This window comes from Colossoma macropomum, unplaced genomic scaffold, assembly GCF_904425465.1.
Source record: "Colossoma macropomum unplaced genomic scaffold, Colossoma_macropomum, whole genome shotgun sequence".
Lineage (NCBI taxonomy): Eukaryota > Metazoa > Chordata > Actinopteri > Characiformes > Serrasalmidae > Colossoma > Colossoma macropomum.
The window spans coordinates 12,864,110-12,922,788 of NW_023494792.1; the positions used below are offsets into that span (position 1 = coordinate 12,864,110).

The 58,679-nt window shown below is 37.8% G+C and overlaps 4 protein-coding genes across 7 annotated transcripts; 2 read left to right on the forward strand and 2 right to left on the reverse strand.

Moving 5' to 3' along the window:
- Window positions 1-6,930: 6,930 nt before the first annotated feature.
- cib2 (calcium and integrin binding family member 2) lies at window positions 6,931-30,958 on the reverse strand. 2 transcript variants are annotated; one of them, XM_036576056.1, is made up of 6 exons: window positions 29,927-30,958; window positions 26,403-26,437; window positions 15,589-15,700; window positions 13,536-13,683; window positions 13,139-13,334; window positions 6,931-7,868 (listed from the first exon to the last, which is right to left on the reverse strand). In XM_036576056.1, the coding sequence occupies exons 1-6, from the start codon at window positions 29,975-29,977 to the stop codon at window positions 7,847-7,849; spliced, it is 564 nt and encodes a 187-aa protein (XP_036431949.1). In that variant the 5' UTR covers window positions 29,978-30,958; the 3' UTR covers window positions 6,931-7,846. The 2 variants fall into 2 exon arrangements, with proteins under 2 accessions (XP_036431949.1, XP_036431951.1); XM_036576058.1 differs by lacking the exon at window positions 29,927-30,958 and adding an exon at window positions 26,528-27,337.
- Window positions 30,959-31,323: 365 nt separating this feature from the next.
- lrrc61 (leucine rich repeat containing 61) lies at window positions 31,324-35,662 on the forward strand. Of its 2 annotated transcripts, none has more exons than XM_036575452.1 (9): window positions 31,324-31,701; window positions 33,433-33,528; window positions 33,635-33,781; window positions 33,905-33,965; window positions 34,083-34,168; window positions 34,236-34,301; window positions 34,405-34,473; window positions 34,673-34,798; window positions 34,918-35,662. In XM_036575452.1, the coding sequence occupies exons 1-9, from the start codon at window positions 31,674-31,676 to the stop codon at window positions 35,022-35,024; spliced, it is 786 nt and encodes a 261-aa protein (XP_036431345.1). In that variant the 5' UTR covers window positions 31,324-31,673; the 3' UTR covers window positions 35,025-35,662. The 2 variants fall into 2 exon arrangements, with proteins under 2 accessions (XP_036431345.1, XP_036431346.1); XM_036575453.1 differs by having other exon boundaries at window positions 34,676-34,798.
- A 1,623-nt stretch (window positions 35,663-37,285) lies between these two features.
- idh3a (isocitrate dehydrogenase (NAD(+)) 3 catalytic subunit alpha) lies at window positions 37,286-47,687 on the forward strand. Its single transcript, XM_036576062.1, has 11 exons — window positions 37,286-37,415; window positions 40,722-40,781; window positions 41,503-41,586; window positions 41,816-41,930; window positions 42,020-42,207; window positions 44,808-44,941; window positions 45,835-45,937; window positions 46,386-46,450; window positions 46,624-46,708; window positions 46,854-47,006; window positions 47,194-47,687. The coding sequence occupies exons 1-11, from the start codon at window positions 37,389-37,391 to the stop codon at window positions 47,275-47,277; spliced, it is 1,098 nt and encodes a 365-aa protein (XP_036431955.1). The 5' UTR covers window positions 37,286-37,388; the 3' UTR covers window positions 47,278-47,687.
- On the reverse strand, window positions 47,427-53,396 carry acsbg1 (acyl-CoA synthetase bubblegum family member 1). 2 transcript variants are annotated; one of them, XM_036576060.1, is made up of 14 exons: window positions 53,198-53,396; window positions 52,241-52,317; window positions 51,749-52,020; window positions 51,488-51,576; window positions 51,288-51,408; window positions 51,129-51,209; window positions 50,896-51,045; window positions 50,325-50,501; window positions 50,054-50,232; window positions 49,719-49,952; window positions 48,905-49,122; window positions 48,626-48,765; window positions 48,273-48,519; window positions 47,427-48,194 (listed from the first exon to the last, which is right to left on the reverse strand). In XM_036576060.1, exons 1-14 carry the CDS (start codon window positions 53,272-53,274, stop codon window positions 48,118-48,120), a joined length of 2,139 nt encoding a protein of 712 aa, XP_036431953.1. In that variant the 5' UTR covers window positions 53,275-53,396; the 3' UTR covers window positions 47,427-48,117. The 2 variants fall into 2 exon arrangements, with proteins under 2 accessions (XP_036431953.1, XP_036431952.1); XM_036576059.1 differs by having other exon boundaries at window positions 49,719-49,958.
- Between the last annotated feature and the right edge of the window lie 5,283 nt (window positions 53,397-58,679).

The window sequence follows — 58,679 nt, forward strand, 5'->3', positions numbered from 1 at the left end:
GATTCTGATTGGCTTAGAGGCATGTCAGTCATTACTTTGCAAATGCTCAGTTATAACATCTCTTACAATTTGTTGCTATCATAATCAGGATTAAATCTCAAATCAGCTTTCTGTCCCTTACAGTTATGGTACTAAATTGGGACGCTTGTTTTACAGATTTGGCCTGCAGATACAGACTGGTGCAGTCTCATAACCAAAAAATAAATCCACCTTATTTTCAAGCATTGACAGAAACTTAAAACATCAGCTGTGGAAACGTCTATCTTCCAGTGAGTGTACTGGCACTGTGTGTTAACTGAAGTGTGAGCCAATGGTGAGTTATACACTCTTCTGTGTGCACATGATCTCTCGGCACAGGCCATGAAAAGTTGTCACTGTCAAGATTTATAAGACAGTGCCAAGTAACCAATAAATACGCTTATGGTGACATGGCATTGAAATGACCAATCAATAGAACAGAAGTCAATTATTTATACAATGACAACTTCTACAGTTGAGTCCTTTCCCTGAGACAATGAAACAACATAAAATATTGTATATCTACCCTCCTAAGACCAAACAACCTTCAAGCACACCCACTTTTCATGCACAGGAACATGCCACATCACTGTATTTCATACAGCATATACACAGTGTAAAAATATTTTTATGCAAAATAAAATAAACTGAAATACACATATAGACTAATGCTTGTTGTGTGATTCAAAATATGTGGTATACTACTATACCACATATAATACTGCTGGTTCACCAGGCTAATATTTTGCATAAAGTTTACAGAAACATTGATCCATTGTTCTCGTAAGAGGACTGCACAGTTGCTATGCTGTTATCACTTGAAAGTCTCAGATTAGTGCATCAAATGACACTATAATCTTTGATGACTTTAAACGAACTCATTTCAACATCAAAACATGATTGTTTTATACAATGTCTATTTATTAATGTACATGTTATTTTTAGACAATATCTACAATGTCTTCTCTGAAGAGATGAGTTTACTGAGACGGACACAGTCATAGCACATGTTGGGCTCATACGGGTGCCATCATAGCACACCATAGTACATGTTGTGCTACTGACACCACTTACCAGCAGCACAATGTGTCATCATTCCAGATCACTTTTAAGTCAATACAGTAAAGTACGGGGCACAGAGAAGTCAAATATGAGGATACTATTACTTTACTGGAGAAACTATTCATTCTAATTAGTCATTGTAGAATCATGGAAATAAACATTCAGCATCTGTAAGTCAACTCGGAGACTTACACTGTAATCACATACCACAAATTAGTTTGCTTAAAGTACTTAGCTCCCAGCATAGGAAACGTCTTTAATCCAGCCTCAGTGAATCTAGTAGATGGATTTTGGGAGAGACTGCTCTCTAATTTTGCCTTTGGTGTGTTTTATATTTGTTATAATATCAATTTGTTTTTATGGAAATGAATTATTTATGGCTTATAACTTCAGACCTCAGGGACTACAGTTGAACATTAGGCAGCTGGCTAACTCTGGTACATTCACAAGTGGGTTAATCAATGAGTATTGTCCTTGGTGAACAAACAAATAAACAAGTAAGGCATGCTGTGACCAAACAACTAAACAAGTACAACGTGCCATGATACAATAGATCTTCCATAAATTTATGTGCAGTGAAGTTGCTCACTCACTTAACTAGCTGATCACATCCTAAAAATAGAAGACTGAAAGTTGACCCTATTGTCAGGAGATCATGACTTTGATCCTCGGTGATGTGAGAGACATGGCTGGGAGTCCAATGCAGCATCATTGGCCTTGTCAGTCAGTGTAATACTAGCCCACGCAGGCATCTGTTAGCTTACAAACTGTGACTTTGTGTTAGAAGCAGTTCAAATAGATGTGGTAGCTGGCTTTGTGTGCCAAAGTGGAAGCACATGCTAGCCCACAATACCTAACTAGTTTGTGGAAATGGGCATAACTACCTTGGTGAGAAAATACTGAAGGTGGTTTGTAGAGCACATAATGTCAACTGCGAGTAAAGAATGGTCAAAGGGTTTGACCATATTCAACCATAATCAAGATCATGATATCAAGCCCAGTTAGGTTGCTTGCATTATACAGATGCATTCATGAGTAGATCTGATACTCAAAGTTGAATAATAATGTCAATAAGAATTCTACTGTTTGCATACATTCAAACCAGTGACTGATGAGTTCTAAATGGACTACATTCCAGAAAGGGAAAACTGCACCAGTCTGTGTGAGCATGTCATTTTAGAAGGCAAAAGCTATTAGCAACCTGAAGAAAAGCATAATGCTATGAAGCATGATTCAAATGCAATATTACAATATAGGTTAATAATACATGTACATAATCATTATAGGATTAACCTGCGTAATGTTAGCCACATCTTAAACAGATTTCAAAGAACCTCCCTTGGCTAGTACAACATGTCCAAACACATGATTTATGTATAAAGGAAATTTATTGTGTCCTTTCTGTCTCCCTCGAGAGGCAGCACTGTATGATTTGCACAGTAATGCACAAACCCAAGAGACAAAATAGTGTCGGACAAGATTTTCATGTAAAGGGGGGCAGTAAAGCTGTCAACACTGACGGATCCTGTTTTTGTGGGAAGCTGAACTCATAAATAAGAGAGTCATCACTACATCAGAGCAGGCTGATTTAATAACGGTGTCCTCAGATATTAGTGTGTGTGTGTGTGTGTGTGTGTGTGTGTGTGTTTGTTTGTGTACATTTTCAGGACAAAAAATGTTCAAAACCAGAGATAAACAGGCCTAGCCTACAACAACTAGCCAGAGCCAACATAATGGCCCTGACCTTGTAAAGCTCCCCATTTTTAAAACATTTCAAACATTTCATTTGGTTGCAGAGATTAAGATTAGTCTTTCCCCATTCAACAAGACAGGAGCCTGGTCTTGTATGGCTCCAAACAACTACCTGGCGGCGTTGCGAAGATGACCACTGAGTGAACAGACTTTCCTATAAGGACTGTACATATGCAGTTGAACATCCCTGTTCAAATAACTGTCAATGAAACACTCACTTCAACGAGGATGGATGGAGAAAAAGTGCTGTAAGCTGAAAAGGCAGATACATGTAAATGTGTTACTTTTCATGATGTCACAGAAACACTGTATTCAGGCTGCTTTGTATATGTGAAGAAAGTGTGAAGAGTATGTTTTGAAACTTTAGCTATATTTCAGTACTACAATAAACTCTAATTAAAAAAAAGGGAAAACGTTCAATTTTCTGCAATATGGGCCCTTTAAGTCGCTATGGATAAGAAAGTGTCATTAATAAATGTAAATATAATACCTATGACCTCATGTTCTAAAATCCTTGTCCTGATAATCACATAAAAACAAGAGCGTCTGTTGTTAAATACAGGGAGAAAACAGAGAGAGATAGTTTGCATCTGGTGTAGAAGCCAAGCATCAATGACCCCATATAAAACAAACAAGCAGAACTATAAATAAAACATGAATGTAAATATATGGGTTAGTATGCAGGAAGGCTGTTGTGGCACTCTGAACAAAGGAACACTGTGTTATGTCTTCGTCACATCATTACTAGGGAAAACTATATTTGGGTACTAACCTGCTTTTTTTCTAGGTCATTATTATGCACTAATTGATGCTTTTTGATGATCTTCCAAACATGAGAACCAGCAACAGGAAAAAAAAAAACTGTTCTTGGTTTGTGTGTATGGTTCTAGGAAAAACTTATAGTATAGAACCCTTACACTATGTGGAAGTTCTAATGGATTCTAAAAGGTTTCTTCACACTCATATTCATTTCTGAAAATAGTTTTTAAAGGGCCATAGCCTACACTTTTCTTGCATTTCATATTTTCCCCTGAGGTCTGCTTATAAAGCTTGTGTGCTTTTATGATCCACAAACAGCCATAAACAATTTTGGGCTGCCAATTTTCAAACTCTCTTTATCATTTAAAATTAAACAGGCTGTTTTGTTACTGTGCCTTTCAGGCTGATACATGTAAATGAGCTCTGTTGTGATTGGGCTGAAACACTCCATATAACTTCAATATGAATCAGGCAGTGTGAATGGGTATGCCAAATAGTTGGATATAGGAACATATATAGACTGTATGGGATGGGTAGAAACTTTAAAATGTTTTATTTCAAAAAAGTGCATAAAATTCAGCTTTTAATTATATGAGCCCTTTGAAGAACCACCCAGTTAAAGGTTCTTTGTGGAAGCAAAAAGGTTCTTTTACAGCGTCTCCCCAGAGAAATCCAATTTTTGGCACCATTGCTAATAAAAATGCAGCTCTAAGTGCTATTGAGCTGCTTTTAAAAACCGCATGTAGATGGCTGCCAAGGCGCTATCATGGACCCTCACAATGGTCAAATGAGATTAGAGGACAACCAAGTCCAGCAACACTGGCCTAAGCATGTGTGTGTGTTCACCTGAAAGGAGACGCTGACGCCCTGGTTTGCACCAAAGGCCAGGGAATCAATACTCTAATGGCCACTTTACAGTCCAGCGGGCTCGGTGGCTGTATCAGACTCGAACAGAAGCTCTCCTATTGGGATCTAAATCAGCAGCTGCTCGGGCTGAGGAGCGTAATTAATGAAGCCGCATCATCAGCACTTACATCCCCCCACAGATTTTAACACGGACCTCATAAAGGGAGCTGGAGGTAACGGCAGGAGGAATTAATGGCATATTAGCATGGGCTGCCTTCCCCTAATGAGTGCACACTGCTCCACACTGACTCCAAAATGCTCCCTCTCACATCTCTCCTCCAGCCATTTCATTTTTTTATGTCTAGAAACTCTTGCAGTGTTGAAGCAAACCCACAGTGTGATCTTCTAGAACTAGATTTATCTGAAATGCTTTTAGATTTGAGAATCAAACTGTGTTTTCCTTACTGTAGGGCAGAGGTGTAGCCAGCCATTTGGAGGGTGTTCTTGTATGTTAAAGAAAATGACATTTCCCATATCCTTCTCCTGCATAATATGTTATATGCAGCATATTTTAGACTACAGTTTGGTGCAGATGGTGGCAAACATTTTCTTTAAAATGTATGATGGAACACGCAAAAAATGACAGCAACATTCCTTTAACTAACCATTATTAATACTGAAGTTCATGCTTTGTTAATTTTAACTAATGCAGGTGTTCATTATTTAGTGAGCTAGTGAAAGTGTTACTTTGTTAACAATACTTATGGTGTATTGATGCTGAAGTTCATAGCATGTTAACATTGACTAATACAGTAAATTATGTTAGTTAAATTGCCCACACTTTTTTGTGTCCTCCTAAAGTCTACTTTCACCATTTGTGTGGTTTTATGTACCAAAACAGTCATAATGTCTACATGACCATTTTTTAAAATTTTAGATTTTTTCATTTGTAAAGCACTTTGAAAGGCAGTAGTGTATGAAAAGTGCTATATAAATAAACTTGCCTTGCCATTTCCAACCCCTCTTTATTTCTTACAATTAAACATGCTGTTTTTGTTACTGTGCCTTTAAGACTGATCTACGTAAAAGATCTGTGTGTAATTGGCTGCCATGTATTGTGCCTCATTCAGAAAGCTGTCCAGACTGAATTACTCCTCATAACTTCAGTGTGAATGGGTGGAGCTGAACTGCTGTCAAATGAATAGTTAGACATATGTAAATGTGCTAGCTTTTGTGACATCACAGAAATAATTAATTCAAATGTATTAATTTTTAATTCAAATTTACAAATTTTTCCATTTTTTTCCATATATGGACCGGGGTGGGAATGGTATGTTTGCATATGAAATTTTTTAGAAAGGTTTTAGAAATGTTTATATTTTACATCAAACTTTTGTGTCAAAAAAGAGACAACAATTCATTGCACTAGTTTGCATTGGATTTTGTGACATCATAAAACACTGAATTCAGAATGCTTTTTCAGCTTAGTTTACATGGACAGTATGGCCTGGGGAGTGAATGGTACATTTTTAAAACTTGTTGACATACTAAATTAAACACTCATATAACATGGACCCTTTAAGAGAATCTTAATGCAAATTGTGACCAAAACGAGAAATTAAATATTGCTGAGTTGGACCATGACAATGACTCTTAGTTTTTCCTTTTTTCCCCTCGTGTACATACACATTTTTTCCCTCTTATGCAACAAATCTCACCTCTGACTTTATTTTGAATCAATTTCAACCCTGTTCTTTTAAGTGGGGGAGAGTTTGCAATAAATCATCAGCCCAGCTAATATGGCCAAGGACAGTTGCCTGTGCATCTCTGGGCCCAGATTTACCGCGCTCCAGTGTGTCGGTATAATCATGCTGCTGGGTGCTGAGACAGCGCTGCTCCTAACGATCTCATTCAACTTAAAAAGTCATTACAGGTTATACGACAGGAGGTGCAGAGGAATAATCACTGGTCCATCTTTATTGGGAAGGCTGGTGGGTGTTAGCTGCAGGAGCTGGGGATTTAGGCTGACAAAGGACAGTAGAGAGACAAATATGCAGTAGCAAGTAGAGTAATGAGAGTGTATTTTCCCTTTGGTGTGTGACAAGGAATTCAGTTCCTGCCCATTACTATTATGAGAGTTAATAATTTTGTAGTCACATCAGATCAATACAAAAGTTCTATGTGTACAACATGATGCATAATATGTATTAAGCCAGAAATTATATCACAAATATTCTTCAGGTTTTTCCTATGAGCAATCCATTGAGGAAATTATCTGCATGATGATATACTTCATTCTTAGATATAAATACTAAAGCTATAGAGAAATTCAGGCTTGGCACTGCAGACTAGAATCAATATTATACAAATTGGACTGTATGTCATTATCACATTCTTCCAATTGGTGCAAAAATACTCAGTCAGCATGAAACAGATGCACACAGTCAACAAACGACAGAAAATTATTTATTCAAAGTTAAGTCAAATGCCCTATATGACATCAAATACTGGAAAAAAGCCTGAAGTTAAGAGACAGGTGAAGCTATCACATGTCACGTTCATACTAGAGAAGGGGAAGAGCACAACAAAAAAACTGTATGGCGGAATATAAGACAAGATGACAGAGCCCTTCGTTCAACTGGAGAACAGTTTGATATGATTGTCGTCATGCTCCAGTCCTATAAGCAGTACGAGAAACAAGATAACCAGACACACCAAAAGCAATTTATAGCAGGGGGCAAACTTAATGCAACTCATGCATTTCATGGAGAAAGATTGCATAGCTGTATAAAAAAAGTTTTTTTTTGACTGTGATGCCAGTGCTGTGCTTTTAGCCCTCTTTTTCTTTCTCTTAATTTTTCACCCTTTCCATCCTCTATATGTCTCTACACTGTGCCATTCTTCTCTTCCTCTTCCATCTTCATCTGTCCACCTCTGCGCCACACATATCTTAATCCTAGGTGAGAGGAGTCATCAGGAGGAGAGTCTGACATAGAGTAATAAGACCATTAGAGCAGTCCATACTCTAGTCTTCCTTAAACACCACACAGGTGCATGGGACACACCAACATAGACCCAAAGCCTCCAGGTGTTTTTTCTTCCATTCTGAAGATCAGAACCAACAGTGGAACTTTTCCAGCAGGAAAAAGTCATGCATTTTGTCTGTATTCCTCTTCCTAAAATGTGCTTCCTCAGAAAAAAAGGTAAATACAGAGCCAAAGAGATCCAAAATCCTGGTTCCCCAAGTGAGCACTGTTTGAAAAGGTCAAGGTGAAAACTCTTCAGAGCTGTAGAGGACAGGCACTACTATGGTCTCTATATTTCCAAGGTTTTCAAGAAGATTTCAAGTTGCAGTCAGGAGCTCCAAAGAAGCGTGACTGAGTAATCTCTCATGAAAAAGAAAGCCCTCTTAGATTCGTATATGGAAGGTGCTGCATCAGAGAAAGGGAAAAAGAGAAGAGGGTGGGGAAAAAAAAAACAGTTTATTAAGAAGAAATACTCCTATTCAGATGTATTTATAAATTTGGCACAGCTATGGCTTTTCTCAAACTAAATAAATCAGAATATTGCTGAAAAATGTGACATAATGTGTTCCAGCACAGTAGCAACAGCACAAAAATGAACAAATCTGTGCTACATTCTGATTTATAACCTTGCAGTAGACCACCATCAATGCTGTCTGAACCTGCAGAAGACTGCAATTGTCCATATGTCTGTCTGCAAGTACAATGGGGTATAAAGACAAATGGACAATGAAAAGTGGAACAGATGGCTTTTGAATACATTTTCCCTTTGCATAGAGAATTATGTTGAAATAACCTGACATAAACACCAGTAAAATACTCAACAAAAGGTACTGCTTATGCTTCTGTGATTTTGTCAGTTAGAACAAGTTCTTAGGCATTCCTTTTGGAGGCTAAGCTAACCTTTTTTGCCATAACTTTGACTGACAAATAATTCATATGCCACAAACAGCACATAAATAAGCAAAAAACACTAACATGTATTACTACTACAGAACATTAAACAAAGCAATTAGACAAGACATTTTAAAATGGCTTCTTCTGCTTTTCTCTAGACTTTGCAATATATTATTTCCCCTTCATCCTTTATTACCCATTATCCACGATGGATGTGTCTGAGCAGCAGGATTCAGTGGAGGTTTTGCCGAAGCACCCGCACACTATGTCTGAACCATCCTGCACTCTCCATTGTGCAATACTTCACAAGCTGTGGCAGATTGAATCTCCAGATCGTTCCACGTATATGTGGCTCTCTCTCTGTCCTAAGCTCTTGGCAGCCACTGCCCACCACACTGCTTCCTCTCCTTAACGACTTTTCCACTGAGAACTTCAGCGCAAACCGTTCAAACAGAGCAGCTCACTGATAAGACTTATAAGGTAACATTGCACCATACGACAACAATGAGAGTGTGAGATACCTGCCTACATGACTCATGGCAGGAAGCAAGCCTGTTCTGAGTAAAATTTAGTTACTTTGGGCTTACAAGGTAGAATTACAGAACAAATCTATGTTATTCTGGATAAATGCTACAACAAGTTCAAAGTATTTTCACAATAACAAATTCTTCTACACAGGCAAGTCTTTAGTGCTGAACGAACCCTTCCAAAGCTAATTAATATAAATATTCAAAATCAAGAGGCCATATCCTACATTTGTCTTGGATTTTATCCCCTCTTCTGCCCAAAGCCTTCAAGAAGCAATCTAGGCTATAACACCACTTATAGCTAAAATATGAATGGTATGGGTTAAACTGTGTTGGGCTGAATATACAGATATATATGTTGGTAACATTATAACATTCTAAACAATTACTTTAAAGCAAGCTGTTTTTTGTGGTTAAGTTCCATATATGTTTTAAATACTGCATCAAATTCTATTGTTTTATTTAAAAAAGGGAGGACTTTTTATGATATGGCCCTTTAACTTCAGTTCATCTAGTTCATTTTTCCCTGGTCATTTTCTTGTGTATCAAAGACTCAGTGCTGGGTTTTTTTGCATTACTCTAAACTGCAGAGCAAAGACATACTAGCCTTCTGTCACTCTCCTTCCCTTTGTGGCAGTGAGGCGCAGCTGTGTAGTCCCAACAGCTTGTAAATGTCGAGCAGAGGAACGGCTGCCCCATAAAATGCATTGGAACGCTTCACAGTCAAATTACAGTAGGACGCATACAGTTCAGGGAGTGCAAGCAAGATGAGCTGGCTTCAAAGATTCAGCACATACTGGTTGATTAAAGAATAAAATGGACTGACTGTTCCATGTTGCTAATTAGGACAGTTCATTATGCAATATCCACAATGTATAACGCATAGGATATACATTTCTTGCAAACACAAGTTTTTAAAAGTTCTGAAAATTTGACTATTTCTGACCTATTCCAAACTATTGCAATAGGCAAGTAAAGCAAAAAAAGAAAAAGAAAAACAACAACAACAACAGGGGAACTGTTTTGAATAATAATCCCATAATCAACAGTGTAAAAATGCCTAAACTATCGGTAAACTGTCCTGTGCTTTCATGATTGCCTAAGTAGGTAACAAATAAAATGCCTCAGGAATGATATGTAGAAAAGTATTATATTGTCACTGCCGAAACAAAATGTCACATCTCCAAAATGGTAACTTTACAGGAGAAATGACACAATGAATTTTCACACAATGAAAAAGGCAGCTGGAGATGCCTTCAGATGGAGATACACAATTTTGTTTCTACAGCAACGACATATGGGCTGTAATATTACAATGATATATGTTGTTGATGTCATAGGAAAATCTCACTCCATTTTTTATATTTTTATTTTGAAATGGCAGCGGCTTTTTACATTGTGTAAACGTTTCATGGTGAGTGCACCAAGAAAAAATGTAGTTATGAGTCCAAAGATAGGACATGGAAGCAGCTAGCAAGCGTATTTCATGACACTGGCAACTGTTATTTTCCGGCATCTAAAGTGATAATTATTATGTCTAGTACTGACATACAGAACAAACATTCCTCCTATCCCTGTTTGTGGCATCCTATTTTTTTATGTTGTTTTATAGATGATCATTTATAGCACTGGTGTTCATAACATACTTACATTATGTACATTATGCATGCATCCCTACAATGTGGCTAAAATTAATGAAAATAAACAGAGACCGTTCAGCCTGGCTACATTTGCATAATACTAACTCAAACTAGTTTTCATACATTATTATAAGATTCACCAGTTTGGGTGAAGTATTTCTAACCACTAGCACTGATTTACAAGTTAAATATCAAATTTCAGTCCATGCCTCGCATTACTCTGCTATTAGAGTCTCTGGTGATAAATGTCCAGTGTGCAGGAAGCAGCTCTGGCAGCCTGTCTGCATTCAAATGAGAGGCCATGGTGGCACTTCAGTGCGGCACTGATGAGGGCAGAGTGCCACTAAAATGATTAACATCACTACTAACCAGGGTAACGTTCTGTGTCCATCAACCATCCAGGGAGAGACACTAATGGGAGACAAAGTCTGATGGACAGGAAAGGAGAAACTGTGCTTCTTCTGCTCAACCTTTCATTCCTTTAACAGTTTATTCCAAAGGCTCTTTTTTCTCTCTCTTACAATATATCTTTCAAGCACAAGATCAAACACTGAAAAATATAATGCACTGAATTTACTTCAAATCTGTACATCAGTTCCACATGAACAACATATATCACATCAACACAATTAATGCCAAAGTAAGAAAACCAAAGACAAAAAATTTGTTGCTGCAATATACTACTATAGTATACACAGTCATATGCAAAAGTTTGAATACCCTCAGTCATGTTATGTTTATTTTCTAAGCGAAAGTTATCACCCCCAAACTTAAATATGGCATTTTCTTGCGAACTTAAGTGCACATTTTTTATTTATTTGCTAAGTTTAATATATTGGAAAGCAATAAAACATAAATTATAAAATGTCCCATAACTTTTACACAGGCCACATTTTAATCTGTACACCTTTTCAACGTGTTAAATTTAGCAAATAAACAGTAACTGTGAATTAAAATGTGCAGAAGTGTTCTCTCTGTGGATGTGTTAACTTATTTTTGCTTAGAAGTCAAAAAAGCATAATTTGACTGGGGCACCCCAACCAAAATGCTAAGGCTGCATATATTCAGTGGCTACTTTATTAGGTACTTTATTAGCCACCACCATGTCAGTGTCACTGCAGTGCTGAAGATGATCCACTAACCAAATAATACCATTTCTGATCCTGTAGGGGTCCTGACTGATGAACCATGCAAAGGGGCACTCACAAATTATGCAGAGAAACGGAGAGACTACAATCTGTAATTGCAGAGCTACATAATGCACCTATATGGTAAGTGGACATGATAAATTGGACAATGAGTGTGGGTACAAGGTAGATGTACCTACTAAAGTGACCAGTGACTTTACAGTTATATGCAAAAACTTGCAACCCCTGATCACCCCTGATCAAATTACATGTTTTTTTTCCCCCCAAAGTAAAAATATACAATATGGCCAAAAGCCCATGAACACCCCATTCTAGTTATTGAGTTCAATATTTCATTACTAATAGATAGCACACAGCCATACAATCTACATAGGCAAACACCGGCAGTAGAACGGGTCATACTAAATAGTTCAGTGACTTTAAACATGGTACTGTTATAAGATGCCACCTTTGTCACAAGTCAGTTTGTGAAATTTCTGCCTTGCTAATTCTCCCCCAGTCAAATATAAGTGCTGTTACTGTGAAATGGAAGCATCTAAGAGCAACAACAGCTCAGCCATGAAGCGGTAGACCACACAAACTCACAGCTGTCTGTGCTGAAGCGCATAGCATGTAAAAATTGCCTATCGTCTGTTGCACCACTCACTATAGAGCTCTAAACTGCCTCTTGAAGTAACATCAGCAAAAGAGCTTCATGAAATCGGTTTCCATGGCCGAGCAGCACACAAGCCTAAGATCACTATGTGCATTGCCAAGTGCCAGCTGGAGGGGTGTAAAGCACACTGCCACTGGACTCTGGAGCAGTGGAAATGTGTTCTCTTGAGTAATGAATCACACTTCACTATCTGGCAGTCTGACGGACGAATCTGGGTTTGGCAGATGTCAGGAGAACACTACCTCCTAGAACGCATAGTACCAACGGTGAAGTTTGGTGGAAGAGGCATAATGGTCTGGGGCTGTTTTTCAGGATTTGGGCTAAGGGAAGACCCTTCCTGTTCCAGCATGACTCTGCACAAACCATAGTCCATAAGACAGGGTTTCGAGGTTGGTGTGGAAAAACTCCAGTGGCCTGCATAGAGCCCTGGCCTCAACCCAACTGAACCTTTGGGATGAACTGGGACAACGACTGTGAGCCAGGCCTTCTCATCCAATATCAGTGAATGACTTCATAAATGCTCTTTTGATTGAATGGGCAGAAATTCCCAGAGACACACTAAAATCTTGTTGAAATCCTTTCCAGAAGAGTGGACGCTGGTTTTGGAATGTGAAGCTCATATAGGTATGATGGTCAGGTGTCCACATACTTATGGCTATATAGTGTAAGCTAACATGTTCTCTACAGGGAGCAAACTTAAATATGATGCCCAAACTTTTGCATACAACCATGTATATGTGGAAATGATATACATATTTGAATCAATTTTTTTCAAAGCACAATATTCAAATCAGTAAGTAACATTCTGTACCTTAAAAAGTCAGGAGCCCTGGAGATCATGTTTTCAAAGTCAGCGAAAGAGAGTTTATTGTCGCCATCCAAGTCAGCCTCCTCAATAGCCTTCTCACACACCAAGTTCACCTCCTCTGGAGTCAGCTCCTCCTTCGTCAGCTTGTTCAGAGTCTTCTCAAGGTCCTCCTTGCAGATGTAATTATCAACATTGAAATCTACAAATGAAACACCATTAGGAGCATGGAGTTAATGTCTGCCTTTTTTTGGTCTCATATAATATAACAGTATCATTATGAAGGGTATGAAATAAATGCAAGTTTATTAGGCCCACTAAAGCCACGACACAGAGCAGTTAAATTTCTATAAGGACATACATTACAAAATTTATATGGGCTAATGAAAGGAGGCTCTGTTACCATATATTTTGAAAGCATAAATGGCTTTTAGCTCTCTAGGGGCCATCTCACTCAGGACCGAAAACATGTCCACAAAATCATTGAAGCTGAGGTTCCCCAGGCCGTCCTCGGAGAAGGACTCCACAATCCTGTTCCGGAATGGGTTTTCCTGTAGAATACGCATTGATAAGACCACTGCAATAAATCTTCAGGTAAAGGCACAGAAAGGGGGAAAACAGATAAGATGTTGGAGTATTGTGCCATTTGTCAGATATTTGTCAGTGTAGGATAATGGATGCTAAATCTTGAGCCTAAAACATTGCAGTATGTAGGCCTATGCCTAGGCACCACTGTATGTATCACTTACAGTGCCTAAGTGTGTGCATAACGGAGCCACTTCTGCTGAGTGGGAAGCGTGTAAAATGCAGAAAGGCTGACTCTCCATGCTGCTGCCCATATATTTCTCTCCCAGTGAACTCTCCAATGGCTGCAAGGAATTTTTATGCCCCACACAATCGGCTGACTCAACAGCTCTGGGTACAGTGCAAATAGTACAAGTAAGAGAGGTCAAATCTATGGTCTAAGCTCTGGCTCTAGTTCTCTATAGCATACCATATACAAGTAGCATTCCCACCTGTCCAGGATTTTCCTGGATTGTCCTGGATTTTAGAGGTCTGTCCAGGAAAAAATGAATTCTATACCTAGATTCAAATTTTTTTATATAGTAGCTTTTGATTCAGCCTGCCAAATAATTACCCTAACCCCACCTCATCACCCAATGAGAGATCAAACACATTTTGTTATTGCATTTGTATTTTCTTTTTAAAACTGCTTTTTTGAATTATTTTAGTAGCATGTTATAAATTACATCTTTACACTGTATAAACATTTGATAATGAAATGGTCCAAATTACTTAATAATAACATAAATTATACATTATACACACACACACACATTTTCTAAACCGCTTATCCTTCTGCGCTGGGGGGGCGATTGTGCTTGTATGAACAGCTAAAACAGCTGAACATAGTGTAGCTGATCTGAGGTCAGAATTAGGTCAGTACAGAAAAAACAGTTTGTAGACTATAATGACAGGTGAACAGCCTTTGGACTTTGTGATGTGTCGTGAATCACTTCACTTTAGCACACAAGGGCTAATTAGCAGCCAGGGAGGAAGGAGAGACTGGTAGAGATTTACGCTTATGAGGTCTAGAAAGACTTTTGGAGACTAGGTGCTGTCAGGGGCTCATCAATTCCAATCTGAGTGGTCTCCATCAGGATTCGCCACCTCTGACAATGATGTTTACTGCCCTTCTGCCCACAAGACATCTTTACAGTGAGGAGCAATTATGTCATCTGCAAGGATACATTATGGTGGCCCTAGCTGAGGTTATAACATGATGAATCTGGCATGGCAGATGGCTTGTGGCAGGTCAAGAAGAGTTTACCAGAAGCTGTGATATTTAGCCAAATTCAGTCTTAGGCTGGATAAACCACAGCCCACAAAGAATGTTTAAAATGACGTCATACAATTTTAAAGAATGATTCAAGGATACAATGTCCTGCACAGAAGCAGAGCCACAAAAGTTTATTTTATTAGCCGACATTACGATGATCTAGTACACTACAAAAATGTACTGGCCAATCCACTTATTTTCGCTACCATAACCAATCCATTTGCAAATAAAGAAGCTTTACCCTAAAATCAGAGGCTTCAAGATTAACCGTATGCCTCTTTACAACCATGGAAAATCAGAAGCTCTAACATAATACGCTGAAACGCATCATCTCATGGAGTGTTAACTTTCACAAGCTCAGTGGTGTAATCTGCCCTTCCTCCCACGGGCTGTGCTTTGTCATATAAACAGCAAAGCCAGGCTGCCCATTAAAAACCAATTTCACACTATAAAAGCAAGTGTCTATTAGATTTGATATCAAATCTAAAGTGCAGTCACGGTCATCAAACAAGTGTCTTGGTGTTTTAACAAGGGTAACACATTTTTTATGGCGTGCACTTGTTGAGCTAAATGCAATACTGGTTGTTATCCCAAACTGTGTTACAGGTCATTTTACCTTCAGTTCTGGCATGTTGACTATGAGAGCTAAAGGGATTTTAACATCAGGATCGTCTGTGTAGTCCATAGGAACTAAATGTGGAGCCAGTTCATGGAATCTTCCATGTAACCTGGAAAGAACAGAACTATAGGTTACTATATTTTTCATTTTCTGTACATTCAAACTGCCACCTTCTATTTACCTAGACAAAGAAATAACCAAGGCTTAAATATCTGAACACATGCAACTGAAAGTAAGTCACAAAAGAAATAATACAGGTAATATACAATGACATACAGGAGCAAGAATGTGAGAGCTAGTTAGGTTGTCATAAATTCATAAGGTCCTGTTTAAAGGCCAGTCATGTCTTGCAACAATGTATCTTGGATCTTAATCAACTGAGTCTGCTTAACTGTCATGTCTTTCTAATCGTTAAAAGTGCCTAATTGTTATTTTGATACAGACAGTAATGTGCCTAGGAATTGCCAAATCCATAACAATCTACAGTACACATATACAATTTATTGATTTGTGAATCGATCTTCTAATGCTGTATATACAGGAACAATTATGCTTTATATTTGGAAGCAGATGTCTCATGGATAGCTGTGAAAAATGCACTTCTCATACATTTCAGAAATTCAATTATCAATGACCCCAACCTAATATAATATATCACTGGGCAAGGGGGAATATAATAATGCGCTTGGCCAAAGAGGCAGATTTCACAAGGCTATTTTGTCCATTTCCACCACAGAGAGACTTGGAGACCTTCCAGAGAGTTGTGGTTTGATGACTCATTCTGAGCATGGCAGGCAGCGAGAAAGAGAGGCTTCTACTTTAATGAGATAGGAAAAACATATATTGGCACAAAAATGTTTCTTAAGAATCAAGGCTGTCAGGATATGCAAGCACAAGCAGGCATGTACATTCACCCACACACATCCTCACACCATGCGAGAATCGACAGCGTGCAAAACTGTCAGACTTGTGTGGCCAAGAAAACTGCAGCATGTAACCTAAATCGAGGCTAATCAATGTGAAACTCTGGTGCTTTGAGGCTCTACAAATTGACAATGTTGATGCCTGAAACAAACCAAAAGGCACGTGGAGAAGGTGTGTCACAGTAATTGATTCCATTTGGTGGACTGGAAAATTACATTAAATCAGTTCCACGCCCCCATGCCCTCCTACCCCATTAAATCCTGCCCGTTCAAGGCCTTACACTGTTGCCATGGCAGCTTTATCTTTTCAAGCCATTCATCAGTGAGCACAACAATATGGTATGTCAATGGTACGTCAGATTGCAGGCAATTCCGAGTAAATCTTTGAATTAATGGTTTCTTCAAGGCCGATTTTGCTTTAGTACCTGAGGCATAAATTCCAGACACATAAAATATGAAGTAATCAAAACTATAGTGATCTACGTATTGTTTATACATTATTTAACCTGAATTACCAAAGAACTGGGCTCCCCAAAGTGTGGACTGCGAGCCAAAGTTGGCCCGTGTTGATTCATGTTGATTTGGCCTGCCAAATAATTACCCTAACCTCACCCTCTCACCAAATAATAGAACAAACATTTTTCTATACATTTATTGCATTCTTATTTTCTTTTTGATTTTTTTTTAAGTAAATTTTAAGTATTTTACTAGCAAAAGTATAGTGTAATGCTATACATTTAATAAAACTCTTTTTTAAACTTTCTTTGCTTTTATAATGTTTTGTCTTTTGGGCCCTCAGTCTGCCACAAACACTGCACTTTGTCCCACAAGACAAGAACACCTTCCATAGAGAGAGGTAATGGACTTCAGGCAATAGTTTGTTGAAAAATCAGATGTATACAATTTTCTCCTTACTTTAAAAATAGCCGATCAGTCAAGACATGTTTGGTGTCTAAAACTGGCTTCTTAAGATTTGCACTGGAGCTATAATGCTAATGTAGCAAACAAGTGTTACATGGTTATGACCACCACTTAGCATCATACAAACAGCACACCTAACTCATCACACTTTTATCTCAAATTGCATCAAATAGAGTTATATGACAAGGCATTATCTGTAAAAACTGACAAAGGTGCATCATATAGCTAAAAACAGTAGTAGTCTGAATTTTGTCCAGTTTTACAGATAACAGTATGTTAAATACTGTCAGAAATCACACAGGCAAGTCTATTTAGGAGTACTTAACATCTAAACACTGTTTGAGGCAGGTTTGTGATGATGTAGCCATGCAGTTTGCATGATGCTTATTTGGTGGGGTATGAGCTTTAACCTCTTAGCTAGACTTGCAGCTCCAGTGCAAAATTAAAGAAGCTAACTTTATTTGCCAAGCATGTCTTGGCAGATCAGTTACATTTGGAGTAAGGGGAAATGTTGTGTAAATGAGATTTTTTGCTGAACTCTTGCTTTAAATGCATCTTCTGGAACCAAATTAAGATGGTAGAGAAAGATGACAACCCATAATGATTGGTGATAACCCTTTGCTAACCCTGCACAATAGTGTCACACAGTGTGGTAGCATGGGGGCTGGACAGGAGGAAGAGTATGTTTTATGAAGGTCATAAAATACAGGACTCCATTAGGTTGGGAGGTGATTGTCCATTTTGTTTCCTGTGCTCCACTGGCCCTGTTATCAAACCCAATCTCAATGTCATTTGTGGAGGGATGATTCATCCACATGAATCAAGGGAGGCTTCTCTTTTCTTGCATAAGAGCTAGGTAGCTGGAAATACTGCTAAAGAATCTCATTACTGGTAACCATCAATAAAACGAAAGCTAAGAAAACCATAACTTATCAAGGGATGCTTGCATGTTCTGTGGATAGCATACCACAGTGTGGCATTTTCTACATGCTTCCAGTCACATAAAATGTTGACTAATCAAAACCCCAGTGATTTAAATTCAAGAATTCTCATGTGCTAACCTTATGCTGCCCTAGTTTTCTGAAATTAGCTCTAGGATTTCACAATGCAACACAACCTTTAGCACATGGCTATTGCAGAGCAAAGAAAATATGGTTTGGTGCAGTATGGTATACCTACATACCCTTCTCTTATTGTGCCCCAGAGCTTAAATGCAGCTGTGTGTTAAACAGGAAAGCATGATGAAGCTTCAAAAGATCACACAGGGTGCTTTGGTGCATAACAGTGCTCTCCATGGATGGCTCCATATGAGGAGCAATGAAAGAAGCGTGTGATGCAGCGCTCTGAAGACAGGAGATAAAAGCCTGTAATGGTTCAGTGCTGAGGAATAACCTCAAGCTTTAGTGGCCATTAGCAGCTAATATATTAAACATCTCATTAACCCCCACTCCTCGGAAATAAATGCAACCTATTTTCACAAGCAGACACTTAGCTAGTTCAGTATGCAGGCAGCCATGATTATTCTAATATATTTTTAAAAACATTGATTGTAATTTCTGTTCACATAACTTTAATTGGGAAAGGTCATGTGTCATCAGCATATTCTACTGTATGCAATAAGGGATCACTTGGCCTCTACACTGTTAATTATCTTTACCAATGAAAGTATGATCCATGTCTGTGCATAATATTTTGGACTCCCACATGCTGTCTCATCACAAAAAGTCCATGACCCAACATGAGTCACGTGGGGATTTTAGAACAGCAAACTTGATGCCATTACATTAGCTGAAGTCTACTGTCACAGTTTCTCCATCAAGATGTGTATTATGGTGCCATTTCAATTGATAAAGATTAAAGATCACTCAGGTGATCTACAACCCCATTTCCAAAAACATTGGGATGCTTTGAAAAATGTAAATAAAAACAAAATGCAATGATGTGCAAATCATTTAAATCCTATATTTCACTGAAAATGCTTCAAAGACAACATGTAAAATGTTGAAACTGAGAAATTTTATTGTTTTTTGAAAAATATATGCCCATTTTGAATTTGATGCCAGCAACACATTCCAAAAAAGTTAGGAGGGGGTCAACAAAAGGCTGGCAAAGTTGTGTAATGCTGAAAAAAACACCTGGTGGTTAATTGGCAACAGGTCAATAACATGATTGGGTATAAAATGAGCATCCCAGAGGGGCTGAGTCTTTCAGAAGTAAAGACGAGGAGGGGTTCACCACTCTGTGAAAGACTGCACAATCAAATAGTGCAACAATTCAAGACTAACATTTCTCAACATAAAATAGCAAAGAACTTTTGCTTTTCATCATCTACAGTGCATAATATCATTAAAAGATTCAGAGAATCTGGAGAAATCTTTGTATGTAAGGGACAAGGCCAAAAACCAGTATTGGCTGGCCATGATCTTTGGGCCCTCAGGCGCACTGCATTAAAAACAGACATTAGTGGAAATCACTGCATGGGCTCAGAAACACTTCTGAAAAACACTGTCTATGAAAACAGTTCAGTGCTACATCCACCAATGATAATTAAAACTCTTAAACGCAAAGAAGAAACCATATATAAACAGGATCCAGAAACACTGCCACCTTCTCTGGGCCCGAGCTCATTTTAAATGGACTGAGGGGAAGTGGAAAAGTGTCCTGTGGTCTGACAAATCAAAATTTGAATTTCTTTTTATAAATCATGGACATTGTGTCCTCCGGGCTAAAGACCACTCGGCTTGTTATCAGTGCACAGTTCAAATGCCAGTATTCATAATGGTATAGGGGTGCATTAGTGCACATGGCATGGCTGACTGGCACATCGGTGAAGGCACCATTAATGCTGAATGATACACACATGTTTAGGCAACATATGCTGCCATCCAGACGACGTCTATTACAGGGAAGGCCTTTCTTATTTCAGCAAAAAATTATTTTCAAAAATGTTTTTTTTTACATTTTGCACAGCGTCCCAACTTTTTTGGAAATGGGGATGTATAAGTAGGGAAGGAAAAGTCAAGCACATCCATTATCAACATCTGCAGTGATATAGTGGCTGCAGTTATGCTAGTCCTCTCTGTATGTGGCTTAGGTTTTTAAAGTCTGAATTACAGAGAAGCTTCCATATAACTGTCCATCATAGCTCCAGTAAAAGGTCACATAACTGCTAATCTGAAAACTAGGCTAAATCTTGTGCATGATGCACTTGGATCATATCATACTATTAGTTTCTTGTTTCATTGTCCTGTCAACGTGTTAAATCATCCACCTCTCACATAGTGCTGGAAAATGCCATCCTATGGAATCCAATACACCAGGATTAATTAACTAGAAGGTCTAGTCAAGTCTAGGCCAAACTCCAGTGCATAATCAGGACAACAGAGAGGATCATTGGATGTAGTTTGACAATGCTTCAGGACATTTACAACAGCAGGGTGATGAAGCATACCGGCAAAATAACAGCTGACCCCTCTCATCCTGGAGATCAACTCTTCCAGCCACTTCCCTGTGGTAGAAGATTCAGGGCCATCAAAGCCAGCACAGCCAAACATGCTAACAGGTCTCAACCACAGTGGACACTTTACACTTTAAACTTAAACTGAACCAACAAACCATACAGTATTACAGTATAACTCCTCCTGTAGCATAACGCTTATTTGCTCTACTGTAAAAGAATTTTTTTTAACAAATGTTCACATCACCCTGTAACATTTTGTATATAGTTTTTCTACTATATTTTATAGTACACGTCTATTTGACCTGCATACGTGCAGACATTCATATATGTACAGATATCCACACATTTCATTTGTACATTTCCTGAGCTCCGTTCACATTGGCTGTTTTTATTATTATTCTTTTTTCTTTATTCTATTTATTGTATATTATTTTACTTAGTTTGATATTTGTTAACAGTATGTTTACTTGTCTGGTCTGTTTAGTATGTAACATGTCATACATGTGTGCACTCACCAAGACAAATTCCTTGTATGTTTTACATACTTCGTGAAGTAAAGTGATTCTGATTCTGATTGTGATTCTAACTAAAACAAGAGTGATGAAAATCCATGAAGTTTGATCCTTGGCAGCAAAAGGTGACAGAGCAAAGGTAAAGAACTTTAAGAGAAGAATATTCAAGAAAATCCATTCTTGAAGAACGTAACATCACTATCCAAATAGAACCCTGTATCTCCATTTTTTGTTATTTTTAACTTCTCTTTTTCTTTTTCAAAAAAGCCAATTTTCACTGTGTCAAATTTCATGAACAGGCCAACTGAAATGATCCAAACTAACTTACAATAGAATGCTGTTACATTAACTTATGTCAGTCAAAGTTACGTTTGTCCTTCTGTAAAGTTATTTTAGGAGGTTTTGTTCCGACAGTGACAATAAAAACTTTCTGTTTATTATTTTCAAAGAAGACATGAATGCACATCAATTGTTTTTCGGGTTGAGCTAGTTCATGTGAAACGTGTAAAATGTGTCTGTGGCAACCTAAAAGAGGGAAATGATTTAACCATCTAAAATAAGGTAAAATTTCCCTGCAGAAAAACCAAGTGGAATGCAATGTATTTTTAAAAGTTTCACTTTCAATGAGAAAATATGACCAGCACGTTTTAGTACAGCAGTGAAAATGTCCTGCCAGTGACTCAGACAGGGGGGAAGTACCACAGTTTCAGCTCAGCAAATCAGAGTCCAGCGTTGCGCTTCTTTATGACTGTAATTGGGTCATTTGACTGTAACCCAACGCTCTGCCTCATTCCCCTGTATCTGCTTTTAATTTCTTTGAGTAGTCACTTGATCTTCGAACAACGCCGATTAACAGCATATCCTGAAACCTGAGAGCAGTATGTCAATTCCATTAGAAAATAAAGCGAGCAATTTGTTTTATGTATGTCTTCCCGTTGCATCTAGGATAAGGATGGATTGCAGCCAGAAAAACAAACAACTCAAGAAGCACTACTGCCTCTCATGGCCTAATCTTGCTGCTCAACCATGAATGAAAGGGAATGAAGGCAGTATGTTTCAGAGCTTACACAAGGCTTTGTGTGGGGGCTGGAGGTTTGGGATGCCTGCCCCTAATCAGAAGATTGGGTTCCGGGTCTGTCAAAAGGGCTGCAAAGTGATCCGTGCCCAGGTGAGAAGACCAACTCAAAGGTTAAAGGGTTTCAGGGAAAACAGAACCACTCTTCTCAGAATACCAAAACATAGCCTTTCTACAACATTCTAGTATAGTGCATTCCCAAAACTGAAATCCACTGAGAACAGCACTGAATTTAATTCTAAAAACATATGAAGTATATACCAAAGTAAAGTCATTAACATACTTCATCTCAAAAGTTTTCAAAACATGTCTAAAATGGTACCACATAGTCAACTGATAACTGACTTATGTTTCAACACAATTATAAATGTTAGATTTTTGACATGTTTTGATGATACAGCAAACAAAAAAACTATAAGAGAAACAGCTATATTGTGAGAAAGCTCTGCCTTGACTCTCATAAGCTATAATTAATGAATGTTTAGGTCTAGATTCTGTAAATAACTGAGTCAATAACTCTGACAGAAATGACACAGAAAGAGGAAGGTAAGAAAGCCAAGTCAATAAGAGCAATATAAAATAAAACCAAGAAACCAAAATTGCTCTAAAGTTTGTGTTGCCTCCTTCTAGAGAACAAATAACACTAATCAAGTACTGTAAGTAAGCACTGCCAACTGCAGTCAACTACTAACTAAGGAATTGACTGAAAGTGATCCAAGGTTACATGTCAACACAATCTTGGGGCTGTCAGATAAAACAATTGAGAAATAACACACTTTCATTGTCTCAACCTCCCAGTCATGCTGTTGATTACTAATATAAATGTTAGACAAATGGGAAAAATATAAATGTTCATCTGGAAAATTTGCAACTTCACAAGCTGAGACTACCATGTTGAACTGCACCAAGGAGTAAACTATACAGTTTATATTAATTTATGAATTTGCTCATAACCACAGTAATTAATCCAGAACACAGCTTACAGCTCATTTTAATTATGATAAAACTACTGAAAAACTAGTGAAACAACTGTATGTGACTAATGAAGTACAACAGAACGCAGAATTTCAAAATAACACCACCACCATGAAGGATATCCATCAACAGCAAAAGTCCACTTCTGGAGAGCAGCCACAGATCCCAATAGGGCCTGGCAGAGAAGTGAAGGATTAGTTCTACGGGCCCTAGATCTCATTGTTCTGGTTGATAAATCTGGGACCTATCCAAATAGAAAGCCATCGGTACAGCTGAGCTGGCTGAGTCTCAACAGCAGTGCTGCAATTGGGCCAAGAACACTGCATCTACACAGCAAAAGCTGTAGGCACAGGGAGGGCTGAATGTTTGTGTATTTGCAATGACACAATGGCTTGTAACTGAGACAATATCATGTTAGTGGTTCAGCCAATTACACACATTGCTGCCTGGCCTTCTCCAGGGGAAGATTTTAATAGAAGCACATGGAAGAAAAAAAAATAATAAAAAAAAACAAAACAAAAAAAAACCAGAAAGACTTGGATATAAATTGTGACTGGCTAGGATGTAATCTCACTGTTCCCCTTTACTAGGACACAGTTATTCTCAGTCTTGAACAAAATGCATTCCTGAAGACTTTTTTTAGATGCTGCATGGGGCAATACTTTCAGTTTATTTCTAAATACATGCAACACTCAGGCTTTGTAGTTTATCTGTTAATTTTCCCGTTAGAAAAGTGTAATTCTGTAACAGGACATACAAATAGGTTAATGAAAAATCGGTAGACCGCAACCAAATTGAAGCAAGTAATAAGTAATAACAGCCTTTCAACTCATGACATTCATAGACACTTCATTTCTATGGTAATCTGAACAAATAAATAAAAAGCATAAGCTATTTCCTAAATATACCATTTCAATAAGATTTAACATCGGGAAATATAATTGAAACAAGACCCGAATAGGCCCCAAAACACCAGAACAGGGTTGTTCCTAACCAGAGCAGGTGTGGCAGGCATGTAGGCACACATTGCTGTTTCCACTAGGTTATGATCAATAGGTCTAAACAGTAAATCCTTGTCAAAGCAACTGACAATGTAGCCATTTGATCAGCCCAGCTCCAAAGAGCAGCTAGAAATGTAACGGAGGAATCCATTGTTGTGGGCTATGGAAGGTAAACATGTACGTACATTATTGTGTACTGAAATATCAAAGTGAGGTTAACTTGGAGATTCTGATAACAAAACATCAGTGGTCTGAATTCTAGCAAAGATCAATGATTAGGACTGTTTCCTCTCAGCAGTTACTGGGTAAGCATTGCATTGAGGTTTTGCGTAATTTTAATATCACAATTACTATTGTAAACACACATTACATTCTGCAAAACAATACTAGAGGCGTACAGGAGTACAGAACTGAATGGTATATGGTAAAACTATAGTAAACTAGGCATATAACTACCACAATGTCATTGCTACTACCTATAACACTCTACAGACAACTATAACAACACTAATAACAATGTGCCCATTCACTGACTCTCATCTCTCATAACTACACTCTACAGATATGACAACTATTACACTACATATAACAACCTACTAAGTCACAGACAACTATAACATTACACAGCACTCGTCTACTGATTCGCTACTACACCTCTTATAACTACAATCTATAGGTAACTATAACACATCACACTCCAACTCTTCTACCTACAGTCTACAGATAATTATAGCACTACCCACAATAAAAATCTGCTGATTCACTGACTTTATCCCTTCTAACCACACTCTACAGATAAATATAACACAACACCAACCTACTGATTCACTTACTTCAGCTCTTAACTTCACTCTATAGCTAACTATAACACTAGACGTGGGTAATATAGCAAAATGTAATATTACCACACTTCAGATTTTTTTTTTCACAATACACCATGTCACAATATTTACTACACATTTTAAAAATACTATCAAAATACTATAAAAACAATCAATACAACACTATTTCACACACTGTGCTGCAGTAAATCAAATTAAACAGGACTACTTTTACTCTATTTTTAATGAAACATGCAGTTGGGAAGTGATTTTTAAGTACTGATGATATCCACAATATTGTCAGAAAAGCATACTGTGACACACTGTGATGTAATTTACCATAATAATGTTACATACTGTCACACTGCCCAGCTCTGCACTAGACATGAAAAACCTACTGATTCACAGACTCCACTCTTATAATTACACTCTACATATAACTATAACACTACACACAGTGATTTACTGATATAATGACTCAATGTCTTAAAAATACACATATGACTATAACACTACGGACAACAACCTACTGATTCACTGACTCCATTTCTTATACCTACACATTTAACTGTAACACTAAACACAAAATCAACCTGCTGATTAAATGTCTCCATGTCATATAACTACACTCTACAGGCAACTATAACACCACACACAACAACCTACTGATTCACTGACCACACCTATTACTGTAAATATACACAATATCAAAACCACACAAATCTACAAATCATGGTTAGTATCTCACTCTCATATTTTGACCAATATATTTAAACTATACATACACATTAAATGTTCTTTTAATTAAGTACTGCATATTTTTGTTAATGTTGTAGAATTGGAAACAATGTTTTTAGTTTGTAGAGACTTCTGGTAATTCTGAGGATACAGTAAACTGTTAAAAATGGACAGCAACTCCCAGAATTAATTGCAACATACAATACCATACTGTAATTAATAAAACAGTACATTATTGCAAATGTTTACTGTCAAATTACAGCAACTCTTCAAAGTGTAGACAATGTATTTGCATGAGATAGAACCTAACTAAAATGCAAGATTCTTCATACTTTTACCCACTTTAATGACAGTGACATCATGCAAATCCAGACTTACAACTCACCGAAGGATTTCCTTGCGTGTGAAAAACGTGCAGTCCTGCAAGGACAGAGAAAACATTTAATTTATAATATTTGAATACTGTCTGTAGAAACAGTATTTTTATAGACACCTTGACTGATCTCTAACCTGTGTTAACTATGTAGTTAAGCTGAGTTTTGCATCTATATTGCATTACTGCACACAGGTGAACACACAAGTCCATTGTTACCTCAGGGCATTTTGTCTATGGACACAGCAAGGTTTAATGTTTCACTCAGACGATGATGCTGCGTCTGAGAACCACTATCTATCATGTACATGTGATATGAGACCATGCAATATTATCAGGGGGAATGGCTGTATCTATCTGCATGCTACGTCTGTCTGCACGCTATACAGCACTGCTGTCCTCAGTCCTGAGGTTGCGTTCTTACCTCATACCCACACAATGTAGCAGTGCCAACGTGAGCGGACAGTTTTATTAGCTAGTAATTCATCTCTCCTTTATGATGTTTACCCTGCTTTCGCCTGCACACTTGGAAAAAAAGAAAACACATCCCTGAAATCACCGGAGACGCTGGAGAGGGAGCACTTTAAGAATTTATGGGCATTAGGCTTTGAATATTGTTAATTGCTCATTAATTTGAAATATTAGGCCTTGAATGTGTGTGATGTGAGGTACGGCCACACAGCTAAGAATTATTAGCACCCTGGATAGACGACAGAGTGCTTAATTATTGCCAGAGACAGAACACGGCCCACATATCCAATAATAAATATATGCTCAGAGCAGAAAATGGCTGTTTGGTAAAAGGCATCATTTCTCATAATCCTCCCATGCAGGCATGGTCTGAATACCACTTTGAGTTTCATAGGTCTGTAAAACATAAAATATTTTTCAATAGTGCAAGTTACATAACTGTACAGATTATGTAATCTGACAATAAAAGAATACAATCAGCTCAGTCAACCAAAACATCCAAATGACCTTTAAATTGTTACCATGATGTTGACAGCAGCACTAAAATTAATTTAAAAAAAGGTGCAAAATATGCCAACAGTAATAGTAACCAACTAGAAGCAAAAGAAACAATTTCATGACATGCTGAAGAGTGGTTATGTAACTAAGGAAGACTTGGCTGATGAAGTATGACTGACAAAGTAATCCTTATTCAGACAAATGGTCAAGCACCACTAGTCCAAGAACTGGCTGAGGTTGATTATAGACCATGAAGGACAGAAGAGATAGATGTTGACATTAGTCATTTTTCTACCTACAATTAGCTTGAGATGTTTAAAGACATGCTTCAAGAGGTCCATGGTCCTTGACACCTCATTTTAGGATACGTTTCGTTACTGTCTCATTTACTAGAGCAACTGTGTCATATTTCCCCAATCATCTTGATTTTTCCAGTTTAAAGTTTTATTCCTTCAAGCAACAGAACAATGAGAACAGTAGTAGTGGATATATACAGAAATTACCATAAAGGCTGTACTGACTGAAAAAAAAAAAAAAACAAGAACAGCATTTCAAGGCTTCCTCTCAGATTGGCTTGGTATTAATAATTAACTGAATGGCTTTAAAACTTCAATAGGCCAAGATGATGTTTCTCCAGTACACAACACAACAGATCATTGTTACAATGGACAAAAGCAAGTCTTTCTTGCATGTTAATACACAAAGGCAAGCATACTCTGCTCAGCGAAACTATATTTCCATCCATAGGATATGTTGCAGTCCAGTTATTGCATTGATTAATACATAAAACAAAGGAGCCAAACAGAACACACAACAAAACTCTACACATATGTAACTAGGATATGGGTAAAGTTACAGGAGACAAAAAAGGTGTCAGTTAACTTGTTAGGAATTTCTTTCATTACAGGTGATGTTATTGTGCACTGTGTTTAAAATGCTTAAGACACAAGATGAATAACTTTGTCAACTCTTTCCTTCCTGCCTGAACAGCCAAGTCCCCAGAATTAACACCATAGTGTTACATTAAAGCCTACAGTGTTCACTGAAGTCCTGCTGGACAAAAAATAACTGTAAAAATTGAATACTACATTACACTCTTTAAAAAGATGGTTCTTCAAGGGTTCTATATAGAACTATGAACACTCAAAGAACCCTTTGCATGATTATAAGATTCTTTGTATCATGAAAGCGTTCTTCAGACTGATGGAGAATGTGCTGTAGATGGTTTGATATAGAACCTTTTTGAAAAGGGTTCTATATAGCACCAAAAAGGGTTCTTCTATTGTTACAAGCTTCACATCGTAACAATAGAAGAACCCTTTTTATAAAACCATTTTCTTTACCAAAGAACCCTTGAAAAAACATATTTTTAAGAGTGTATGGCTGGGTATGGTTAAAATTTGGCTAGATTTTGATGCCTTTCCTAAGGTGGGTGTGGCTTAAACCAGAAATGAGTGACAGGTGCTGAAAGTGGGTGTACTTTCTGAATACAATGGACTGCTGACTAATCAATAAGTGCTGATGTAATAACATGCTTGCAGAATGTATTTTAGACAGCCCATTGTTGAAATTGCATATTCTACTTTGTAAGAGTTCCTTCAACACTGTAAATATTAATTTAATAGTGGAGATTTTGCTCTCAATGCTTTCCTGCACACATTCTAAAGTTTTCGGTTTAACCTTTCTTTTTCTTTAGAGCCAAGAGTCTGCTTCTGCCAGCCTACTAGGAGTGTCTTGTGTCACAGACAGTGATAACTGATAGAAATACCTTGAGAAAGGAAGACAGAGCTGTATCCTCTTGGGTCATGAATGACTTTACATCCACCCCGTTTTAATTATTTGCCACAGGATGAACTGATGCTTTGTTATCATTACCTGACCTTTGCATGTTTAGAAATTACTTGACATTCATTTGTAGCCTACATGTAGCTTGTTTTTGAGAATGGCATATTGAATGCTTTACAGAAAAATTAAAAGATGCCTCATGCAAAAGCCTTACCAATACTGGTAAGTCCACTATTAATAACATATTTTCTGTGCAGGATAAGAGAAATTCTGTATTGATTTTTTAGCAATTTTTCAAAGACAGTTTCATGGTGTTGCATCACACTGACATTACATGATTAATTTTGCAATAAATAAGCTTATTTTTGTGATCAGAAACCATACCCTGCAGAGAATAGCAATATAAGCAATAGTAGTGCGTCCTGAAGTACTGCCTTTGATTCATTAAAATGAATCAATCAATTTTCCATTCTCAAGTACAGTGGAGTCTACAGCTATAACCACAAAGACATTATAGACATCAACAGGGAGCAGGTATCTAACAATGGCTGTTCATCTAAATGGCTGTGAGAGTGATGGGTTTTCACAGTTCATGTTACTTTCATAAAGTAACATGAACTGTGAAAACCCATCACTCTCACAGCCATTTAGATGAACAGCCATTGTTAGATACCTGCTCCCCGTTTTCCTTGATTACTGAGATGGTAAAGAGTTCTCTCAGCTGGCTTTCACTAAGCCTAATGACTAATAGGAATGGGAAAATATGTGTAAAAATCTCTTACCTGATAGGCGTCTAGCTGTTCATCAGTAAATATCGTTTGCTTATTACCCATCTTAGTCGAGTGATTTTCCTCTTGTACAGATGCATCACATTGGAAGTTCGAGGACTCCTCTCTTTTCTAGGCATTTATGGCATGTATACGGTGTGGCCAGACGAGAAAACTGTGACCACGCATAGAATTTCAGAGCCCCGACTTACTTATGGATGTTTGTAATGTAGACAACGCTCTCCATTAACACTCTCCATAAATACTTGAGTGCAACGTGATCGACGTTCCCTCCGCTACGCAAGTGTAGAGGTTCATGAATAGCACAATGCCCTAACAGCCCGCGGACTCACTCCTGTTTCAGCACCCACTGCTGATCACCGCCGCTAGCTCTGCCACTTTAGCATTGACAGTGAAGAACTGCAGGGAGAGACACTCCCACGGTGGTGCCACTAGGGGGCGCCGCTCATTAGTGTAAGATAGAAGGGTCAGATAATACAAGCAGTTAACGCCTTGGAGTCGAAATAGAGTTGCGCTGACAGTCCTGAGCTGATGTGACAGTTCACCTGATAGTCTTTCAGTTCAGTAACATTAAATACAAAGTAAACAAATAACATCCGTTGATCAATATCAAAACGCTCGTGTGGATCTAAATGTAACGTTATTACTTTAGGATCTGGACTCAAGTGTACTATTTTTAACACAACTTACATTACTACTCAAGATGAAATGTGATTACATTTGTACTTTCCTCAGTATTTTTAAATCATATTACTTTTTGCTTAAAGTATATTTGTGAGGAATGTAATTTACTTTTTATCCGGCTTAATAAAGAAATTAATTAATGAATTAAAGAACATAAAGAAATTAAACACAAAAAAGAAATGAGTAACCAAATGACTGAATTGTAGCCGAATAACATGTAAAATCAACTTTTCTCAGTATTGTCAAATCATAATACTTTTTGCTTAAAGCATATTTGTGAGGAAAGTATAGTTTATTTTTTATTCGTCTGCAATTCAGTCACCAACATTTGGTAACTCAAACAAAAAAGAGAGCCTAAGTTCCAGTTCCTGGGCTGAAACATGACAGACATAACCTACCTAGTTCCACTGCAGGTTCTGTAGCTAAGCTAAGTTACTCAAAGTACTGTTTTTTGACCTGGTACATTCGTACATCTACGTTACGTATTTTATTATAAAAATACCTTTACTTAAGTCACTATGTTACTATTGAAGTAACTATATTTTTACTTGATTCTCAAATAGTATAATAGCCTCTTAGCGTCTTCACTGAAAATGTCTAAAAACAAGTGAAATTAAAAAAATAAAATTAATCTCTTGCCGTTAATCGGATGAGCGGCCTTGACAACACCGCCGTAACCAATGAGAGCAGCTACATAGCAACAGAAAGGAGGGCAACTTCCGGGTGCGCTGAATTTAAAGTAGTAGGTACCTTTAATGTAGTTAGTTGGTTTGTTAAGTGAATCCAAGGAAATGTGTAAACGCGTCGCACCAAAAATCGTTTGGGCAAATAAGAGTCTGTATTAAAACATCAAAACACTCCAGTAAGTCCGGCGCGCTGCTAATACAGTTAGCAAAGCAGCGCTGTAGTCAGTCGGTCGGTCACCTGCGCGCACTGCTGCTGCTGCAGCGCCGAGTCTCCTCTGTCTCTTTGTCAGATGACAGTACGAGAACCTTCCGCCGGACTTCACGGAGAACATCCTCATGTACTTCGAATGACTTCTTAAATTTGGACAGATATGGAGTCTAAGAGGGATAAAGACCACGGTGAGTTGTTTAACCTACAGGTCTGACGAATTCGTGCGTTGTGAGAAGATGCTGCGGCTCACGCTAGCTGAGGTGTTAGCTCGGGTCTTTTTTTGTAGGGCAGTAGCTGTTAGCTGTCCATTCGCTATGACGCTCGTGTCCACTTCATTCGTTACTAACGGGGTCGTCTGGGTGGTTAATACTGTTTTTTTTATTTAAATTTTGTTTACTATACAGAATCTCATGTTAATAAACAGTGTCTCTTTCAGTGTCCCCTTTAAGCACAGCTTTAGTTCAGCGTCAGCTTGTTGCTTTCTCTTTCCGCGGTTTTGGTTTAATGTTTAATGTTAAGGCCTGTGCTGCTGCGGGCTTTCTCGCGGAAACCAACTGTTGTTTACCAACTGTTGTTTACCCACAATTGTTTGCCGTGCAATGCCTTAGAGCTCTCATTCTATCTTGTACAATAGCTTGTGTGCTGCACGGCACAGTGCTCCTCTCATCTGGCGTTTCCCCCATGCGGTGTCAAGTTACATTAAGCTTGATCAAAGTAATGTCTAAATTTAATTTAATCTAGGTAGGCATGATTACGCCTCAGTTTCTAAATCTGCCCTGTTGTATACATACTTTGAAACATCTGAAGTCAGATAAAATAAATCCAGAAAAAGAGGGAACAACAACAAAAAAGAGCAGGCTGTTTTCCAGGAGCTCTCCCAGGCCCTGCACTCACTACCAAATATTAATATTTAAATGACCCATGTCCTACATTTTTCTTGTATTTTATTTGTTCACCAAGTCCACTAATGACATTTGAGTGGATTTATGTACCAAAACAGTCATAATTCATTCAACCATCTTTCAACTTCTGATCATCCCTTACAGTTAAACATGCTGTTTACCTTGTGCCTTCAAGTCTGATGTATGTGAATGAGCTCTGATAAGATTGGCTGCCCTTTATTGGGGCCTAATAAAGAAGCAGTCTGGGCTGAAACAGTCTTCATAGCTTCAGTGTGAGCAGGCAGGGCTAAAATGCTGTCGAATAGGCAGATATGACGTGACTGATGCGGCCGGCGCACTGCACAGTGGTGTAAAACTGTATCCACTTGTACTGTTTTGTGTCTGTGCTGTTATCCGGTGCCGACCAGAGGAGGATGGGTTCCCCTGTTTGAGTCTGGTTCCTCTCAAGGTTTCTTCCTCCTGTTGAGGGAGTTTTTCCTTGCCACTGTCGCCAAGGCTTGCTCACTGGGGGCGTGGACCCGGATTCTTTGTAAAGCTGCTTTGTGACAACATCTGTTGTAAAAGGCGCTATATAAATAAATTTGACTTGACTTGACTTGACTTGAGATATATATTTTGTGACACTACAAAACAGTTCAAAACAGGATGTTTTTTCCAGCTAAGTTTCCATATATAGACACTATAGACTGGGAAATGGACAGTAAATTTTCAAACTCTACCAGTGTTTACAAACTACATCATACTCTTTTACTCAAAAAAAGTGAGTAAAATTCAGCCCTTCAAGAACAGCAGCCGTCATCAGCAGTTGTAAGCTAGCATTAAAGGATAAAGAGCAGAGACGTATCAAAAGGACACAATAACAACGAACACAGAGAAATAAGCTTTCTCTTCTGAACTGAGCCTGTGCTGCAGCAGTGAGTCACCAAAGTGCATGTTATTAGGTTGTGAACAAGTGAACAGGCAGGTTTTTGCTTCACCACACTCACTATAGTCATGCATACTTTCTCTGTCTTGCAGAAACCGAATGCGCAAAGATCACAACTGGGCTTCTAAAGTCCCGAACAGGGGAATTTGATTTGGAATCCATTTTATTTCTCAAACTGAAGAGTCTAGGTATGCATCATTCTGTGGTGGATATTCTGAAGTAACTGCATAGTCTGAAGTCTCTGTATCAGAGTTACAACACGTATGTATGTTTTCTTTTTCTTTTATTTTTTAGGAATTTATGATCTTGGATGTATTGGAGAATGTATAAACCTGGAGAGACTGGACCTCTCTGGAAATAATATCACAAACATAGCGCCTCTAGCATCACTCAGACTTCTTGTTGTCCTTAACCTGTCAGCTAACAGGATTTCTAACCTAGGTAAGTGAATTGTACGAGTATTTTCAAGTAGGTATTGTTGTTGATACTATAATGATGTACAAAGAAAGAAATTATGATAAACTGATTTTTGTATTTATTATCATGAAACATATCCTTTTATAGAACCTATTGCTAGCTGTGAAAGCTTACAGAGTCTCAACATAGCTGGCAATCTTATATCCAGGTAATTACAAAACAAAAGTGTGCATCTAGATTTCTGGATTTTGGATTTTTAGATTTTGTCTCTATTTCTCTTCTTCTCTGTGCATAAATGTGTCCTTGCTTTGTGTCAAATCTACAGCACTGACAACCTCCATGCTCTGAAGACTTTAAGAAAATTAGAGAGTATTAGGCTAAAGGACAACACATACAATTATACTAATCCAGGTTGGTTGGCTGTGTTTTGAATTTACTTTGTGAATCGGTTTATTTAGCTCATGTTTTAATCTTTCAGTTTGCAAGAACGCCTCATACAGAAACATCATCCTTGAAATGTTCCCAAGCATTAAGGTGTTAGATGGTAAGTGCCTTATTTTGCATTTCAACCTACAATAAAAGCAACTGATTCTGGACAATGAAGCAGATAGGAGTTTACAAATGTTCTTTTAAATGCGTTTCTTTAGGGGAAAGGGTGGTTGGACGCGGAAGTGATCTATACCAACTATGCAAAGACATTGACGACACAATAAAAGGTACTTCTAGCTGTCTAGTCTTATATGCTACGTTTAAAACATGTAAATTAAGTGCGTTACTATGATTGGTTTTCTCGCATTGAACTGATATAAAAAACAATGTTTGTTAAATTTTCTGCTGTGCCTGTACTGTTTTCTGACATACAAGTGCACAACGTTGAAATGAAATGGACTGGATTTACATCTTAATTTGTTGCAGCAGGCATGTATAAAAATGGTCAACTGCCAGAAATACCTGACTGTAAGCCATGGGTGGAAGATGGTTTTTGGGAGATAAAAAGATCAAATAATGCCATTGTTGATGAAGCCTACAAACAGTTTAATGGTAATCTGTTTTTTCTACTCAGTTTCTTGTTAAGATGGTACTGACACACACAAAATTAAAGGTCTGATAAAGGCTAATTCTTTCACTTAATGTTGTAAAATCACCTTGTTGTTTGACAGATGTTCTTCATGAATGCAGGCTGCTGAACAGCAGAGCAGCTCATGCAATCTCGCAAACGGAGAGGACTGTTGGCCTCAAGAACCAACCAAAGCAGTATGCTGTTTGAAATCAGCAACCCAGCTGCAATGAATATGTTGTTATTATTATGTTTTTCTGTTTTTTAACGCAATTGCTACAACACAGCTCTTTCTGTGTATGTGTGTTTTTTAAGATCCATATGCTTGATACATCACCAGTGCCAGAACTCCTGAATACTCAATGTTGCCTGTAGTGTGAGGGTTAAGCTACAGTAACTACACCTCTGTCCTTTCTTATTCTCCACCCTAGAAAGGACCCTACATGTAGAAACCTGTCTTCATTCTGTCGTCTCAGGATGCTCAAAATGAGTCTTCTTTGGACTTTGTAACACTAAACTATACAAACTGTTATTGCTTTAAACAATGCTGCTATTTGGACAAAAAGTGTGTTTGTGAAGTACTTCTAATGCTTTTTCTTTATTGACCATCGTTGAAGCTTTCCCATGTTGCATTTTTGATTGCAGTGTTTTGGGAGATGTTTTGGACTTTATATCGTATGCTTTATATGAATGCGTATTGGTTTTGTAACCTCAGTGTATTTTTGCATTGTGTTTTGCTTTTTTACTTTTTGCTTCAATTGTATTTATAGATTTTTATCACTCCTGACGCTGAATTGCCCCATGCTTTGTAAACTTGCATTTAAATGGATAAAGCACACTTAATAGTATAGTGTTTCTTTGTCCTGTGTAATCTGCCTTTCCTACATTTATTATGAAGGGATTACATTTTCCTTTTATTCCAGATCTGTCTTTTTCCACCCTGAGTAAACTGAGTGAAGGCTGAATAGTTCATTTCCAATATTGGGTGGCCATCTTGTGGCATTTTTTTGGTACTACTTCTGTTCTTTAAAAGGCTAAAAAGCCTTCTCTGTCCTTGTAAATTTTTACGTGTTATTTTTTTAAACCTTTTTTTTATTGTAATAATTTTAGCCAAATTTTATTTTATGTATAAGGTGGTAGACAGTGCTATGGAATGAATTCTTTAAATTCATACAGAACAGTTCAATGTTGCACTGCTACATCCAGTCCAGTAGGGGAAGCAAGCTTTGCAAAGCTGTTACTAGAAGCCCTGTTGTCTCTCTGCTTCCTTTCTGTACTAGGAGCTGGTGGTTCATAGGGTTGCCAGTTTAATGAGAACTCCTCCCTGTGTAGATTTTAGTAAAATCAAATTTAGCAAGCGCACATTTATCCATCAGCATATCTTCTAGCATCTCAAAACATTTTTTATATATGCTAAAATGTCTTGAAAAGTGCACCTAACATTTTATTTGTTCGTTCATTTTGTTTGCACAAACTAAGTATGAATGCAGTACACTGCATACTCAAGAAGATTTGTAGACTGTTTTTTTCAGTACACAAACTACTCTCTTAGATGAATGATATTTAAAAGCAAGTATGTAAATCAGTTGTTTTTACTTGGTGTTAAAATGTAATTATTGGCTCTCACAACAGGTTTAAGAACATATAGATCTCTGAATTCAGGCACAGAGTACAGCTGCACCAATCTTCTCTCTGCTCCAATGCACCTGATTCTCCTTAGTGGATAGTTAATTAAATTGATTTTGTGCAAAACAAGTGTAACCCTACCACTGAAACTTTTAAAATTCTTACCTGAAGCAAGATAACTATTTACAGACTATGACAGCACACAGCAGAGTTTTAATTCTGATGGTCGAAAACTGAATGTGATTTTAAAAAATAAAAATGTTATGGATTTGGGTCTCCAGAACTGTTTTGAATTTATATCCTAGGTATAACAGGCTAAGACATGCATGTCAAAGTGGAGACCTTCCAGGTTAAAGTACTGCAGAGATTAGCGTTTACTCTCATGAATTCAGTTCATGAAGTCCTTGCTAATTAGTTGATGAGGTGAATGAGGTGTACTTAATGAAGCAGCGTGCTAAAGTCTGCAGTATTTTGGCCTGCGAGGACTGGAGCCTGACACACAGTGGTCTAAGGTTTCACAGTGTAATTCAATGATAAAATCTTATAGCAGTTTCCTATAAACACCATGTAGGCTAGTGAAGCATTGTTAGAGTGATTGTAGTAAATTCTAGGCTTAATTTAAAATATTGAGGATTGAATATTAAGATTGTTGCAAAAATAAGCAAGTAAACAGGCAATCAGTAAATACTTTACAGGACATTGTCGGTACAAATCAAGAGCAGGGCTTTGTAGGGATGTGTAGATATTTTCAATACTAAATAAAAATATGCAATGTATGCAATTATATTTTTAATCAGTCTGGAGAACATGTTGATCAATTTTGCATGCTTGAAGGTTTATTGGTGTGTGACTTGGCAACCCTGTGAGACTCTACATGGTGAAGCGAAGGTTGAACGCGCTGGACAGCAGTGTAGAGCTGAGACGTCTGAAGCGGGACGAGCAGAGAGGATGGCTGGTAACGCGTGGAGGTCAACGGTAAGGAGTGACTGACAGGACAGTTTAGAAGTGTAAATCAGTGCTAATTACAAGGCTCTCCATCCAGCCAAATCAGACACTTTGATAAGGGTGTGATAGCTGGCATGGTTTCAAACTTTTTGGCATGCGGAGGCAGGCTTTGAGGCTCGGAGGCCCTCTCTCTCTCTCTGCTGTCTCTATATGCCCTTCATACTCTGCCATACACTGATTACAGCCTTTATCATCCTTCACTCACAGGATGGCCTCTGCTGAATTCAGTCTAGCACATTTAACCTTAACATGCGATGAAACGACTAAAGTTAAGTCCCTTAAGAGCTGTTAGGAGTCTTACTGCTCTGGTACGTAGGTTATCTAGTTAGCGAGACAGCTAGCTGAAAGTTAGCTATCTTAGCATGCCTGCTGCTGAACATGCCTGCTCTTGTCACATACCGGCTGGATTAGCCAAGAAGCTAACTGGTGAAAACGTTCCCTGCAGTCAGTTTACTAACTGAGTTCCCATTTTCAGCTCACGACCTGTAACTGCACCTTGTAGCTTAGAGAAAATAACCTTCAGCTCCCTGTAGCATTTGGCTAATGCACTGAGAGTTAGGTTACATGGTCATGACTAAAATGTAACATCGCGATAACGTTAGTGGCGGAAAATGCATCTCAATATTTACTTATTTTTTATGAGGATAGTGAACAAGTTAGAACACACAAAACAGTGAAGCCAAACTTATACAAATGTTATGATAAGCTATTAGTACAGTGTATTTTTTTTGTAATTCAGTGATCGCAAAAAAAGCGAAAATAACCTATTTAAGAAGGAAATATTAAATAAAGTTAATGGTAAAAAACGGCTGACGTTATATCAGCTACGTGTTACTGTGCAGTTTATGCACTTGCTGTACACCGTTGTTGTTCAAAGGCTCTCTATAATTGGTCCAAGTCTGTATCTGTATTTTGGAAAAACTGTATTTTCATGATAACGATAACACGTCATTATACTGCCCACTTCTACCTGTCTGCTTTTTGCAGATTTGTAAACTTCTCGAGAGATATGGTGTGTGGATAAGTGGCCAGAGAAAACCCAAAGAAGTAAGATCTTTAATTAGTGCCCTAGCTAGAGAAGATGGCTTTGTGCTGCTGAGCTAAAGTTACCCCTATAATTATGTGGTGAGCAAGCTGCCCCACAAACCTGTATATACTGCGAAAGGCAAATCTGAAAGTGGGCATTTGGTGGTCAGATTGTAGCTTAATTTGCAAAACCAGTGTGTTACATTTGAATTGTTCAATTAAGTGACTTGAAAATTAGTGTCAAACACCCTGTTCAGGGAGACAGGATAAGATCAAAAATGGTTCCAGTCCTGGCTGCACCTACATGAGGCAAAGTTGATTACTGATAATGAAAAAAAGGCAATCATTCATGGTGTGTAGATTCATTTGCCTAGTATTTTATTTGAGCACAAAGGCTATTCTTTGAAGTAACTGTCCTGTGGGATTACATACCCCTAAATACAATAATGATTTTTTTTTTTAAAATGATGGCCCATTAAGGCAGCTTTCATTGATTTCAAAAGTCAAAGTGATTGCTATAATCATACCCTTTAGCCTCAGTATCCTTCGCCTTCACAGTCGTAAAGCGCCCCTCCTTCCAAGTTAATGCAAGTTGGTGGTTGTTTGCCAAACCAGCAAATGTCCCTCACAGATCTGCTTGTTATTTTGAGGGTTTGGTTCAGAGATCTTGGTGTTACCAATAGCCAAGTTTATAATAATGCTATAATAATGGACTAATGCCTTTATATGTTAATGTTCATCAAATTGACATTCATATCCAGGATCTTTGAAGCTATTCTCCTCATATCTTTACACCAGGGATTAATCCTACTGATATGAAGGGACTGATGTTGTCTGGTGGTTAACAGAACATTTAAATGATGTGATACCTTGACTGTAACATTCTTAAGTAGTCATAGTATATAGTATTAATCCCTGATTTTACCTGCCATTTCCATTTTACTGCTGCATGCTTCACACCACTTGTACTTGAGGCCTGTCTCACGAAGTAGGATTTTTGTTTAGTTGGCAAAATCTCAAGGTTAGTTCAATCAGACTCTAGCTTTTCTGTTTCACAACGGTGGATCACTTTTATCAGGCTACATCACCATGCCAGTTTATACTGCATGTTTAACCTGCTCCAGGGCTTTCCGATCACAAACAGCTCTTGGACCAATCAGGGCGAGCTTCTGACCAATCAGGGACTGACAGAAGTGGTGTCAATTATTTGAAGAACATCATTTTTGTTTTAGCAGAGGAAGCAAATTATACTACATTAATATTAAGAATAAAAAGGAATGACTCCAGTAAGCACTAACACAGTGGCAGTGGAGACAGTGTGGCTTTTTCTGTTACAAGTGTTTTACTTTCAACATATGCAAATGTCTTCTTCCTTTTTTGAGAAGACGACGACTCGTGTTTCTCGCAAATGACTATTTGTCATAAACATCATAAAGCTGAGACTTAGTCAGAAACCCTGTCTAGGCTGAACTTGCTTTGTGAGACAAGCCCTTGGTATGAAATATAAAAAGATATTTCAGTCCAGTGTTTTGCTATTAGCTGTTTGCTAGGGTCATCAGGAATCCCCTCCCCCACAGCTGGGTTTTACCTATGCGTGCCAGGGTGTGTCAGTGCTTATCTTTTTCCAATAGCTACTTTAAGGAGGCTCTTTATGGACTATATCACTGCTTAAAACCTTATGTTTAGGCCGTCCTCACAGATAGTGTTCCTTCAGCTCGAGGATAGATGTGATAAGGAGAATTGCAGTCCTAATCTTTGTTGATAATAGGCTGTGATGCTCAAGTGGTAACTTATATATAATGTGTGTGTGTGTGTGTGTGTGTGTGTGTGTGTGTGTGTGTGTGTGTGACAAACCAGTAATACTAGTCAGTGGGCAATACAAACAGAAACAATAGCCTGCGATGTGTTTATTAGTGAAGTCAGCAATATTCTGCATTTCAACAGGTGACACGAGTGTTTCTCTTGACAAAGGCTGCAGTCAAACTGCATGAGCGCGGTGAGGTGTATCCTCACAATTTCAGTTAATTACAGGCTTGCCTAGGCATGCACTGGTCTTGCCCTGATGAAATTTTTTTTTGCTTTATGTACTGTAAGACATTTCCTATCACAGTATTATAAGTTGAAATGTTACAGTGTAAGTATCTGTCACATCTGAAGCTTGTGTCCTTATTTGTTACTGTTGTTGCATAGCTTTAGTCTTGTTTTTGTGCCAAAGTCATGTTTACCTTTTTGTTCTGTTTCTTTTTCCAGGTTTCCCGTGTCATGGGCGCTGTGAAAAGCCAAACACAGCCTAGAACGTTTTCTAGAGGAGTAAGTAAATAAAATTATTTTCTACAGCACCTTAATAATAGGTATTTTTAAATGCTAAATTCACATTGATATAAGCTCATATTTTGGAAACTGAGCATGTTTCCAGTATTGAATAGTTGTTTCATTATGATTTTGAAATGCTTTTTGAGGTAATTGAGAGAGATATCAAATTTGCCCTGGAATTTCCATTGTTTTTTTCAACCAGTTTTTAAATCACCACTGTGATAAACAAGCCCCAAAGTCACACTGCATCAAAAGAAATGTTTGAGTTGTTGAGTGTTGTCATGGGTACAGCTTTAGGTAATTCCTATCCTGAGAGCAGTCTGCTTTTATATTCATTCATTTCTTAAATACATTTCACATATTTTTGGCCTTCTGCCCACCACAGACAAACCAAAATGTTATACAGCATAATGAAGTCCATGAGAGACTTCATTATGCTGTGTCAAGGTTGTGCTTTTTACTGGTCTTACATGACCAACTGTAAGTCACTTGATTTATTAGAAGTATGTGTTTATTTCTATTTGAGTATATGCTGTGATTGAAATAGGGAGCAGTGTTATCACAAACACACATGTATCCGATTTGAATTACAGCATTTTATGCTTGAGAGAGAGCTTTAATCTTTGTTGAACACTGATAAACTCAAGAAGAGATGATGCTTCTTGTTTATAAATGCTTAAGCCAGATAATCTTTTATTGTATTTGTTTTGCTTTTCAGATGCAAACTGTAACAATAATTCCAGGAGATGGAATTGGTCCAGAGATTTCCACTGCTGTAATAAAGATTTTTGAGGCTGCCAAAGTAAGAGCTTGAAAAGAAACGTCTTTGTATTTCATCCTGTGTTTTTCCTCAACTGTTTTCTACCATCTCTGAAATGTTTGCCTGTTTCTACATGTAATATGGAATACATGCATTAAGCAAGACTACTTCCTAATTTTTCAAGAGAACATGGTGTTAGTAATTGACTTCCTTTGTATATGCTGCAGCATGTGACACTTTATCAGCAAAAGGCCACTGCTTTCATCTGCAGGTTCCTATTCAGTGGGAGGAGCGAAATGTTACAGCCATCAAAGGACCTGGAGGAAAATGGATGATCCCTCCTGAAGCCAAAGAATCAATGGACAAAAGCAAAATAGGATTAAAGGGTACATCAGCTCACTTTCTTATACATTGATTCATTTGGTTCCATATTACAGTTTACATTATTGTTCATAACTTGATTGTTAATGTTTAGGACCTCTGAAGACCCCTATTGCTGCTGGCCATCCCTCCATGAACTTGCTGCTTAGGAAGACCTTTGACCTGTATGCCAATGTGCGTCCATGTGTGTCTATTGAGGGTTATAAGACCCCTTACACAGATGTGGACCTCGTTACCATCAGAGAAAACACTGAGGGAGAGTACAGTGGAATCGAACACGTGGTATGTAATTATGAATGTTTGTGCCCTCAACATTAACGTCACAGATTTTACTTTTGCATCAAATCCATCCATCCATACATGCAATATAAAGTACTATGCAAAAGCCTCAGGATATCTGAGAAAATTTAAAGTCATGAATCTGGCCGGTAAGCAAAAACACATTACAGTAAAAGCAAATAAAAAATGCATTGTGATTATTTTTTCCTCACATATCCTCTGAACAGGTATTGTAGCATCTCGACCCATTTTAGCTGGAACCAAGCCTGTTCCATTTGGTGTACTTGTCTAGTCAACTCATTAGCTTGGCCAAAATGCTACAGTCCCAAACAGCACAGAACAGGTTCAGCTTTGGCTTTGTCACTGCAGCACCAGCCACTTGACTGTGCCCTGTCAGTCGTTAGTTTTTATTATCTGCACTTGTTTCAGTAGAGCACCAGTTAGTCAGAATCAAATGTGTACTGTGGTGTGTTGTACAGTTTGAGTCCGTAGCCCACTTGCTAAGCTAAGTTAGCCGATCCTCTGTACTTGTTTGAAACCCTGCATAACATTTAGCAATTCGATGCACACCTTGAAAATTGTGTAACCTGTTGATGAAACTGTAAGTAACTGCTGTTTTTGAATTTTTTCCAGTTTTGAAATGAGACGAGACAGCAATAGAAGGTCATAAATGCTTTTGTCTCTTGCGACAGCCCCAGCCCCCAGTAATACCGCAACATTTGAAAACATTTTCTAAGAAATGTTGTTAGTTTTGTACTCTTATTGGTTTTTGTGTTTATTATAATGTTGTATAGTGCTTTACAGGATAAGATAAATACTTTAAACCGTTTTAATGGCTGCTTAACACTGAGACTTTTGCACTGTGTGTGTGTGTGTGTGTGTGTACAGATAGGTGACAGATTAAAGGAAAAACAAACACAAAGAGCCTTAGTAAGTTGTTGGGCCACCAAAAGCTGCAAAAACACTCTTAGTGCACTTTAGCATAGATTCTGCAAGTCTCTGAAACTGTGCTGGAGAGTTGGAACACCACTCTTCCAAAAGATATTCCCTGCATTGGTGATGATGGTGGTGACCACTGTCTCATGTTTTGTGAACACATCAGTCTGAAATCTCCCATAGTTGTTGCATCAGGTTGAGATCTGGTGAATGTGAAGGCCATAGTATTATTTGTCTCCTATAGCATAACGAAACCACTGGACCCACTTTAGGGGTCAAGCATTCAGGCCTGTATATTTCTCTTGGTGTACTCTACACATGCAGTTGTCCATTTGTTGAGAATATGCTAAGAGATGACTCATTTGTCCATTTCACTTTTTTCCCACATCTCTGTAGGCAAGTGCGTATGATAAATGACACCACAATAATGTAGTGTAATGTAGTTGTGAACAGACTGTTCTTGATGACAGTCTGATCTCATCTGCATTGACATTCTCAGTCACTGTGGGACAGTTACTCTGGTGTTTTTCTTTATGTATTGCACTAATGCATGAAAACTACAATCATTGAACGTTCTTAACCACAACTTCCAAACCTGTTTACTAAGATCTTCCCATAGATCTTAATACAGTTGTCACTTCAGTCACTGTTCCTTTTGAAACACTTGACAGTTGAGCCATTTTTGTGCTCCTGCAGTCAATCCCAGCAAAGTCACTTAGATCTATTCCTCTTGCCAAATCTTGATCCAAAATCAAGCCTGCTCAGCATTTTCATGCATAACACAAAGCATGCTAGGATGTTAATTGCGATACATCTTGGAAGCATCTTCACTCGCTATGTTTCTTCACTTATTCATATATTCAGGTTTTCCTTTTAATTTGTCGATTTGTCTGTAAATACTGATTTTTAACATAATAGCTCCCTTTGTCTCTCAAATATTGTAGCTTCTTAACATCACCAAAGCTTGTTGTTGAGTTGGTAGAAGTAGTGCTGATCTCTGTTTCTCTGTTGGAGTACCAGCTGCTCCAAATTTCTCCTTGTATGGGCACTAATACACAGCACAATGCTGTTTTGTGCTTCAGTAGAGCCTCTTGTGTAGTAACCAGCCCCTGTCTAGTAACCAGTTCACTTTAGAGCACAAAGGTTAAAGTTTGCCCTATTATACCCCACTCTTTCACTTGTTGTCTCAATCTAATATTTTCTTGACCAGTTTTCCTCACAGTGCTAGCAGGATTTCAGTGGGCACACACTGAAACTTGTTTTTCAGTGTTTTTTCTCTAGGTAGGTCCAGAACACCAGTTTTATATCAGATGTATTCTGTGTCTCGCTCCATTGTATGTCGGTCAGGTCTTATGTTATAGTTCCTCTGTTCATCACCTTGCATCCATCCTCTCCTCTCTCTGTTTGTATTAAGCAGAGTGTGTCCTTGTGTATAGAGCTGTACACTGACTGGCTCATAAAACTGAGTGTTCTAAATTTGAGTCTTTAATTATGATTCAGTCAGAGTGGAGCAGTCATCACTCCCTACATGTCCTACTTATGGAAAGCAAAACAATGTCTTGAAACATCTAGAAGAGTACATTTTAATCAGGAATTGGTTGTGATGGCTATATTATGTGACTAGTCATCTCAATACCTTTTGTGCTTTATTTTCATGTTTGTCTCAGATTGTTGATGGGGTCGTGCAGAGTATCAAGTTGATCACAGAAGAGGCCAGTCGGCGCATTGCTGAGTATGCCTTTGAGTATGCCAGGAATAACCAAAGAAACAGTGTAACAGCTGTTCACAAGGCCAATATCATGTAAGTCATATTTAGACTGTTTGTGTCGGTGAAGGCACACCATTGATTCACATTTTCAAAAATTTGCAACAATCTCTTTTAAATGAGTGTGTTGAAAAATTACATTAATGCAACTTTCAGTGTGTTAACTTTGATGCAAACATGAATCATAAAAAACACACAGTATCCTCTAACAGCATTGTTCTAGTAATGCCTTTTGTATATAATTCATTTTTGTTAAAACAGAACAAGTGTTAAACAATAAAAATCAAATTGGATTTACTACCGGAATTTTGTAAAGTACTTCCTAATAAATTATTTGTCCAACATACAGGCCTAATGTACCAAATTCAGAACTTAGTTAGTCTTGTGAATTGCATAAAAGTGAATTACTGGGTGTCATACTGTGCAGTGACACTAATGTGGTGGCGGCATGTTGGTGTATGTTGTGCTGGTATGAGTGGATCTAAAACAGCAGTGCTACTGGAGTTTTTAAACACTTCAGTGTCACTGCTGGACTGAGAATAGTCCACCACCCAAAAATATCCTGTGGACAGCATGCTGTGTCCACTGATGAAGGACTAGAGGATGACTAACACAAACTGTGCAGCAAAAGATGAGCTACTGTCTCTTTACAAGGTGGACCAACAAGGTTTTCAGTGTCTAATAGAGTGGACAGTAAGTTTGATAGAGACACAAAAACTCCAGCAGCACTGCTGTATCCGATCCTCTGTTGCCAGCAAGACACACGCTAACGCACCACCACATCAGTGTCACTGCAGTGCTGATAATGATCAGGGATGATCAGACTGCCCTTTGTAAGCTTAATGTACCTAGGCTGCTATTAAAGGAGCAGGAGTTCTAAAAGCTCATTTGCCATGTTGTATTTTGGTCACTCATTGTCTGTCCTACAGGCGCATGTCCGATGGCCTGTTCCTAAGGAAGTGCCGAGAGGTAGCAGAGAATTACAAGGATGTGAAATTCACTGAGATGTACCTGGATACAGTGTGTCTGAATGCGAGTATCATTTCTTTAACTTGAAATAATTATGCATGATCAATTGAAATAAACATTGCTATTGATACTAAAAACATGATTGATTAGCGTCAAGAAATGGATGTTGTTTGTCTACTTTAAGACGTGTGCATTCTTGGCTTCACATTAGGCAGAATAAAACTTAAAAAATATAGTTTTGATTTCTTTACCTCTAGCTTCCACTTTGGAAGATGCTAAATTGGTGTTACAGTTCATTAAAAGCATTATTTTTTGCTTTGTGTGTATTTGCATTGGCTATACTTGTGCTATCCATCAAAAGTAAACCTACAGTAAAATGATGGTGTTTGAAAGTGTATAGTGCATAGCTGACTGAAGTGAAATCATTTTACCTACTTTTGATGATTATGTGGAACTGGTTCAGTGTAGTTGCAGCTTTACTTTGTCTAATTGCATATATCTGCTTTTTCAGATGGTGCAGGATCCCACTCAGTTTGATGTGCTTGTCATGCCCAACCTTTATGGTGATATTTTGAGGTGAGTTCAGGAATTACTTGTCTGTTATGTTATGTATAATTACTCTCTTAAACTCTTAAAACTCTTAGTCAAAACTTGCATCATGGCAATTGAAGTGATCCTCTGGTATCTGTAGAGTGCTGAATTTACTGGTCTTTTTAGTGGTATGCTGACACCAGATGCTTTTGTTGCAGTGATCTTTGTGCTGGTCTAATTGGCGGGCTTGGAGTGACTCCTAGTGGTAACATTGGAGCCAATGGTGTTGCCATATTTGAATCGGTATGTAAGGGACTCTTTTCTCTCAATAGCAACTAAAAACATATCCACTTTAGAAAATGATCTGTTCCCATCTTCTTATATGGTCTATTATCTTACACAGCTGTATTGTTTTAATAATCTAATATGAATAATGTCTCTTTCATAGGTACATGGAACTGCTCCTGACATTGCTGGTATGGACCTAGCTAACCCTACTGCCCTGCTGCTGAGTGCTGTTATGATGCTGCGGCACATGGGACTGCATGGACATGCCAAAAAGATCGAGACTGCCTGCTTCGACACTATCAGAGACAAGAAGGTATGGTGTATAATCGTCTAAAAGATTATAATGCATTAGCCATTAGTGTGATGGTTTCTGAATTTATGATGGCAAAAATAAGAGGAATTTCCCATTTAAAAAGTTTTAATGCCAACTAAATGTTTCTAATTTTATTTTGTGCTCTGCTGCTACCTCATGTCAGTGTTTATGTTCTTCATTATTCTAGGTCTTGACCAAAGACCTCGGTGGAAATTCCAAGTGTTCAGAGTTCACAGCTGAGATCTGTCGACGAGTACAGGATCTGGACTGAGAACTAGCACTCAATGTCAACATTTGTCTGTGTTTGGGTTCCTGCCCAAACACACAAAAAGTTGTTTTCAACTTCTTACCATTCTAATATCTGCGCACAAGTATACTATAAATGTAAATGTGTCTATGAAAACAAAATGTCTCAAAGGGTTGACTTGTTGAATGTTTATTTTTACTCCTCCAAAACACAAACATCTTTAAATTCTTGTCTTGTTGTATTCATGTGAGGCTTTTTCTGTCAAAAGGTAATTGCATAGCCTAAGATATCTCTTATTTATTGACTGGAAATATTCTCTGGTCCAGTATATTTTATCATAACTTTACAACTTTGTCATTCAGTTAATAGCAGGCATAATCTTGTTCAGTTTAAAAGATGAAAAACATTAAAGTTACTGATATTTTCAATGTAAACATTTGTTGATTTTTACTTTCTAAGTATAAAGAGTGATAAATGGTATATTGAATTGTTAGGTAATATTAAATAATGATCTCAAGTGAATGTTTTCAGTACATGAAAGGGTTTATGAATCATCCAGCAAGCTCACCGTGATTTACCCATGATTTACTAGGATTTAAACAGCTGTTCCTGTGCCCAACCCAGGATTATTTGTTCTCATTCAGATGTTAATGTATCTTGGAATATGCATTAATAAATCTCATAGGGATGCACAAAATAAAACAGGAATATTCCACATAATGAAGGTACATCTAACAAACAAATTTCTGGCTTTTTGAAGTTAATGGCACTTAGTATTACTGGTATATAGTTTTAAGTGCTATTTTTGTTAGGTTTGTTAAAACCAGTAGTTGCTTCTAGTTTGTAGTAAGCTGTGACTATGTTTTATTCTCTATAGAAAGTTTCTATTTCATCATTGTACTTCTTTAGGACAACTGGTCGTCGCAGTTTCATTGTTGGACCTAAAATGGGACAAAATACGCCATTAGGGCTATTTCTAAACAGGCCAATCTACTATCCAATTTAAAGACAATACTCACCAAGCTCTCCTCCAGGCACTGAAAAGTCTTTCTTTAAGATTGTCCATTTCTGAATGCGCTGGGCATTGGAGATGGCCTGGGCATTGACCCGAGCAATGCCTTCCTGAATAGCCTCATTCACCACCTTGTCTTTTCCTCCAGTTATATCTGAAACTTTTGTTGCCTGGCTACCAAGCTGTTGACAGTATTCCACAGCTTCTGAGCTAAGATCATCAGTGGGCTCCATGGTTTCAATATTGGTGACACACTGATCAAGACAGGGCAAAAGCAAAAGCGAGCTTCATCTAGAGTTTAGGCTTATTTTCATAATTGGTTGGTGTTCAGACATTACAGATTTCTCATTACAAAATTACCTTTAGTGTGAGCAGCACGGACAGAAACTTCCTCTTGTCCCCAATCAACATGGCATTGCTGATAATAGGAAGCTCCCTTTTCACTGCATCCTCTATGGGAATTGGAGGGACATTCTCTCCACCAGCAGTGATTATTAACTCTAAATAAAGAGAGGCATGTACAGTGGCTTTGCTTTAAGAATGTATGAGATAATAATTAACATAACTGCAGCATAAGCAAAATAATAACTACTTCATATTTTCACATATTAATTAAATAAAGGTCTATAATTTATTTACCCTTTATCCTTCCAGTGATGTAAAGGAAACCTTCCTCATCTGCTTTGCCCAAATCTCCAGAACGTAGCCAGCCATCCTCATCAAAGGCTTCCACTGTCTTGTCCTCCATATTGAGATACCCCATAAAGACATCACGGCCCCAGAGGCAGACCTCCCCACTGCCATCCGCGTCTGTGTTGGCTAGTTTGTACCTGCAGCCAGGAACCACTTTGCCACAACTAGAAGTTAAATGTTGAGATTAAATTCACTCTGTAAATAGTGCTTACAACAATAAATTTAGAGTGGTGAACTACCAAGTCAGATCTGACTAGGTCCAAAGTCTGGCCCCAGGGCCAAATGTGGCCCATGGATTGATTTTAACCAGCCCTCCAGACTATAAGTTGCAGTTGTTTCTTTCATATGATGGTGGCAGCAGTACTGTAAACCTACAATTAATTCACAATTAACCTGCAGATTTATTTAGTGAATTACATTTAGTCGTGATTACACACAAACAGTTCAGCTGACCGTGACACCCAGCAATTTCAAGAGTGATGGAATGTTTCATCACTGAGAGCCATAACAAATGTTATGCAGCTTTTTATGAGAACAAATTCAGTAGTTTGTACAATACATATTATTTTTCTATAGGTTTGTGTTTTTCATACTTTAAATACAGAATATTTAAATAATTTTTAAATAACATTTTGGCAAAAAAAATGACCAGTCATCAGGTATTCTGATAGGGTCCATTCTGTCCCCCTTTGAAAAGAGTTTGGTCATCTCTGGACTAGAAGAAAATGCATCAATTTCACACCAACCCAGTGAGACTTACGTTGACAGCTTGTAAGTTTTTGGGCCAGACATAAAGTGGGGTCCGGTGCTCTCACTCATCCCATAGGCCTCATATAACCGAATGTTGAGACCAAGGAAGAACTGGACTGTATCACTTCCGAGAGGAGCTGCCCCAGAGAAGAACTTCTGGCAGCAAGAGAAGCCCAGTTCGGCACGAAGTTTCTCTAGGACCAGGGAATTTGCTAGAGTGAAGAGAAATGACTTCTCCTCATCCCTGTGCCAAAAATGTACAAATAAAAACTAATCTTAATGGCAGCTGATAACAAACAAGAGTAACTAATAGGATCTGTGAAATTACATGAGCAATCATCTTACTTTGTGCATTTTTGATTAGCCTCCAAACCAACAGATATTGCCCAAGTCACCAGTTTCCTTTTCAGGTACGCACAGCGTGAGATTTCCTGCTTTACTTTCTCCATTATTTTTTCCCACACACGAGGAACTCCCATGTGGGACGAAGGAGTAGCCTCTCTCAGAGTGGCCACCAAACTCCCCTGGAACAGAATCACACCATACAAAAATTTCCAGAGATTATTATTAAGTCAGCCCCTTTCAATAAAGAAGAAGATAATTCTCTGTCCTGTACCTTCAGGGCATCAGGCTGGGCAAAGTACACCAGTTCCCCCCATTGGATCCCTGTCCACAGATCATAGATTTGAGCCGCAATATGGCTGAGTGGTAAGTAGCTCACTATGGATTCCTGTTTTATTTCAGCAGGCTGCATGTCTCCAGCCCTGCTTGCATGATGAGCCGTCCATGTGATCTACCAAAGTGCACAAAACAAAAGCTTTGCTTATCTGCAAAAATACATGAGTGATATAACACTTAACATCTAACGCGCAAAACTATATTAATCGAAGTAAGTCTTGGCTCCTGCATCATGTGTTTTTTAAGAGACTTTGGGGATGGTTTTCCAGACACAGATAGAGTTTAGATAATGGCTATGCACTATGAGTAACCTTATTTCAAAAAGATAATTTATGTGAATAATTCTACCAAATAAACACACTCTGCAACACACAAGAACAGATATGCATCAGATCTGCATTCTATAAGGAGTAATGATCAAATGGAGAAAACCCACAGAATAGCGCACTAATACACAGTCATGGTTGCTTTCTCAAGTGGAGCATCCATGAGCATCCCAGCACACCTACGTTGTCATGGCTGAGCATAACTCCTTTCGGGATGCCGGTGGTTCCAGATGTGTAGATCAGCACACAGCACTGGTTGGCTTTTTGGCTGCTGATGATATCATCAAGTGTTTTGTCAGGAATGTCCAGGCCAAGACCCATAAACTCCTCCCACTGCCCAAAAACACAGTTACTTTTAGCTATCAGCACCAGATAGTCAGTACATATGCATGTGCAGATTGAATCACTGGACTCACTGAATAGAGATTGGGCAATTTCTTCTGCAAAGATCCAGAATACTGTACAATGGCTTTCAAATGTGGCAGATTATCTTTTATCTGTGAACAAAAGGAGGCAACATTAGAGAAGATTTATATGTGCTGGCAAAGAGAAGAGGACACTAAAAACCTTATTACCTGCAAAATTTTATCCAACTGCTTTTGGTTATCCACAACAATGATATTTGCTCTTGAATCACTAGCCACATAAAGGCAGGCCTCTGGTGAGTTTGTGGTATAGATTCCAGTTGTTAAACCCCTGTTGGAATTATGAACCATAAATACATGTATGTATGTTTATTCTCCTTCTACGTTTTACCATTATATTTCTCTCTCACCCTGCAAAGACAGCTCCAACAGCAGAAATGAACCACTCTGCTGAATTGAATCCCAAAATGGCCACACTGTGGAAACGTTCTAGGCCCAACTAAAACACATAAATATAATTTTTGTGATTCAAAATGTAAGAATCTCAAGGACAGCTCATGTTGTGATATTTAGATGTTTACACTGAATTAAGAGTATGGTTGTGGCAATACAGTTTATAAAGTAATCAACAATATATAATTAAAGCAGACTGTTTTTATCATCTATGTCACCTTCAGAAAGCTCTTTGCAGCCATCCGGCAGCAATTGTAGTATTCAGAGAATGTGATCTTTTCCCATTTGTCTTTTCTCTTGCTTGCTAAAGCAGGCAAATTCCCATATTTCTGAACTGAGGTCATGAACATCTGATGCACTGTGATGGGTTCCTGTGGACAGAGTTCATCTATTCGGAGTTGCACTGATCCACTCGCCTCTGTGGTCCATAGGGATTGAGCAGGAGCCAGAGACGCACCTGCCAGTACCTCTTCAACATACTTTTTCTCGGCTGTGAAGAGTACAACGCAAAGATGATCAAATGCATTATCTTCTTTTGATCGTATGAAAAAAAGAGATCCATGAAATAGCATAACATAACAACACCTATAATACCGTAATAATAGAACACAGAACAGCTTGTTTAATAGATGTAACTAGACCTCAAAATGTTACACTAAAAATTTGCTTAGCATAGACAGCAAAGGCTGCACTCAAGCAGGATTACTCACATGCTCCATTATCCTTGACCTGTTCTTCACTCTCTTTTATAAAGTCTGTCATGAACTCAGGAGGCAAGTGCTCCAAGCTGTAAGAGAGGGGACACAGCCTGTGAGTGGGGAGAGCTCCAGCTTTAGAGTTGCTGCTGCACCAGTGGATCACATGGCTTCAGTGCAGCATTGTAAGCTCATACAATGTCTGGCTTTAGCTATCAAGTGCCAAAGCCCCTGCGGCTTTGTTAGAATGGAAAGTTCACAGTACGCATGAGAACCACTCATTCCCATTACCTTTTGTTTTATTCCTTAATTCACTCGTTATTTAAAAAAGCACACCAAAATTTGGTTTCCTTTCAAACTTGTCTGAATGTTTGACATCCGTCTTTCTCTTTATAGGCAGTGTAACCAAACCTAGAACTTGCACTAATTTTCATTTCTGCCTCTCATTTTGATTCAGAGCGCGTTTTAATGGAAGGCACAAATATGCACTGAAAGTTCCAGTTCTTTCAAGCTCATTAACACAGCCAAACTGTCTTTAAACAAGATGCAATGCTCCCTGGGTAAGTCAGGTTTATTGACATAGCTTACTGGTTGGTACTAAGAAATGTATTTATTTTTGTTGCCCACAGTTCAAATGAATGGAAACCAATACAAGTTGCATGCTGTTTATCTTTAGTACTTTTTCATTGAAACAAACTCCTTATTTTTTCCATGAACAAAAATGTATTTTCCTTCCATGAAACAGTTCGTTCATCACCTCATTTCTGATGTTAGCTCAACAGGTCTTAGTTCCATGCTTTAATTATGTCAGCATGTTTAAAATAATTTCATTGACACAGCATCAATGTCACTGAAAGGATTTTGAACCATGACACTACACATTTTGTGAAAATACACTCCATCACATTGTATTTGTGAAAATGCATTGCATTACGTTGTATTTGTGAAATAATGCAAGGTGAATGTACATACCTGTTTTGAACCTTTTCTTCACAGTTATGTTGTCTTTTGTTGCACGCCATTTGCTGGGATGTTTCATCACTGCTCATGCTGACTGTTCTGGTGGTACGTGCTGCTCAGACTGCTTTCAGTTCATGGTATATTAAGGAGAAAGTGACCCCCCTCCCACCCCTCACCCCTTCCTGAGAGAACATGAGGCACCAGTGAACAGAGTTACAACTCTCTGTTCAGTTCCAGTCTGTGGTGCGAAAAAGACTTCAGGACACTCGTTCACTCGTGTAACCCAATGAGCACAATAAGCACAGTTGTTGATGAAATAGTGTAGCAGTATTTTCTGCCAAATGTAATGTTTTAATTTTGTTTGTTTGATTTGTGTTGTTTGTTTGTTGTAGCTTTTCTTCTTTAGGTCACTCTGAGTGAGAACACGTTGCGCATGTCAATGACCCTGGGGCCATTTTAGTAGGCTACTGACGGGAGGCCTGTTACAGTCGCTGAGCAGTGTCCTTGGCTGTGGATTGGCCAGATATATTCGTAAGATCTGCTCAGATGCTGATTGGAGGATAAATGGATGCTTTTGACTTGGAAGTTCAAAAAAGAACAAAGTCCTTATAGCAAAGTCTGTCTACTCAGCAGTAGACTTAGCAACGTTCCCTGGGCAGTTATCTCCAGTCATCAAGCCCAGGATCCTATCTATGTCAATGGGGCGAGACCTATAAAACCAAAAATATTATGCAGGGAATTTTCAAATACATTATCAAATACATTTGAACTCATCTGCAAAAAATGACAATATTCAGTTCAATTGGACCTTTTTTATTAAAGGGCAGGACTTGCTGTAATGCTACTATCCTTTTGGATGTTACAAGCTATCGTATTCATATTTCAGTCAGTGAACTGTCTCCTCCTGATGCACTTAGTCATTGGTTCTGTTTATTGTTAGCCTTGTGCCAAACTCTTCGATTTTAATGTTTAGTTTGGCCTGTATAATTTGTCCATATCACTTGGAAAGGAAGTTATTCTGTGTTAGGTCATTCTTATTTTTATGGGTTTCACCACTCATTGCCCTACACACTTTAAAAAGATGATTCTTAAGTAAAGAAAATGATTCTATATAGAACTATGAACACTCAAAGAACCCTTTGCATGATTAAACCCTTTTTTGAAAAGGGCTCTATATTGCACCAAAAAGCGTTCTTCTATTATGATATCAGCTTTGTAACAATAGAAGAACAACACATTCTCCATAAATCTGAGGAACGCTTTCACGATGCAAAGAACCCTTTAAAGATGGAAAGGGTTATTTGAGTGTTTATGGTTCTATATAGGACCATTTTCTTTACTAAAGAACCACTGAGGATCTTATTTAAGAGTGAAAGGCCCACAAACAGGTTAAATCGTCTATCTGTGTATGTAAATTATTATATAGATACAGCCGTATGCAAAAGTTTGAACACCCTGGGACAAATGACATGTTTCATTGATTTTCTAACTAAAAATAAGTTAACACATCATCTACCAGGAACAAACTTAAATGGCATTTTTTTCTGCAAATTTTAGTGCACAATTAGTAGTTATTAACTGAGTCTGACATATTGGAAAAAAATTAAATATAAAATATATAATGTGCAATGACATTCGCACAGGCCACATTTTGTGTTTTTTTTTTATTAAATTAATTTCAGGAAATAGACAGTAATTGTGTATTAAAATGTGCAGAACTTTGTTCTCTGTAGACGATGTGTTTTTTTCATTTAGAAAATCAATAAAACATGTAATTTAATCAGGGCCACCCATATTTTTGTATCTGACTATATATGCAATTCTTTACATATATACTTATTCAAATAAAGCTTGTCCTGTAATACATCTGAATTTGTGTATTCTGCCTCGTACATAATCAGAGAACTTAACAATAAGAATAGAAAAGGGGGAAATGTTATCCTTTCCAAATACATAAACTCAAATGATATTCCTTTGAATTGCTTGCACACTCAACCCTTACCATAAAAGCCAATCCACTCAGATTGCATTTTCATTAAGCAGTGTTTCTAGTTCAGTCCTAGCTGCCCTTGGTCTATACCAGGCCATTTACTAAATAGATCAATAAAGACTGACAGAATTTAGGAATAAGGTTTAAGACTATGTTAGCGTCATTGTCTCTTCTGAGTTCAATAGTGGTGCTAAAAGTATGTTGATCACAGCTTAATATTTTATAGCAGCATATCATGTACAGGTGTAGCATTAGTGCACTTAAATAAAGAGTATAAAAGCCATGACGTGAATCACACTTTTTGTGCTTTGTGTCCAAAATTTAGCTTTGCATTGGAACTGGAACCATTGGAACCAGATTATGGCAAAAGCCAAAATGATCTGAAAATCACTCAAGTACCTCAAGCTATACTGTTTGGGTAACATAATTTATATATACACAAAACTGACTAGTCTCTACTATTAGGAAGTGATTTCTAAATAACAAATTGGTAAATGTATATGGATTATACTGTAGTAAATTATCAAATCTGATAATAATAAAGAATCATTTCAGGTGATCTTCATCAAAAGGCTTATGAATCAGCCACTCATCATGATTCATTAGGATTTATTCACCTGTTCTAGTGTCCAGAGCAGAGTGATTTGTTCTCACTGAGATGTGATGGTTCTAGGAAGACACATTCTTATATCTCATAGGAATACAGCCAGTGCCATACTGCATACTGTTTCCAATGATGTAAGAGGAGCACTGTGTAGCAGACAGTAACAAATTTGCCTTAACATATTTACTCAAACAAAACTTTATAGAAAGGCTAGCAAAAGTTTTGTTGGATTGACCACTAAAATGACTTACTTTCTGAAGTAAGAGGCTTAGATTATTATTATTATTATTATTATTATTATTATTTTGTATTGTTAATAAATACATTAAATATGTTATTATTATAATGCAATATAATATAATAATATAATATACTATTTTTGCAAAAAAAAGTTTAGATTTAAATGATAATTCAAAAGATAATTGATTACATATTTATTGCACTCCAGAAGAGCAGAACTGTATTAATAATGTTATATTAAATATTGTTAAATATTGTTAGCTATTATTCATAATTATTGTTGGCTCGACCAGTAAACTTACAAAGTAATTTTGAAATTACACAGTAATTACCTTCTGAAGTAAAAGGTTTGCTTTGCTTTACAATTCTTCTTCCTCTTCTTCTTCTTCTTCTTCTTCTTATTATTATTATTATTATTATTAGTGGTAGTAGTAGTATTGAAACTATTAGATACTTGCTTAACAAAATTTTACTGATAATTGATGATGTATTTATTGCACTCAAGAAGAGCAGAATGTTTAGGCTATGTTGGGCTACTATGCTAAAATGTCAGTATTTTATTAATTTTGCTGCATTTTTAACCCTCTAAAAAATGTTAGATTTCTCTGTAATGCCTATTCAGACGAATCTAGTCCCAAAAAGATGAAGCAAATTTATACTGACTTGTTGATACTTACTTTGCTCACTGTTGTGCTGGCATGTGCTGCTAATACACTTTTCAGTCCATAGCATGATAAGGAGAAGATGACCAAGAGGGCATGAGGCACCAGTGAACAAAGTCACACTCTGTACTCCAGTCTGCGGTGAGAAAAGACACCCATTCACTCATGTAACCAATACTCACATGCACAATTTATGTAGTCGCTACTTTATTTATATTTTCTGTAACAGTTCTGTTGTGTTAAGGATGCTCTTTCCTTAGATATTTCAAAGGCAACTAACTACACTTAGCGGCCTAAGCATAAACATTCCTATTTGGCCCCATACCATTTACAGTCAATTGCAAACTCTAATCCACATATTGTTGGCAACAGTATTGTATTCAGAAGTTAGCTGACTGACGACATGTTGTCTTTGTTCTGTCAACAGTACAGGTGAGGTGTGGATATTTTATGTAACAACACATTTATGTATAAAGTTGTACAGATGGCGGTAAATTAAAAGAAAAAACAGCCTTAGTTGCAGCCAGAACAGCTCTAATGCACCTTGAATTGATTCTACAAGACTCTGGAGCTGTACTGGAGGAATAGAGCCCCATTTTTCAAAAAGATTCTCATCAAACCATTCAGTGACCTTTAGTGTCCTGTGGATAAGGGACTATATTGAACATATGTTAGGCAGTAAATAATGTGATACAATGTTTACTGTTGTGCAGAGGCTCACAATAAGACTACAAAACATACTTATGCTTTTATGCTATTAAAATTTTCAGAATGCATCAGTTGTCCATACAGGTTAGGATGTTATCTTGCTTAATCTCACTAGTAAGCTAGCTAAATTAGCAAGTATCCTACAAGCTCCATTTGATTAGAACTTTACTTCCCGCTCCAACCATGTAAATCAGTTCTAAATAAAACCATATATATATATTTTTACTATTGTTCTAATAATGATGGATTTGGATAGACATGGAGAGATCTGTTGTTTTCCTTTCTACTTTCAGAGAAAGTTATGTTTGAAATTACATTCATTAGCATAAAGTTGAAATCTACTGAAGTTTCGCGCTGCATCTCAAACCATCATGCATTGCACAATGCAGCAGAGATCTCCATTGAAATGAACAGGATGCAGCAAGGAAGTTGCAAGTGAACCCCAACCATGCCTGCAAAATGCACTCAAGGCATCTGTACTGGACAAATGGAACACCTTTCTTCCAAGAGTCCTCTGACCCTTAGCTATTCCCACTCAGTCAACAGTGTGAACATGGCCGAATGTGCCATGTAAATCTAGTATTGCACTGGCCTGTCTGGTGTTTTTAGCAGAAAATCTTGATTGTAGGGACTTAAAATCGATGGATTAACTGCAGCGTTTAAAAATAGAAGTAGTTCCTTTAGTTTGATCACAATAAAAGAGAATGAAGCAGACTTGTGGTTTAGAACAGGCTGGCCAGACTGTTCCCAAGGCCAAAATCACAAAATTATCTTCCATGACAGAAACCTGTATTCAGCATGACAGTTCACAGAATACTGAGGCTCGAAGTCACTTCTCTACACATTACTGCAGTTAGCTAGCCTTAATTGTTAGCCCCTTGGCAAACACAACTAGTGTTTACTACCCTAGTTTGCAGCATAGAAACTGCAAAACAGAGAGGTGATACAGCTTTATGCCAGTGTAAACATGTCAGATACATCAATCACAAGCTCAGCTTGACTAGACAGCCCTTCAGTGAACTCCAGTAGCCTACTTAGTGCTAGTAAAGGCTAGCTGCAGAACGTAGATGCTAAAGCTCTGTCTAAGAACTAATGTTACCCCATTACATTTATTTTGTAAAATATCCTTTTATACATGACTCAAATTAGATTAAAAATTTAAAGGAGAAATGGGATACTTAGTATAATGCTTTCCGCCATTGTGGGGGACTGTTCTTGATTGAGGGAGTGGGCGTGGCTAACGGTCAGAGGACCCGTCACTCTAAAACAATAAACACTTAAGGTGAGTGA

What these genes read in the sequence shown, in the direction of transcription:
- cib2 (XM_036576056.1), bottom strand. Translation starts at nt 29,977, where the DNA reads ATGGGTAATAAGCAAACGATATTTACTGATGAACAGCTAGACGCCTAT. An exon ending in AACAGCTAGACGCCTATCAG is followed by an intron (nt 26,438 to 29,926) that starts GTAAGAGATTTT and finishes CTGTCCTTGCAG; the next exon opens with GACTGCACGTTTTTCACACG. An exon ending in TCAACATGCCAGAACTGAAG is followed by an intron (nt 13,684 to 15,588) that starts GTAAAATGACCT and finishes CGTATTCTACAG; the next exon opens with GAAAACCCATTCCGGAACAG.
- lrrc61 (XM_036575452.1), top strand. Translation starts at nt 31,674, where the DNA reads ATGGAGTCTAAGAGGGATAAAGACCACG. An exon ending in GCTGGCAATCTTATATCCAG is followed by an intron (nt 33,966 to 34,082) that starts GTAATTACAAAA and finishes TCAAATCTACAG; the next exon opens with CACTGACAACCTCCATGCTC. An exon ending in AAGCATTAAGGTGTTAGATG is followed by an intron (nt 34,302 to 34,404) that starts GTAAGTGCCTTA and finishes GCGTTTCTTTAG; the next exon opens with GGGAAAGGGTGGTTGGACGC.
- idh3a (XM_036576062.1), top strand. Translation starts at nt 37,389, where the DNA reads ATGGCTGGTAACGCGTGGAGGTCAACG. An exon ending in AAGCAAAATAGGATTAAAGG is followed by an intron (nt 41,931 to 42,019) that starts GTACATCAGCTC and finishes GTTAATGTTTAG; the next exon opens with GACCTCTGAAGACCCCTATT. An exon ending in GTGTTGCCATATTTGAATCG is followed by an intron (nt 46,709 to 46,853) that starts GTATGTAAGGGA and finishes TCTCTTTCATAG; the next exon opens with GTACATGGAACTGCTCCTGA.
- acsbg1 (XM_036576059.1), bottom strand. Translation starts at nt 53,274, where the DNA reads ATGAGCAGTGATGAAACATCCCAGCAAATGGCGTGCAACAAAAGACAA. An exon ending in AGTTGGATAAAATTTTGCAG is followed by an intron (nt 51,210 to 51,287) that starts GTAATAAGGTTT and finishes TTTTGTTCACAG; the next exon opens with ATAAAAGATAATCTGCCACA. An exon ending in AAAACTTACAAGCTGTCAAC is followed by an intron (nt 49,123 to 49,718) that starts GTAAGTCTCACT and finishes TTTAACTTCTAG; the next exon opens with TTGTGGCAAAGTGGTTCCTG.